Raw genomic sequence first — 72,089 nt, 5'->3', positions numbered from 1 at the left:
AATAATTGAAAATAGGAGCAGAGAGAAATATTGAGTTGTGTTAGTGGGTACACGTGAAGTGGCACATCCAATGTCGAAAAATAAATGAAGGTTGGATCCATCCATGGGAATAGAGCGGAAAGCATGGCGGAACACATGCCGGTGAAATCATAGATGGCAAAGTCACATTCAACGACGAACTGGCGCAGCAGAGAATACAACAACACACCCTCCTTAACAGAATCAATCATCCATAATTCACACTACCGAGTTATAGTAGTTTACAAAAACCTAGATTAATTTATAACATGCCACACAGCTTTGGAATTTTTAAACAAAATCCCAATATTTAATTTAATGTTCCTACAATTTCTATGCATCAAATCTATGTATGAGTGTGCCTTCTTTAGCGGGTGCTGGTGAAGTTAATGTGACATTGTCTGCACCAATTGTCCAATAACCTTCATCATGCCCGTTGTTAATGAACTGTCAAAGATCAATCATCGTCGTCTTAATCACCATCACCCTTCATATCATCAAACACATTTTTCCCATAAACAACACTAACAAATTTACTTTCAAATAATCGCTCCAGAGATTTCCATTCAAAATTTTAGTTCGAATAAATCATAATATATAATTAGTATAAAGAAATCTCAAGATAGTTAAAGATATATTATAATAAATTTATCATTTTTATATAATTTGGGTTAGTCCAACGATATACTAAACATACTGATTAATAAGAATTTTTAAAATCAAACCAATAAAGAATCGACAACCGATTGACCTAAAAAACATTGGTAAAGTAGTTAAGTAAACCTTGTGTAAGTTTGACTACAACTTAAAATGCCTAGTGTACAGTATGGCCTACCATCAGACCATCGGTCAGACGAACCAAGGAACATCGATCAGACGAATCAAGAACCATCGGTCAGGCGGACTCTCATTTATGAAGACAACCGACGGGACGCACGACCCATCGGTCGGGCGGTCACACCAAAACCTGGATCAACGGGTAAAAGGTTGATTAAAGTAAATACAAGTCAGTAATCTGGTTTAAAACATGATTAAGAAACTTTAATCACAAACCCATACCAAAAACTATAAATAGAGGCTTAAGGTATGTTGGTAAGGACCTTCAACTCGCATTTTATTACAGCATTTACTGCTACCTATCGATCGGTCTTAAACTGACTTAAGTATCGAAGTCTTTTAGACAGGTACCTCGATCGCCCGACCAGTCGAGGAGAGAAGACGCTAAGCAAGAGAAAAAACTATATAAACTCACTAAGAAGGACGTCGGACAAAAGACTCAAAAATAATTTGAATGTTGGAAGTAGGTGTTTGATCCCTACATCCGAAACATCTAATAAAATTTCCTTTCATAGTTTTTCATTATTTGAATAAGGAAAAAAGAGAAAGAAAAATTGACTATATTTCATGCATTACAAATATGGTTAAATTGTTTTAATTTAAATTTTATATTAAATCAAATCCACCTATAGATAAATTTAATTTCCAGTTTAAATAATTATCTACTCCTACACTTGTAGCTTTACTGTTTAAAAACACAAACACAATTAATGTATCTGAAAAAGTCTGCCACTAGATATGGCACGAAAAATTCTGCTGTCGAAAAGAAAGCAAGAAAAATTCTTGGTATGGTAAGCGATCTCGTGGTGGTTAGTTATCCATAACTTTTGTTCGAAAAAGCAAATCAAACACAAATTCCATTCTATATATTAACACGAAAGTTATAACCCCTTTGCGTCACAAAACACTATAGTTAAGAAGATTAATACGTGTTTTAATTTATAATTGTTCTCTTATAAGTATTTTAGACAATTTTATCTAAACACGTCTTGATATAAGAATTGTTTAGGTAATAAAAAGAAATGGGGGGTGGGGATTGAATATGAAGGCAATATGAAGATAAAGACATTTTTGAATAGTTGCGTTAAATATTTAAGAAGTATTGGACGACCATAATTTGGTGCTCAAATGAAAGTGAAGGCAATCATGGAGATTAGGTGCACGTGATTGAAAGCTATGTTATTTAATTATGTATATGTCAATTAGCTTTTTTATTAGTGGAAGGGTCTCTATCTGATCATTAGTTAATGTCTTTTCTCTTTATCCCCATTTCAATCTAATACATCCTTACCCAGTTTAATATATAGCTTAAATTTATTTATATTTTATTTCTGTATACTTATAAGTTTGGTTAGTAAAAAGGAATAAAATAACCTCGCGAATAATTGGTATGTGCAGTGAATCGAAACCGACGGTGGTAACCATAGTGGAACAATGTGCATGTACATACACAACTTCAATCACAAGTTCAAATTGTGATTCCTTTTGGTTCAACTAAGTGGCTCAGGATCGATTACGTGATTTCCTCTGACAAGAACCGAATTTGTTTTGCATCCAAATCAGGTTTAGCTCAGTTGTTGGAAAATCAAACCTATGATTTCGGAATTTGAGATATCACACCAACCCACCGCAACAAGATTTTTCAAAAAAAAACTAGCACCATGCCTCCACCCTTTCCAAAAGGCGAAAAACTTATTCCTAGTTAGTCCACTACGTGACAAACTTAAATCTGGCACGTTTAATACATCTCTTAGTCAATATTTCTGCACATTCTTTTGACAATTTGGATCATCTAGTACACCAAACTCTTCACTTTTAACCTATTTTCTTGCCTTACTTCACACCACCACACCATTTGGTTCTATACCATGCTTTCTTTGTTCTTCTTCACATGGATCAAATTTTGAACCCTCTTTTCTTCTCCTCTGGATCGGTGAAAGATGAAATGTGTTGGTAGCAATTGTACATGTGTAATTTTGCAGAACTGAGAGATATGTACTGAGAAATGGTATTGAATATTCCTGGTTTGACCACATCACATGTGTATGTGGTACATAAAGTAGTTAATGCGTGACATCATTGATTAAAATTGTTATGTGTTGGGACCACACAAAATTTAAGCAACTCTCAAATCTCCCATATTCAAAAGAATGGAAATAAAGAAAACAAAACATGAAAAGGAAGGATGTTACAGATTTAAATTTTTATCTTTGAGTTATCAGCTTCGTTTGTGGATTTTCTGCGCCATTCACCGGAGTCTTCTGAAGCTCTCTGTTCACCGAAGGCCCACAGTGGTCCATAAGGTCCAACACCCAGTGGATTCAATGTGCATGTGCCATGCCATGCCATGCCACTTTATTATTTTAGTTATTTTCAAAACCTAACTCTTACATTGTTTCCCATAAAGCTTATAACATCTTTCTTTCTTTCCTTTTCCTGATTCTGCTACCTTGTCTCTAATGTGTATGATGTATGTGTACAAATATCTGAGATGAATTAATGCAAATGTTGATAAATTGGTATAAGTTTGTATTAGTTAATTTATTATATGGTTTTGATATGGGTTGGTATAGCACATTTACACATGATTCATGAACGAAGCTACTTTAGGACATTTTATGGACCACTGGTGAAGAAGAGGACCACTAATCCAAGGACTACACTGTCAACCTCTATCTGTTGGGGACCAATTTGAGCGACATTGACTTCTTTTGTAAACACAACCTTTTTCAGAATCGGTTTGCCAAATCTGTTTCTATCAGACTCGGATTCAATGACCTAGCTAGGTCATCATTTTGTTCTTAATATAGCTTGCTTTAACTAGAACAACCAAAATAATCATCCTTCATAGATTTGCTTCAACTTCAGTTTTTGTTTTGTTTTATTTTTGGGGTCACACTGCAACAACTACTTTGTTGGTATGATGGATGGGATATTTTTTCTTTGGACATCAACAACTTTCACTTTCCTTTCCTCAACTCTCATGGATCTTCTCTTTTAATTGAAGTGGGACATTATTCATTGCCAAGTCTGACAACTCCTAATTGCCATTTTTATTTTTATTTATTTATTTGCTCCTTACACATCCTTTTCACCACCCAATCCATCAATCTCTCTCTATTCAATCAATTGGTGTTCTATAGTTCGGCAAAAATATACCTATTTGTTGCTAATGCCATTAGACATATATAATCGGACAATGATATTTTAACTACTAAATTTTAACAATTTTTTCTTACAACATAAGTTATCATCTTTTAAGTTATCATCTTTTAAGTGATTTTTAATATTGAAAATAAAAAAATAAAAAAATAAAAAATCACTAAAATAATGACATCTAAAATTGTAAAAGAAAGTTATCAAAATTGAGTAGTCAAAAAATCATTTTCCTACATAATCAGCAACCATAAAATGAGATTGTAAAAAAAGTACAACGAATCTACTCAAGTAAATTTGAAATGACAAAAACTAAATGTAATTATCAATTCTCCAAATTTATGTATATTTATACCTACATACTATAAAGAGATTTATCTTTATCCTTCAAATTATATTTTATTTAAATTTAATTCATTTTTTATATATATCGTTTGCTTAAGAGACGTAGGTGTAAAATTTAGGATTAGTTTTTGATAAAAAAAAATATATTACTAAATGAATATATATAAAAATTTGAGAACAACAAAAATTATTAGTGATCTAAAGCTACTGGGCCTTCGTGAGTTCAATAAGAGGGCCCATAACTAGTGGTACAAAAGATGGGTCATAGAGTGGGAAGAAGCCCGATGTATTTAAGAGGGAGTCTGTGACGCAAGATGTTTCAGTTCCCCCAAACCCTAATTGGCATCACTGTTACTTGCATTTTGGGATTGTTGGAGATTTTGATTTGAAAACTTTCTTTTCTGCTTTGCTCTTGTTCTTCGTTTCAAGCGTTGTATTACTATTTTGTTTTGATCGAATTGGTATGTGGATTTGGAAATGGAAGAAACGTTTTTTTGTTTGTTTGTTTGGACAAAAAAAATGAGTGAATTAAATTTTGGGAAGTAGTGATGATGAAAGTATTATTGGCATGAGCAGCGACAACACTTCTGCGCACCGTGTTAGTTTATTTTCACGGGTTGTCGTTTCGATGAAGAATGTGTCAAAATGCTAATCTGAGACTCTTTTCCCGTTTAGGTTTTTGTTAGTTCTGTGATATTGTTTTATCGTTATCAATAATTTTCTTTCTTTTTTTTTTTCACTTTTTCGACTTGAATAGCTGACTCGTGGTTGTGAATCTCCTACAATTTGTTTCTTTTTTTCAATTGATTGGGAGGAACTTTGAAACACGTTTGTATAATCTTAAATTAGAAGTATCATTTATCTGGAAAAAAAAAAAAAGTCTTTTGTTTTTGCCTTCTCAATTAAGCTTGAGAACCAGGATAAAAGGGATATAAGTTTGAGACTAATTTCTACACACAATCTCATGAACACTTATTAATTATATTCCGATGTAGCAAACACAACATTAAAGATGATTCAACCGTATATAATGGATATAATGATCTTCTCATGAAATTTACCAAAAAAATCATATTTAAATTGAATTGAATGTGAAGAATAAATATAATGTTATAATGAAAGTAAATCACTCATGAGAGTAGGGTTAGTAGCATCACTGTCAACAAAAGATTTCGTTTTATACATTTGTTTCTTGTTATGTGAAATTAAAATCTTATGTCATGCATGTCTTTTCTGTCATCAAACAGAACAGTTCAGGCCATCGATTTGTGTTGCTTCGAGTTCCAAAAAAAACAAGAATTTGATGTATTATTCTGAAGAAGATATATGAGATAGATATAAGCATCAGCCAAAAAGGACAGAATCTAATCATATTTAAAGCATTGAACCTAACACTGGGTGAACTTTGGAATAGTTTCATTAATAGAGAAAGTGTAGGAGTGAACATGAGAACTTCAAAAACTTCTTAGTAACATGTTTGTTTGATTTGTAGAGTAAAGAGGTAGGTAAGAATGGCATTGACTGATAGTTAGGAAGTATAGTTAGATATTTGGTGATTGGTAAAGCATGCACTTCTTTTCCTTACACAAGAAGGAAAGTTGGTGAATGTTACTTCCTCTAAATAGAAGCATAGGGCAGGAACTATATATTTCGTCTCAAATTTTAGTTTTCTTGTCTTCATTGCGGTGCTAAAGTTGTTTCTCTGTGCCTCTCTGCAAATTGTTCTATTGTAAAAAGCTACCCAGTTAACATGGGACCTGGAGGACCAGGGGGTCCTGGGCCTGGTGGAGGGCCAGGTTGGGGTCCTGGGCCTGGTGGGCCAGGTTGGGGTCCTGGGCCTGGAGGACCTGGTTGGGGACCTGGGGGACCTGGTTGGGGACCTGGAGGACCTGGTTTCTTTGGGCCTGGTGGGTTTTTTGGTGGGTGTGCAGATGGTATATGCGGCCTTTTATCTTCATGGTGAGTTTCATTATGTAGAAGAAAAAAAAGTGCATAAAATGATGATAGTGTTTGTGAATTAATCAATAATGATTTTATATGTTGTAGTTTTTGTTTCTAATTCTAAATTTTAATTAATTCATGGTGACCGGGGAATGCAGCTTCTACTGCTTGTGCTGTTGTTGCTTGTTCCGAGATTGTTTCGGCCCAGCCATGCCACCTCCTCCATTTTGAAAAGAAACCCACGAATCTGTTGGGCCGTGTCCATTGTTTGTTTGCAACAACGTTGTGTTAGTCGTTCAAATAAGGTTTTATGTCTTAGCTCCATTGCGAAGTAACTTTTTTACCCAGTGTAATGTAACGTGAAGTACTGAAGCTATTGTTATTTTACTTCTTTTATTTATAATATATATGTAATTTCATTGTTGTTTAAGAATTTTTGGTGATTATGATTTTGAAGGCATTATTATTGCTTTGATTGTTTAGAATAAGATTTTGAAGCCACATTCATATTCACGTTAATGTATAGATCTAATTACAAAATAAAAATATTTCTATGATATTTAATCCCTTCACCGTATTTTAATAGTACATATTCTTTTGGCCACTAATTTTACTAGTTAATGTAAATTTCCATAGCGGTTATCCCTTAATGAAAAACCAAAATAATAGCAAAAGGATAATAATATTATTACACCTATTTTCTTTTTCCGAAAAGTAACGAATCTAAAATGAAATCACCTCGTATTGAAGTAAGAAGTGTCTATAATAAGTCTATCCATTTCCAAAAATAAGGTTGGAAAATCTGTAAACTCAACATGTATTTTGCTTCTTATTGTGTATTTTGAGACAGCATGTTTAAAATCACTCTTTTGTGATTGATGTTACGAGAATAATTAAAAAATATTCCCAAATTTATAATAGAAGAACTCAATTAATCATAAAAAATTGTAAACAACATGTGCAATATACAGATAACATTAGTGTGAATCCAATTGTATATTTATCGGTTTATTCATGGACTTGGATATTTAGAAATGTATTAATCCTTAATTATTAATTTGCACTTCCACCGTTAACCCACTAGTAAAAGGCTAATTTCTTGGTTAAACCGAGTTTAGAAATAAACAATAAGGAGTGTGAAATTAGATTTGTTATATATAATTTTTTTAGTTAGAAAAAAAATTATTTATTTTTTTTTCATTTCATTTGCTTAAAACAAACACACATAATAGTGTAATTTAAAAAAAAAAATTATTATCATTCACTATTATCATGTTATTATATCATGATATCAAACCATGACCATGAATACAATTTTAGATAAACATTTTGTACCTCATCAATTTGATTTGGTGGATATTGTCAAATTTGAGGATACTTTTCCCAAATCGCGTTCTAATAAATTTTTAAATTCATTATATATAATTTTAAGAACTTTAGGAGTTTGTTTTTCATTGTCTCGAATTCTTGGTTCTCATAAAAAGTTTAATTAACGAAGATATACTTTTTTCATCTTTATCATATAAACCTTTTTCTTTACAAAAAGAATAGATTTTTTTATTCTTTATCATAATCTTTCTAATAAAAATTTATCACCTCTCACCTATTTAGAAAAAGATAAAATTTATATTCACAAATCACAATTATCACAATACAAAACATAACAAAACTCATACCACTTTAATTAAGCAAGCAGCACTGTATAAATTCAACACTTTAAGAAAAATCATAGGTAGCAAAAAACACAAAATCCCTAAATTTCATAATTAAGGGTTATAATAATTTGAAAAAAGTTTTAATTAGAGTTCATACCAATCTCAAAAAAGAGTTCTAAAATCAAAATTAGGGTTTATACTAATATGGCATAAACTTAATTAGGGAGAAACATCCTTAAAATAATCATAAATCTAATATACATAAATCATAATAAGATTCTAACATCTGTTCCCCAACTTTTGTTTCTCAATCTATCTCTTTATATTTATTTCTCCTTACACACTTTCATAATAATTTACATGGTGAAAAGATATTATAGTCAAAAAATACTTTAATCTCTATTATAAATTAATGTCTTCATTAACTTTTTTATTTTATCTTTTATTATAATTATTCATAATATAAATAATATATAAATTTATATAAAAACAAATTCTTTAAAAAATTGGAATTTATTTCCACTATCACTACTAGGGATGACAACGGGTTGGGTCGGGTAAAGATAGTGCCTACCCGCAACCCGACCCGCCGAAAAAAAATATGCCCACTACCCACCTGTTTACCTGCCGGGTATCCGCTTAAAAAATATTCGCGGGTACCCGTGGATACCTGATACCCGCAAATATTTAAAAATTTTATATTATATAAATTGTTCAATATAAAATTATAAAAATAAAATAAAATATAAAATTAAATTAAATTACATTAAATTTTAATTATAATTAAATTTGACATAATAAAATATACTGATAATTTTAATTTTAATTAAATTTAACTTAATAAAATATAAATTAAATTTTAATTTTAATTTTTTTGTGGGTAACGGATACCCGCGGGTACGGATAGTATGATACCTGTACCCGACCCGTTTATAAACGAGTATTAAAATATCCGCTACCCGCAGATAATAAATATCCGCAGGTATTAACTATCCGTCACGGATTTTATCCGCGGATATCTGTGAACACAAGTATTTTTGTCACCCCTAATCACTTCGTAGTTTCGCCCTGCTTCTTAGTGAAACAAAAATTATTTGGAATCTTACATTAAAGGAAATATATGGTATATATTTACAAATTTTAAAAAATTCTTACATTTTGTTTGAATAGAGAATTTTATAAATTTTAAAACATTTAAATACATTAAATTTGAATTAGTTTTACCTTAATCTTTAAGGTAGGTTTTTCCTGTTAATTCCATTTTTTTTCTCTGTTGGTTTATTGGGCATAATCAGAAATCTCGAATCTCGAATGATAAATTTGTCCTTTTTTTTGTTATTCTTCCATTTTTTGTGCGAAGATTTCACTGTAATTTCCTTCATTGCAATATAAGATTTTTCTACACTAACCTTCTGCATTAAAAGCATATTTAATTACTATCATATATTAAATATTTATTGAATTATGCTTAATTTCAATAACTAACAAATATTTAGAAATTACATATGCAAAAATTTTGTAAAAACAATTAGTATAATAATAGTTTAATTTAAGAAATTAAATAACTATAATTTCTATTATCATTATTATTATATATCGTTATTAATAGTAATATTAATATTATTACTGATAACACTAAAATTACTAGTATTACTGTTATTTATTATCAGTGTTATTCATATTGGTATAGTTAATATTATTATTTAAATTAACATTAATATTAGTAATAGTATTACTAATTATTATTATAATTATTAATATTATTATTGTTGTTGTATTGTCGTATGGTGGAATCGTTCTATCGTTATGTCGTTGTGTCAACGTGTTGTCGTGTTGTTACGTCGCTGTGTCATTGTATCGTCGTATCGTTGTGGCGTCATGTCGTCATATCGTCGTGTCACCGTATCGTCATGTTGTGTTGTCGTATCGTCGTATCATTGTATCGTCTTAAAATAAGAAAATTATATGTGACTACAATTAAGAAATGTCACATAGAAAAATAATAATCATGTCAGAATGAATCAGCTCAAAAAACTCAAACAATTCCTAAGAATACCATTACACTTCTAATTTTATAGGATGTTCTATCTATACAAAGAAACATAAAAAAAAATATCAAGACATGTTGTTATGATTACATATTTGCGATTCTATATTCGTAGAAACTTATGTAAAAAATGAAAATCTCACATACAAATAGTAAAAGCATTGCATGCAACAAAAACAAAAGAAGACAAAAAAAAAAACTAAAACTATACTTTACCAATAATCAAAGAAATAATATTATCACGTTTGAACCACTAAAAAAATCATGGAAGAGATTTTTTATCTTGATAACAAAGAAAAAATGATTTTTTTATATATTTACGAATATATAATAATAATAGTAATAATAATAAATGAATTAAAGATAATAATATTTTGATTTATTTTTTTATCAATTTTTAACCAACCACTTAAATTACTTTTAAATTATCTATTTTAATTTTTATTAGTAGTATAATGTAATGATCTAAGGATGATTTAAGTGGTGAGTTAAAAATGAGTCAAAAAAGTGAATCAAAATATTATTATTCATGAATTCTATAATGAAGATATTAGTGATATAATTTAGTCGGAGACTTTCGATATAAGAAGTATTTTGTTTTATGTTTGTTAAATTTGAGTGCAAAAACATGCACTTTGTACGTATTTTTTTAAGTAGTAATTAAAATATATGTAAATTATTTAAATTGTAAAAGTAGTATCTAAAAATATAAAAATGAAAAAAATAGTTATAGACATAATTATATGTATAGTTATAAAATAAAATAAATTATAATTATTTAAAAAAAAATTATTATAAAAAATATTGTGTAAAAAGTATCATGAGTAATTATTTAAATTTGAAAAGTTAGTTACAAAAATACAAAAGAGTTAATAATTTTTTTTAATAAGTATTTATTTAAATTTAAAAAAAGTAGTTGATAAAATGATAAAAGTAAAATAATTTTTTATTGTAAATATATATTTAAATTTTAAAAGTAATAATGGAAAGAATAAAATTATAAAACGAATGAAAAAATATTTTTATATATAATTATTTTAAAATTTAAAATGTAGTTAATAAAATGATAAAATTAAAAAATAGTTTTTATTATGAATAATTATTTAAATTTGAAAATAATAATTAAAAAAGTGAAATTAAGAGAAAAAGTGTACACGAAAGAAGTTATAGATGTATTTAAAATATTCAGTGCATATCTACAGTAACTATAAATCAATACCTGAAGAATTTGTAATTAAAAGTACGGAGAATGATAACCGGATGACACTTTTTAAGATATTAAAATATAGTTAATGAACATTGAATTTACTAAAAGTTATAGGTAACTGTAATATTAAATAAATTATAACTTTAATAATTATTAATTCACTTTTATTGTATTTGAAGAACAAAATTACCCTGAGTGTTATATATTTTATAATTGATAATTTATTTGATAAAAATTAAAATAAAAAAATATAATAAATATATTTTAATATTGTTAAAATTAAAATATAAATAAATACAAAAAAAGAAAATTAACAGAAAATAAAATAGTTTTTTTTTAAACATACAATATTATGTTAATTATTTCTTTGTTGAAAAACAAATGATATTTTATTTTTCTGTTAATTTAATTTTTTGTATGCTTATTTATATTTTAATTTTTAATAATATTAAAATACAGTTATTTTATTATTATTTTTTTATTAAATAAATTATTAATTACAAAAATGAAAAATATTTATGAATACTTTTGTCATCTAAATAAAATAAAAGTATACTCATAATTATTAAAGTTGTGATTTATTTAATATTACAGTTATTTATGAACTTTTAAATAATTCAATATTTATTAACTAGTATCCTTAAAACGAGTCCAGATTTTATTGGACATTCAAAATACATTATACTAAAATTAATAATAATTAATATATTAGAAAAATAGAGTAAAAAGTAGTAAAAAAAAATAACAGAATCCAAATTTCCTCAAAACTCTTTAGCATTACCCCTTCTACTCTACAGACACGTTGACATTAATTGACAAGCTAATTTCTTTCAACAGTTTAATTATGGTGTCTTGAAGTTTGTTCAAAACCTGGAATTAAATTCGCATCATAAAGAGGAAATAAAACACTTGCAGTGTATGACAGTTTCTGACCGTTGCACCATAAACTTTTCTTTTCTTTTCTTTAAAATTGTTAACTGTACACGCTCCTTCACGTTTTCTAACCCAAACCAGATCAACAAAAACTTCCACGCTTTTTAAACATTATTTAATATTCATAACATTACAAAAATAAATAGTTATTACTCATTCATTATAAACAAATGATAGTCTAATCATTTCAGATTGATCAATAAAATCATAAGTTTAAGCTTGATTATGATAAAACCATCTTTAATATCAGGCTTTGAATGGGTCAGCGTTATGGGCCTAAGGCGATGGCTGGGCCCAGACATTTGATACACGTGGGAGACTGTGATAGGTGGAGAGTTATGAATGAGACAAAAAATTCAAAATGAGAAAGAACGTGGTATTTATGTTACAACACTCCCTCTCTGTTACACTTGAGTGGAGACTACTCCACCACAGTTGCTGAACAGCGCAGAGCCAAAGAACAAGACTCAGATTTCCGACCGTGAGGAATTGAAGCTTATGCACCTTAAAACAACTACCTAAACCTGGTATCTTTCTCTGTCTCTGTTATCATGTCTCTGTTGATTTTGTTTTTGTTTTTTTTTTTCTGTCTTCTTTCTGGTTTCATTTTAGTTTTGGGGTTTTGAAAGTTGAATGCTTACTTCTGAGCATCTAAATAATAATACCATAAAATAAGTTATACAAGAGAGTAACAGTTTTTATGAGTTGCTTTTAAGGTTATGTACAATATAAGTTTAAACTGTGAGATGGTATTAATTGTGATTCAAATCCTACAACAGAGATATCTAATCCTTGAGGGAGATTAGGTTAAAGATCTTTTTGATGTGAATTAAATAGTTTATGCTAAGCTTAGTAATGGTAGTAGTTTTGAAGTTACGGGGAATGATAATTTGAATTTCCATTATCTTCTACATGTAATATTTGAATGGTTTTTTTTTTTTTAGGATAAAAACTTCTCTTTAGGATAAAAATAATTAATTCTTGAAAACAAAAAGAAAAAGATATAAGAGATTTTTTCTAAAGATTATTAGTTTATAAGTTTATAGATAAAAATAGATATACTATAATTTTAATTTTCATAATATCTTCTACATTTACCTTATCTTCTGTAACCGCAGTACATTATTTAACATTATTTAACGAACACCAACAATCTATTCCAACACTCTATACCAGTATTTTTCTTTTTTGAGCAAGTGATTGTTGTTTTTTTTTTTCATAGCTTCAGCAATTTTTGTTAGGGAGAAGTTTCTTAAGAGAAGTTGAATATGGGTGAAACGATGGAGAAGCAACCATCACAGTGGTGGTGGCTTGATAATCACAACACTACTAATCGATCCCCATGGCTTCAATCCACAATCTCTGGTATGCATTGCATTATCAATTTGTTACATTTTTATTTTCTTTTGACAAGTGATAAGTTACCCTCTTAATAGAAAAAGATGAACACTAGCAGAAAAGCATAAAAAGGTTATGGGGGCACCCTTATGACTTATCTGAGTGTTACTTTTCAAGTTCTTTATCTTCTTCATCTTTTGTCCTCTGGATTTAGCCGTTGGAGCAACCCATGGAACCTTTTTGTGCACATTCGTCTTTTGGATTTCCTAATGTTGTAGATACAAGTTAAAGAAATAGAATATATGTTGGAAATTACAGTGAGTCCAATAAGAGGGCCCATAATCAGTGCTACAAAAGATGGGCCTAAGAGGCCCAATGATTGTGCTGTATTTAAAAGGAAGTCTCTGTTACATAACAAGCTTTGTTTCACCAAACCCTAATTGCTTCGCTGTTACTTGCAATTAGAGTGTTGCGAGATTTTGATTTGAAAATTGTGTTCTGTTCTGTTTCGCAATTGTTCTTCTGTTAAAGCGTTGTATTAATACTTTGTTTTAATTGAATTGATTTATGAAATTGGAAAGGAACCAAGGTCTTTTTGTTTTCTTTAGAAAAAGAATGAGTGAATTGAATTGAATTTTGTGAAATAGCTGATGATGAAAGTATTATTGGTACGAGTATCGGCAACACTTCTGCGCACCGTGATTGTTTATTTTCACGGGTTGTCGTTTCGATGAAGAATGTGCCAAAATGCTAATCTGAGGCTCTCTAGGTTTTAGTTTTCTCTGTGGTATTGTTTTATCGTTTCACGATTTTTGCCTGTGATTTTCCTTTTTTAACTCCCAAGTTTTTCAATTCGAATTTCTGACTCATGGTTGTCTAGGATTTATTTTTCATTCTCAGTAGTTAATTGTGAGGAACTATGAAATACGTTTATATAATCTTAAATTAAAACTATTATTTCTTCGAAAAATATAGTCTTTTGTTTTTGCTCTTTCAAAGTCTTTTCGCTTTTAATTTCATACCTATAACAACGTTGGAAGATGTAAAACTGAGTGATTAGTTCACCAAAATAAGTTTATCCTAATATGCAATAAAGTTATGTGATTATCTGTTGCAGAGCTAAATGAGAAGACAAGGGCAATGCTAAAGTTAATTGAAGAAGATGCAGATTCCTTTGCCAAACGTGCAGAGATGTATTACAAGAAGCGACCAGAACTTGTGAGCATGGTCGAGGATTTCTACAGAACACACCGCTCCCTAGCTGAGCGCTATGATCAAGTCAAACCTGATACCACTGGAATTGGACACCTCGTTACTGGGGGATCACCGTTTGCTTCAGCCAAGTATCAGATACAGAAGTTGATGTGTTTTTCAGATAGTGGATACGACACATATTCTGAGCGTTGTGATGTGTACGAGGAGTACGAGGAGTCCGAGGAATCTGAAGTAGATGATCCCGAAGAGGAGGAGGAGGGGACCGAGTTTGTTCACAGCTGCACAAAAAAGGAGAAAGCTTCACCAGTGGCTGTGAGTGATGAATTGATGAAGATGAGGGATGAAGTCATGAGACTCAATGAAGAGAACAATGCTAATAGGGATCAAATCAATGATAAGAATACCATTTGTGAGGAAGTCAAGATGTTGAGGGATGAAGTCATGAGACTCAATGAAGAGAACAATGCTCATAGGGATCAAATCAATGATAAGAATACCATTTGTGATGAAGTCAAGATGTTGAGGGAAGAAATAGGAAGGCTTAGAGATGAGAATGAGGAACAGAAGAAACAACTCAAACAGAAGGATGAAGAGAAGATAGAGGTGATAAGACAGTTGAGTTTAGCAGTAGATGTGCTGAAGCAGGAGAATGTGAAGATGAGAAACTTCATTGCTAATGAGTCTGCCAAGAAATGGAAGAAACCGTTTGATGAGATCAACAAACTTGTGGGAGCATTTTCGCTGAAGTTGTTCAATGGTGGTCCGAGGAATCAGCCCAGCGTTGAGCTCTCCACATGTGGTTTTCATTGTTTCGCAAATAACTAACTAATAATGTTCAAACAATCTTATGGAGGTGTTCATGTTAGGAACTTATTAACCAAAAATTTACATCTTGGGCCCGTAGTGTGAGTGCTTAGTCATATTCATTATATTCTTTTACATATGCAGTTTTTCTATAGCAGTTGTATTCATTTCAGTCGTTTCAAATGTGTATTTGTATTCCTTTATATATGAAATCCATTCGAATTCTTGTCTGTTGCATTCTTCTCCCTCTCTTTTATGTGGTCCTAAGTACTATCAGAGTAAATAGTGGTCCTAGGGGAAAATGACCAACTCCTTTAGTTCGATCAATTTGCTGAAGTTAATGTCGGTTGGTGAAGGCAACGGAAGGAATTTTCAATGTTTCTCTCAACCTTTGATGGCAAAATTTCCCAGCTTTTGTTCTTTAGTTCCAGAGTTAATATCTTTGTTTTGTTTGTACCGAGTGTATGAAAGATAAAGTTGTCTTTCAGTATTTAAAACAATCATTTATAGAATTTGAACTGAATTGAACTCAACTAAGTTGGATGGACTTTAAAAGTCTTGAGATCTTTTGCCAACTGTGATCAACCATAACCTAATCATAAATGTTGAAATAACTACACAGATAGAAACACCAACATCAATGTATTAAAACCAAGGCATAAAGCCACATTGTGTAAATTACAGGTAAAATAAAGCATGACATTGAGCATAACTGGAAAGCAGAAGCCTGAGATGGCAAAAGATTGAATACAGTGGCATCTGGGTTGGGAGGGCTTGGGCTTGAAGGAATTGTGGGCAGTGAGGAATATGATGGAGAATGAGAAACTCCACCTGCAACTGGGGTGGGAAAAAGTGGTTCAGTATCTGGTGATTGAGTAGGAGAAACTACAGGATCACTTTCTGGTGCTGCTGCTGAGATGGTGGAAACTTGCATACTTTGTTGAGAACTGGAAGAAGAAGCCAAGGCTAATGAACAATTACACGCCAACATGGCCATCATCAGCATTGCCCAGATTGACCAAAAGGGAGTCATAAGTGGTGGGGGAAAACTATATATTACCTTGTGATGAACTTCAATAAATATATCTTGATGAGAAAGAGAAAACTGTTCCAGGAGAAGCTATGAAAGTGCATGATTGATGCTTAGAACAGCGTAAAATGAATAATGTTTCAGGATGAGAAGATAAATTCAATACAACTAATTTTTTGTTTTGTTTTTCATATTAAGTATTTTAGAAAGTAAAGCATCATCCATATGAAAAGGGTCTAACAGAAATGATTGTGGGCTTCCAACTGTCAGTGGTAATTGATGTCTAGGACCTACTTGTTGCATTCTGGAGTGAGTGAATCCTAGATGTCCATGCCATATAAATGAAAACCAAAATTCAGGAGAAAACAATGGAAAACTAAAGCGATTTGTTGTTTTAGATTCTTTAATCTTAGTGTTTTTTATATTTAAGACAACCTTTTTGTTTTAGAAATATATATAAAGCCAATCATATAACTTTTTATTTAGGGTGATTAAAATTATAACAAATATGTCAGATCGTTTCACATAATATTAACTATAGAAAAGAAATTAAGAAGAAACAAATTTCGGACAAACACAAAATTCGTGTAGCTTTTTTACATTTATGATTTTATGCCCTATCCTAGAATATTATATCTCAAAGCATAATTAAGAGAGAAGCAAGAATTCCAACCTTTTTCTCTCATCATTCACAAACAATATACGATTTGGAATTGGATCTCTTTGCCCAAGGTAGTTTCTTCCCGCACCTTCATAAATTTCTTCTTGTACTCCTATGATTTTTTGTATTTTAAATCGTACTATTCAGTGTATAAAATTTATATTCCAAAATATATAATTCGAGATATATTTTTTATTTCAGAATATACGATTCAAAATATAAATATATTTTGAATTATACACATGCACTCCAAAATATAAAAATGTATAAAGATACATGTACAAATTATGGAGGGACAAGAAGAAATGTCCTTTTCTCAATCCTAGAATATTTATTCATAACGAAAAGTTAAAAAAAAAATCCAGGCCCAAACAACAAAAAACACGAAAATAATGAATTGGTCTGAGCCACAACCATGACATGTCTGCATAATTGGAAATGGAGGCTTCTCCCTACACCTTCAAAGAGTTCTACTGCACTTCCAAAAGAATTTAAATTTTCTATAGTACCCTATGAACCCTTTGACTGTTAAGCGTTAAAAGTTAAAAAAAGATTCTCTCTGCTCTGCTGTGAAATCATGGGTTCTTTCATATTTTGAAACCCGGTAAAATCCTTAACCGACTTTCGAAACACGGTGAATAGTGTCAAACAGATTTGAAATTGTGAACAGGCATTTGAAGTTCGGGTTAAGTGATTTAACGGAATTCGAAATTCGTTTTCTTTGTATACCGGCATTCGAAGTCCGGTTAAGCATTTAATGAAATTCTAAATCAGTTTTTTTTTTTTAAATAGCATTCGTGGTATAGTTGGTGATTTTAATTTTCTTTTTTTTATTTGATTTTTTATAAGATTTAACTTCAATTATTTTATAATTTATGTATTAATTATTTAATTTTAGATTATTTATATTTTAGATAAGTATATTAAATAAAATTTTATTAATTTAATTTTTGTAGTTATTTTTACTTTATTAATTTTTAATTAATAGTGATAAATTTTTATTTAAAATATTTGCCTTTATAATATCTAGATTAATTTTATTTAATTATTTTCAAATTATTTTTATTTATTTATAATTTGTTAGCTTTTAATGTTTTTATTTATTTATTTTATTTATTTATAAGATTTAATTTTAATTTGTTTATATTCATATATTAGTTATTTAATTTTAGATTATTTACATTATATATAACACGCTAAATAAAATTATATACCGACAAGTACGGTTTAGTCAATTGTTTTTTTATTTAAAGTTTATATTTATGTAGCATTCGAATTTCGTTAGATTAATTTTTTTAATTTATTTTACATATAAAATTAAAAAATAAATAAAATAAATACAAAAAATTGTAGAAAACAAATAAGATTAAAATTTTATTTTTTAATTTATTAAACAAATAAAAAACTTATTCATCAAATAAATAAAACTTTAAAAAAGTATAGAAAATAACTAATACAAAATATCGCAAATAACAAAATTTATAAAACAATAAAGTAATAAAATGAATAAAAAAATAACAAATTAAAACAAAAATAATATAAATAAATAAATAAAAACTCAAGAACTGAAAAAATAATAAATATTAATAAAATATATTACAACAAAACAACAACTTAATACCATTAATGGAATTGAAAATAAATATTATATGCAAAATAAATTAAAAAAATTAAACTAGCGGAATTCAAATGTCGGTATATAAATATAAACTTTAAATAAAAAAATAATTTACTAAAACGGACTTCTATGTTACCGATAAAAATAACTACAAAAATTAAATTAATAAAATTTTATTTAATGTACTTATAAATAATTTAAAATTAAATAATTAATACATAAATTATAAAACAATTGAAATTAAATCTTATAAACAAATCAAATAAAAAAATAAGAAAATTAAAATCACTAACTATACTACGAATATCGATTAAAAAAAAAACTGATTTAGAATTTCGTTAAAGGCTTAATTGGACTTTAAATGCTGGTATACAAAGAAAATGGATTTCGAATTCCATTGAATCACTTAACCGGACTTCAAATGCCAGTTCATAATTTTAAATCCATTTGGCACTACTCATCGGGTTTCGAAAGTCGGTTAAGGATTTTACCGGATTTCGAAAGCCGATTAAGGATTTTACCGGGTTTCAAAATATGAAAGAACCCATGATTTCACAGCAGAGCAGAGAGAATCTCTTTTTAACTTTTACCACTTAACAGTCAAAGGGTTCAGAGGGATACTATAGAAAATTTAAATTCTTTTAGAGATGCATTAAAACTCTTTGGAGATGTAGGGAAAAGCCCCCATTGGAAATTTAAGATTTTAGTGGCCCATAATGGTTGTTACATGGTCCCTTCTAGTTGCAGATTCTTATTAATTTCTTTGTTTTCTTTCACATTTCCAAGTTTCTAGTCCCCTCTCATGCTTTCACTAATGTACAACACCCTCTCCATTAGTACTTAATTATTTATAATTGTATGTTTCTATTTAGAAGTTTGGATTTCATTTTAATATTTTTTTTACAGTATGTTTATCTATTTATTATTTATTTTTTCATTTTATAAAAGTCTCATATCAACTAGAAATAATATAATTTCGTAATATATAGATGAGTGCAAACTTCAACTTATGAGTCGATTTTTTATGTAATAAATTACAAAATTTTTTTTACATGTTATTGATCACTAGGTAAGGAAAATAGTTTATTTTTATAATAACTAATTTAAAATGATATTAATTTTTCATTATTTGATATCACACTATTATACTACTAATACATAACAAGAAAAAAACTCTAGAGGTATTTTAAGAGTGAGACATTTCAATAGGGCACTTGTGCTTTTTACATTGGCAAGCGACCCTTCAACAACAAATAGAAGATTTGTGACTTATTCATCGAGATTTGGAAAAAAAAATAAAAATAAAAAAGATACAACACAGCGCTAAAAGCATCAAAACAAAACTAGAAATGAAAAAATAATAATTACCTAAATAAAATAAAATTGTATTTTTCCATTTTCCTTGTTATTCATTCCCCACCAAAGAATTTAGGAGCAATCCTAAAAGTAAGTTAATGAACTTGACATGTACATGTGAATTTATTATGTGTAAAAGCAAACCGTTTTATCATATTTTGTTAAAAATATTAAGAAAAAGTAAACATACTTAGAATTTAGTATTTTGTTCATGTAGCATGTATAAGGAAAAGAGGAAAAAGAGTTGATAATATAAACTAGTTAGGTTTAAAAAATTAATTAACTACAATGTAAAATCACAAAAATAACATTTCAACACAATTAAAACATATTAGAAACTTATTGAAAATACCTCATGCATGGATGCCCACACATGTATCGCTTACTACGTATATGATTATGATATGTTTATTTTGAAAATAAATAATTCAAATTATATATTTTTAATTTTATAAATTACATATTTCATTAATAAGATATAAGAAAATTTTATAGATTACATAATAAAATATACAAAAATAATATATATATATATATATATATATATAAGTGATTCAAATTAAAATATCATAATAAAAACATATTATCATGAATAATAGTTCAATTAAAAGAAAATTAATAAAGCATAAATTATAAGGTTGAAGAGAACTTTCCATGCCAGGACAATATATGAAGCATCCAAAGAAGAAGATAAGGTCTAAAATTGTTATTTATTATATCTTTACACGGTATAAACCCTTTATATCATATAATTCAACTTAATTTAAAATTTGTATTTTCTACTAGTAATAAATGAGTTAGTATAATAATATCCTATGTTTCTCTTTTTTTTTTCTTTTTATTATCATAATAATATCTGGTCATTTTTTAGTCTCTCACCTCGTTAATACAATTTATATACTAAAGTTTCATATGAATTGAAATAGTTTTATATTGACTTAACATCATAGCGTCCTTGAAGAGCGATCGTTAACAAACATAAACAAAATAGAAATATTTTGTGAGTAAAATAATTAAATTACTTATGGACAACCGATTATATAAATTTTATAGATAACTAGGATGCAGATAAATTTGAATATTATTGAAGCTCGTTTTATTATTATTTGAATGATTGTTATTGTTGAAGGTGTTGTTTTGAGGATGCCATTGTTCATCTTGTTATTCTTCACTAATTCTTACTTCCTCAGATATTCCTTTCCTTCCTACAGATTTTATTCAGATAAGTAGCAATTTTTTCTGCCCAACCTATTCCTTTAAAGGCATTAATTCATCTTTCACAACCTTTTCTTTTTCAACTATGATCTAAGAAAAACAAAGTAAAAAATTAAGAGTTATAGTAAGCACGATTTTTAATAGCTTTTTGTGAAAAATAGTAAAGTGGTGAGATGAGTATAAGCATAAAATTGTTAACAATAATAATAGTGAGAAAGCAATTGAGACGTTGTTGAAGGGGTAAATGCGGCATCATGAAAAACATTGAATTTGGCGACATTCATGAATTGACTTCCTAGGTTAGGTTGCGTCAAACAGAAACCCAACTACCAATCAAGGCAAAGAATTAAAAAGTAGGAAAATATAGGTCACCCTTTTTGTCAAATCTCATTACTACATTTCATTTTCTTCGTAAAATACACATTATTTCTCAAATAATAAGATTTTGAAAAACAAAATTTTCCAAATAGGTTTCGGGTGGCTGTTGTGCAATATGAATAATATGAATATGTAGTGGGACGTCGGATATCAAACGTTGACTAATGTTAAATAAGTGAAAAAATTGACGTCTAGTGATGTCAGATGCGTGGAAAATAGACGTCAAGTTTGAGTGAAGTCTGGCGCGTGATGAACAGATATTAAGAAACATCAGAACATATCTGGACAGACGTTAAAATTGACATTTTATTTACAAAAATGTCACTGGTCATGTTTAACGTCTGTATTCTCTTTAACAACGTTAACTAAATGATGTTCTAGACACTTTTTACTTTTATGTTAGCGACTTCTTTTTACTGTACACATGAGAAGTTCGGTCTCTAGAAAATTGAATTTCCACTTTCAATTTGCAGTTCCTACACAATAAAAAAGTTCATCGGTCCATTTGAGAAATTTTATTTTTAAAAGGTATTATTTAAAAAAAAACTGGACAAAATGTGGTGTACATACACTTCCATAGTGAATTTCATGTTCGGTGTGGAACAAATGTATTAAGCACCAGCCACTATGAGTAATAAAGTTTTGTCATGTAAAAAGTAACTAATGAGTAATCATTAAATTGTGATTCTTCAAAATCAAAAAATGTATGTTTTGCGTTTGAGTTTTGACCTTCTTTTACATAAAAAAATTGCATTAAAGAAGAAAAAACACATTTAAGCTGCCAACGATTATTTTAATGTACTTTGTATTCATTTTACTCTTGTTTTCTTTCGACCTTTCTTTTTGTTAAAAGTAATTTAAGTATAAAAAATTATACTATAATAATTAAATTTTGACAATTTTTTTTATATCTTTAATTATCAGTTTTTAAATGGTTTTTTTATTTTTTTATTTTTTTATATTCTAAACTCACTCAAAATATGTCAACTTAAGTGATAAGAGAAGTTATTAAAAGTGAATTATTACATTATCATTATCCTTTAAGTTAGTCTCACATAAAATTAAATAAAAAAAATACTAAGAAAAAATACTCATAAAACTAATATATAGCAAGGACCATAAAGAAGCAACCATTGTTTATCACTCTTTATTTTTCTCATAACAATAACAGCTTTCAAAGTTCACATCTTCTTGCATTGTGAATATCTAATAAGACTAATGTGTTAATTGTACGATAAATTGTGGTAGAATGAAAAAATAAAATAAAATATTATATATGAAATAATTGTTGATTATATCACTATCCATTATGACAATATATAAACAATTTCGATTTTTCTAGTGCTGAAATTGGGTTCACACTAATTGTTTACTTTTATGTGATTTTCGTGAGAAAACCCTAAAATATCTTGTCCTAAAAATTCAAAGACACAACTTACTTTTCCCAAAAGCAAATGTGTTTATCATTTATTTCTTTCATTGGAAGAAAAGTTGATTATGGATTGACATGCTCAATAATGCACTGCCACTCTTCTGAATTCTGATACCAGATGTTGAAAAACTTACAACTAATTTCTCTTTCTCAAATATTATGCTAATTACATCATAACCAATTACAAGGTACTTTTTTAATACGTTAAAAGAACAAATTTCGTAGACTTGATTTTTCTGTTTATTAGAAATGATTTTAAAAACTGATAAAAGTTAAATTCTAGATTATATTAAGTGTATAAATTGAAATCTTAATTTTGTATTATTTAGGGACAACCACCGCATTCCCAAAGTATTGTCCGCTTTGGAGCATTTTAGCTCCGTCACAGTTTTGTCCTTAAAAAATACCTTAGAGAGTGGAGGGAGGTAGGAGTATTTAAATTTCGCTTGACCTCGACTCCTAAGCGATGTGGGACTTATTGGGTATACCGAAACAAGACCCCAGTCGAGGACAAGGAAAGTTGAAGGGGAGTTGTCGGGCCCCACGGTGGACGCCAATGTTCCAATTCCGATCCAAATTCGTCCGGCAGCCATCTTTTAGGAACACATTCATAACTTTTCACTAAAGTATTTGTATGTTTCACTTTTTTTTTATCAGAAGTAATTTCCATATTAATTTTATGATATTTTTTATTAATTAGGTTATCATATCTTGTTTAAAGATGATTCTATAAGAAATAATGACGTTAAAGAAATACATAATCCGTTATATCTTATTAAGAATTGAAATGCTTAATTATGCACTTTCTTTTGCTTAATATTTATAGATAGAATTAATTGTCAAATAATTATGAAATGTAATCATTTTCTAATAACAATAATTAGATCAAATCTTTCGAATTCTATCTTTAATTTAAAGATATCGACGTTAACATGACAATACTAAATAGTTTACTACACCAATTTAAAAAATTGTTGCTGAACATTTTTTATTTGAAAACTTATTTGGTTCAATTGATAGGTTAGAAATTGCGGATTAAGTTTCTTAACTTTCTACGTAAGTTCATAAATTGTATAAGAAAAGAAGTAAATTGTTAATTAATTTATTTATATATGTTTTTTTATTATGTAAAAATTATTATAGTTTATGTGAAATAATTAATAATTATTTATTAAATAAAAATAACTTATCTGTCTAATTTATAAAGGTTACATGAAGAAATTACTGTAATGTCCCATTTTAAATAGATAAATCCAATTTAATAAAACGTCACATACATAAATATCTAGAGAGTACGAAAATTGGTATATGAAGGTACAGGGTACTCCAAACCTATTCATAACAAAAGAAAATAGGCACCACACTGCCTAATATAAGTACAATAGTTCAAAAGCAGCACAAGTTCTTGTCTAGAACAAGAGAAAATCTAACTAATAAAACTCCTTCAGCCGCGGGCCCATAGTGAGTCCAATACCCGTCCATAACCATCAAGTTGCAGCATCTCTACTATCCTTACCGCTGCCAAGGATTCTCACATCTGCTCACATCAATAAAATTGATGATCATCGCAATGGAGAAAGCCACACACAACATTCAAGCAAGCAAAAGGGTAAACTAGAGTAACAGATCCTTATATTATAACACTCAACAGGTAAGTTCAAAACCAAACATAATTAACAGATATCCACACATGATATGCCCAAACCACTTAAGACTTGTAGACTTGACTATCCGGATACGTATAATGAGGCACCACCACAAGACTGTGGAATTACGTCCTAGTAGTGAGGCACCACCACGAGGCCTTCGTGGAATTACGTCCTTATATTGAGGCACCACCAAGATACCCTCATGGAATTACGTCCTTATATTGAGGCACCACCCCACCATGAACTCTCACCCCGAGGTTCATGGAATTAAATCCAATAGATGAGGCACCACCATTGACTCCCCCTAAGAGGGTCCATGGGATTACGTCCATATGATAAGGCACCACCATGAGCTCCCACCATGAAAGTCATGGGATTACATCCTACACATAACTTGTCCATATTTCACCAAATCAATCATTGAGTTTTCATGCATACCAATCTCATGCTAATATATATATAAATAACCAACTATCCAAACATATATCATGACAAACTCATACCAAACACATCAACTTCCAATCCCAATTATATCATATAGAGTGTATATGGCCTCATAACTTCAACGGTTTAAAGCACACCTCATCCAATCACATGAAACATACACATATGCACTTAACCCTGTCAATCTCGCTCAGCTGCAACATGAGTCAGAGAGAAGGGTGGTTTCATTTTGAGCGACCAACAGCTCGTCTGGACGAGTTCAGCAGAACCTTCCCGCTCTCACGCGTGCCAAGCCAGAAAAAAAAATCATCCAAACAACACCAGTAATGCATTTCATACCATAGACACCGTGAATCAAGTATTCATAACATAAAATAGACCAAACATGCAAAAATGACTTAAAATAATGAAACTCTGACTTCCCTTACCTGGAAAATGGCTAATATTGGACTTTGACTCTTAAGCCAGCGAAACCAGTAGCTATAAGGACAGATCTATGAACTGGAACAGTGACACGACAAAGGAGATTGAATTCATACAGTGAGTCCTGATATAAACCACGGAAACAACTTAGAAAGGTTAGGTTCGAGAATTAACTTACGTGGACGGAAGACGGAGGTTGAGCTCACTTGAACTTGAGTAGATCTCCAAACCCTAGCAGAGGTTCTGTGGAGAGAAAATGAGTAAGTTAGGGCACTGATTTTTTAGAATCACTTGCAATTGAGGAACCTTAGCTACTTTAGGGGTCTTGGCACCCGATGGGCCAACCCTTTAGACCCAACAGTGTGGCAGTCCTTAATATTAAGGTATTCAATAAAAGTGAACCTTACAATTATTACAACACAAAAAAAAACCTAATCATGACAATAAAAAATTAAGTCAAGGAGCGGTTTCATAAATTATTAAGTTTTTAGATAATTTCAAATTACTATAGTTAAATGGGTGTAATGAATAATTTAATATTGTAATTTAAATTATAATAAATTTGTATGATTGAAAATTAATTATATTAAATAATAAAACTGTATTCCTAATGTAATATGAAGAAGTGATGTTTACTTGGCTAAATAGATTATGCCCAAATTATGCAGCTTTATTTTTTAATATAATATGCTTTCATATGCAGTAAATGATAAATCCGTATACGGATGGATAATGCTTCTCTTAGATGATATTAAGAGAAAATGTAGGTTTTCAAAAATAGTTTCTTTCCCTTTTCTATTCATGGTTGACGGGGCAAACCGCATTCTGTGCTTCACATTTGTTCAATGAACGGTCATATTTTAATTACTAAATTTTAATATTTTTTTTTATAATATGAGATGTTATTTTTTAAATAATTTTAAAATATTAAAAATAAAAAATTAATGAATCACTTAAAAGATATTATTTTAAATTATAAAAAAAATTATCAAAATTTAATAGTTAAAATATTTTTCTTTTGGTGAATAAACATACCGTTAAAAGGAACAGAGACAGTAAAACCTAAAATCCTTGTCATGTTTTTTCTCACACACTTTAGATGTAAAACATTTTCAAACCATCCATGTTTATCATGTTGCATAAGATAGAAATAAAATAATTTATTTTTGTATATTATATATTTAAAAGATATTTCACACAAAAAAATTTAAAAAATAAATTTATAAATATAAAGTAAAATTTAAATAAAAATAAAAAATTATAGAATTTAATAAATAAAAAGTTTCATTTTATTTTAGTTCAACAGTAAAAAAAAAAGTTGACCGAATAGAGAATCAACATATTATTTATATAATTGAAAATAATAATTTAGAGATTAATTTATCAATTTAGAAATTAATTTTTTAAATAAAAATTAATTTAAAAACAATTTTTAATAACCAAAATCTAAATAGTTAATATTAATGATTAATTTAAATATTATAATTCATAATATAAACTATTTTATTCCGTGATGATTATATTTTTAAAAATTATTTTAATTATTAATATTTTTTAATTTATAAGTTTCGATTACTATAATTGTTATTAGTTAAATTTTTTAATTTATTAATCAAATATTGTCTTGTAATTAAGTAAAATCGTCAAACTTAATAACATATTTAATTATCTTTATGGTTATCAAAAATTTAGATTTAGACTTGGTGAGTTCCTTGCTCAAATATACTATTCTCTTACGAAGCATTTCAATGAGAAGTATCTTTCACAAGTAACCCTGCGCTCTGATATTAAAATATCGATCTTGTTGCGTGTGATGTCTGTGCAGAAGTAAGGGGCCCTATATAATACGTTGCAGCAGACGAAAGCAGAAAGCAATATTGTAACTAAGATCACAAACAAAGAGTGAGAATGCAGGAAGAGAAAGCCGAGCGAGTGATAGTGGTCGGAGCAGGCCCCTCAGGGCTTTCCGCCGCCGCATGTTTGAGGAAGCACTCCATTCCGTTCATAATCCTCGAGAGAGAAGACTGTTTCGCTTCTCTGTGGAAGAAATACTCCTACGACCGTCTCCACCTCCACCTCAGGAAGCACTTCTGCCAGCTTCCACACAAACCATTTCCACCCTCTTTCCCTCCCTACGTTCCCAAGAACCACTTCCTAGACTACCTCGACGACTACGTCTCCCACTTCGCCATCGCGCCGCTCTATCGGAGGACGGTGGAGCTCGCCCAGTACGACGGCGCCCGCCGCTGCTGGACGGTGGAGGCCCGGAATGGGGAGTCCGGCGAGGTGGAGAAGTACTGCGGGAGATTCCTGGTGGTGGCTACCGGGGAAACTAGCGATCCCTTTGTGCCGGCGGTGGAAGGGTTGAGTAGTTTCCCTGGGAAGGTGATTCATTCTACTCGGTTCAAGTCAGGGAAGGAGTTCAAAGACGAGAATGTTCTTGTTGTTGGGTCTGGGAATTCCGGCATGGAAATCGCTTTGGACCTTGTCAACCATGGTGCCAAAACCTCCATTCTTGTTCGAAGCCCGGTAATTCTATTATAGTTAATTAGTCTATTCATCGTCTAATGTTTTTGTAGAATGTTTTTGTAGGATTAAGGTTAAAACATGTTTTAATATAGCATTTTATTTTTGTTTAAAGATCATATTTTTTTTACTTTTTTTTTACTTTTTCTTATAACAAGAGTGCCATATTTTAAATAGTTTTAAAAAATTGAAAATGAAAAAATAAAAAATTACTTAGAAAATAGCACCTCATGTTATAAAAATAATTATCAAAATTTAGTAGTTAAAAATTAATTTTCTTTCGTTAATCTCTTTTTATAAAAAAAGAGATAAATTAAAAAAAAATAGAGAAATAGGAGAGAATTACGATTTTTTACCCAAAAAAAAATCTAATAAAAAAATTCTCCAATCCAACCTGGTATAGTATAAAAGAATGATAGTGTCAAACTATCGTGGTCCTTTATTAAAAGTGACCTATTTTTATATTAAGTTCACACTTGGTTATGCTCGAGCTGAATTGCATGGTCTGGTTTTTTTCTCTTTTTAATAAAAATGTATTTTAGAAAGAATTAAAATCTTTTTAAAAACATTATGGCATGTTTTAGATTTACAAATTAAATTTGTTGTTATAGCATGTTTTAAATTATTGATAATAATTTTATTATATTATTATAATTTCAATATTAAATTAAAATCGATCTAAATGGTATTTATATTTGATTTGTTTCCAATTCATCGTCACAAAAATTGTGCTAAAAATTCGATTTTTCAGAAACTGAATTATGATCATAAAAAAAATGCATGTTCCTTTTTTTAAATACTTTAGCACCACGTTGGTTTGGAGAAAAAAAAAAGTTCATAAAGAGCGAAGATTAAATTGGCTTGACTGAGAATACATATACGTTAAAATAAGTGTGTTGTTTAGTTGAAAAAAAAAGTCATTTTGATGCTATTTCATAAAAAATATTAATATTTTTTTATCATTATAATGTATTTTTATTATCATATTTTTAGAAGAGGAACAACAATTGTGCTAATAAAACAAGAGAAGAATGTGAGAATAAAAGAAGCAAGTAACACTAAAAAATAAGATAATGAACGTTTATCAAAGCTATTTCTAGACAAATAATTACTTCATCGGGTACAAAGTTTATAACTCTGATCTCACTCTTTTGATTTCAGATTTCGTTTGATTATTATATTTCTATATTTCCAAACAGCTTATGTTGGTGTTTTTCTATCATACTAAGGTTATTACTTGTTTGGAAGTTAAAGATCAATACTTCAATAATATGAATATTCTCTTACAAGAATCAGATAGCTAAACTGCATGCTTTAAAAGATGATATTTCTTTTTATGATACATCTTACCATGTTAGATTTTTTTTTTTTTTGCTTTAAAATACTTGGCACATTATTTATTTACTTAAAAATTCAGTGGACCCAAAGCTTTAATGTAGTAGACTTGTTGTTAGACTAACTCTACTTTAATTTTAAATGTCGATGACAGATTATTAAGTAATCCGAAACATCAAACAATTCACACTCCAACCAATCTTTATCTGACATATCAATGCACTAATATATTTATTAGTAATTAATGATAATGTTAGAATAAGGCTTAGAAAACGATCTAAAAAGTCAAGAGTAGTCATTTTCACTGGATTGGTATAAAGTGTTTACGAAAGCTTGTTACTTTGACTTTTTTGTGGTGTTGTATTGGTCACGAATTGATGTGAAAAGAACAGAAAAAGTAGGCATATTTATAATGTTGGTGGTGTTGTGTTGACCTGAATAAAGGGTGAGTTATGGTTTGCTTGTTACGCACTCTAATAGATGGAAATTATTGAATAATAATGGAAGGAACAGGTTCATTTTTTATCGAGGGAAATGGTGAGTTTAGGGTTGTTTCTGCTGAAGTATTTGTCGTTGAGCATGGTGGACTCGTTGATGGTGATTCTGAGCACCATGGTTTACGGTGATGTGACTAAATATGGGGTCAGAAGACCCACCGAGGGACCCTTTTACATGAAGGTCAAGCATGGAAAATATCCAGTTATTGACGTTGGAACCTATAAGAAGATAAAATCTCAAGAACTAAAGGTACGTGTTATAGATAGATATAGTCTTTGGCAACTTTTTTTCTTCTTTAAATCACTCCTTTTTGTGGCTTTCGTATTTATTAAAATTTTCAATATAATCCAATAATCAGCACAAAAGGAAGGTTTTTAGTGTTGTTTTTCTACTATCATTTAATTTTTTATGCATATAAAATACATTCTTATACACTTTATAGGTAGTTGAACTGTTTCATTTCCTTGGTAGAATAAAATACTGAGTCGCTTAAAGATTTTACACCATAATGTTTGTTTTGTGTGACGTGACGAAGCAGCATTCTGTATATTGTGTGATATGTAGGTTTTTGCAGCAGAAATAGAAAGCGTAAGAGGCAAGGATGTCCTATTCAAGAATGGGGAGTTACACCCATTTGACTCCATTGTTTTTTGCACAGGCTTCAAGAGATCAACCAACAAGTGGCTCAAGGTAAGAAATAATTACTTGTAGAAAAAAAAAATAATTATGTTGGAAATTACTAGTCGACCAAAGTTTCATGTCGCCAAGAGATAAGTTCAATTTAGATTATATAAGTAGGTTCAAACCTTACAAAGCTGGATTGTATGACTGAGTTAGGTTTAAAATTCAGAGTCATGGATTAAACATATCCTAACAAGATTTGTTGTTTGTTGAACATATTATTTCACTCGTTCAGACCATGAATTAATGTTTAGTTTAAAGTACGAGGTGTATATATCTCTCGGCGTGAACATATCAACTAGAGATAAAGTCAATTTATATATATGTAGATGCCAATTTCATCTTACAAACTGATTATGTAAAGTTGAGTTAAACTTAAAATCAATTTAAAACTAGTCGACCAAATATCAAATGAAATTGTAATATATAAATAAATACAAAACTCATATTATAAATTGGTTTTTAAACTTGAAATATACTTTTCAATAAGTGCATCATATCAGAATCATGTGTTAAAAGTTTCATGTTGACAAGAGATAAGTCCAATTTAGATTATATAAGTGTGTTCAAACATTAAACATATCTTAACAATATTTGTTGTCTCTTGGACATATTGATTCATCCGTTCAGACCATGAATTAACGTTTAGTCTAACATAAGGCTTGAAATTCACTTCTAATATGGTATCAGAGCTAGGTTAGAGTTTATCCTAATGAAATTTCTTGGACATTTTGTTCCTCCCGCTATCGGACCGCTAACAGACCACCTACAAATTTTTAGTCCCACGTACGAGATGAATATACCTCGGCGTGAGAGGTTGTATTGGAAGTCCTATATCGACTAGAGATAAGGTCAATTCACAATATATAAATGAGGTGCAATCCTCATCTTACAAGCCGATTTTGTGGAATTGAGTTAAGCTTAAAATTCACTTCGAATTATATATATAGATGTCAACCTGACCTTACATACTGATTCCGTAAAGTTGAATTAAATTTAAAGTAAAATTCTTAACATCATTCAAAGTTTATTTTAACTAAATTTACTTTATACAGTGTGTAAGAAATTGAATTATGTTTGTGCAGGGTGATGATTACCTTCTGAACGATGATGGTCTTCCGAAGCCAAGTTACCCCAGGCATTGGAAGGGAAATAATGGTTTGTACTGTGTTGGGCTATCAAGAAGAGGCTTCTATGGAGCTGCTGCAGATGCTGAAAATATAGCAAATGATATAAGCTTCTTCATGCAACAACCCTGAGAACAACACTTTCCCTGTATCATGTTTTTCGAACATAATTATTACAACACATCATGATTTGGAACATTGTCGTTCTTATTGTTTCTTTAGCTCCCATTGGTCTTCGACAGGGACATCAGTATAATCTGCAAATAATAATAACATGCTTCCCTCTGCATTTTCTTATAATATCATTCATAGCAATGTGTTCAACAATTAATTATGGAGTTCAATCATTGTTGCAATTTTTTTTTTTATCATTGAAGAGTTGTATAATTGTTTTTAAAAATGAAAAAAAAATACATCAATTGTACGGGACTATTGAAGAATGTTCTATAATTATTTTTAATGTAGAAATTTAACTAATACAGATTGTAAAAGAAAGGCTCTACTAATAGAAAAAACTATTTACAACCAAGTTACTCTTGTTAATTATTTTTTCTATGGGGTAAATAGTGGAGCATGTATTTATACTACAAATTAGTGAGGGCTTTATATAATAGTACCATTAAAAATTTCTTTACTTTTTAATTAATTATATAAAAAGATTGCTATTATTGATTTTTTTTTCTTCTCCTTATTCGATTAGCCCTTCATGATTTTATAATTTTGAATAACTTTAATCAACGATAAAGTTTATATATCAAAAAATTACAAGAGAAAAATAATAGAAATAAATTATAAGTGTTAATAGGATATCTAGCCATTATTTGGGAGTTAAAAAAAATCTCAAGACGAAATATAACACAAAAAACAGTCTCATTAAGGTTCAATTCACATCAATTATCGATGAGCAATAAATAGTAACTTAATTATATTTTTAATCTCTCAATTACCCCTAATATCACTTTGGTTTTCCTTCATTTTTTTTTCTCTGTTTATAGCAAATTTAATTCTTAATAACAATTTTCAGTTTGGGTATCAATTGACTACACGAAATAAATTTTAGTCCTTTCGTTTTTTTTTTCTTTGCTGTATTATTACACAGTTTTTGGGCTCCACCCATTGTGTCTTTGGACTTTTTAATGTACATTCATACTTTAATACTTTCTTCAACTACCTTATAAAAAAAAAAATATGAAGATTTATAATCAATTTAAAACTATATTTTGAATTACGAAATTTTTAGTATTTTGAAATTATGAAGTTTGAAACTATATTTATTTTATCCTTAATGTCATATTAATATATTTTGGGCTGCGTGATTTAAAATCTAAAATATGATTTTATATTACAGAAAATAAAAATATTTTAAATTTTGTAAATTGAAAATGTTTTAGATTATTTAATTCGTAATACAGTTTTTGAAAAAATATCTTCAATTACCTAAATTCGTAAATAACCAGCAAGACAATGAATCTCAAATTATCAGAAACACATGGGCCAAGCCCTAAGCCCTGCTCCAGATTGGGCTCGCTCAATGTCCCTTCCAATTCGGGACCATCTTTATGTCACTGTCATATTGGGCTCCAACACTCTCATATATGAAACATTCCAACATTAACATAACACAACAAATAACTAGTTTAATCTAATTAAACAATTTGGTAGGGATAATTAATAAAAACCGAGTTTTATTTCCATAATTAATTTTTGACCAACCTCATTTTATTCGTCACTCTTTCCCTTTTGTTTTATATGTTTTTAACATGGATCAATTTAGTCCTTATATGATTTTATTTTAGGTCATTTGTTTTTTACTAGCATTATATATGTGTGAAATGTATATTTAAATGAATATTAATTAAAAATATTTTATTGAAACATGTGTATATATAGAATTGATTATAGTACCTGATAAATAAATCTCTCTTTGGTTTTTATGTGATTAGTTGCAATGTAATAGTAAAAAAAATATTGAGGTTGATGAGATCTCGTGTAGGATTTAGAAGTAGTGATCTTATCAACCCTAAAACATTAATTTCTTACATAAAAAAAATTAATTTCTTACCTAAAAACTTCATCATGTTTGATCCCTCAGTTTTCAGATTGGATAGTACAAGAAACATTCATGACCATTCTTTCATTTTGTTGAGCCTATTATATACCATATCGACATTTATTTAACGTTAGATGGAGCCATTCAAGGGTACCTACTCTCACTTCAGAAAAAAAAAATTACCTAAAATTTGAAACAATAAAAAAAAAATACTAAATAACGTTCATGAAAGAATCACATAATGAGATTTTTTTTTTATTATTATTAAAGGTTAGTGTTAATCACTATTTTATGTGAGAGTTTAAATTTGAATGCACCATAAACCACATGTTATGTTTATGTATGGGTTAGGTTAATATCTCCCATATATTTTGAAATAGCAATAATAATATTTGTTAATAATGTAATAATATTAAACATTTAATATTATGGTTAACAAAATAAATATAATAATCATAATAGTATTATTAAAAACATATGTGTATGTATTTTTTTTCTTATGGTAATTATTATAATAAGAATAGAATGAATTATTATAGTAATTAATAAATAAAAAAATTATTACAATTATAAAGAACTGTATTCATAAAAATAGTTAAAAATAAATTAATTTTTATAATTTTACTATGCGTAATTTTCTCTCACAAAATAAAACTAATAAAACAAAGTTAATTAAGTTTGTAAAAGAAAAAACAATAAAAATTTACACAAAAAACTACAAAACATAAGGAGTAAATTGTAAATAATTATATAAACAAACACATACAAAAGTGATTATCTTTATTAATGACGTAAATATAAAATGTATTTTATATTTGTTATTATATTTATAGAAAATTCATCTTTTATATACACATTTTATTTTTTAATATTTAACATTTTTTGAAATTAAAATAATTAACTTATCATTTAAGAAACCGTTTTTTTAAATATAATATTTTTTAAAATAAAAATAACTATTCAAAGCTATTTATAAAATAAATAAAAGTTATCTTTAATTATAAAAATTATTTATTTTTATAATTATTATTATATTTTTTTGTGTTAAAAATCAACGCATATGTGTCTACTGGTAATAAATGACATATATTAATACTTAATAATATCGTATTTTACTTATTTTAATTTTTATTTTTATAACAGAATTATTTAATTAACATGTAATAAAAGAGTATGAACATGATACAGATATAACCATTCTTCGAAAAAATAGAAATAAGAAAAAAAAATCCATATTAATTTTATAGGAAGTCAAATCCGCCTTCTGTCTATCCATCGTCATCCTATTAGTAAAAAGTGTAGGTTTGAAATTTTATAAGAGAAACAAAGCATTCCTTTTATACTTATTTTCTCATTTTATTAAATCTATATATTAAAAAAAAATATTAAATTTTACTTTATTAAAAATAGCACCTCATGAATGTCATTTAATTTAATTTTTTTTATTTTGTAATTTTTTTATCACTTACATTTTTTTAATTAATTACTATCAAGTAAAAAATTAAGTTTTCTAATATACGATGCACTAATACTTCAATTTATATCACGTATATGTATTTATATTTAACACAAATACGTATTTGATACTTTAATATATTTTACCAATATATCAATGAAGTATTTAATGTATAAAGTAGTATTATTTTTATGATAACAATAATTTATAATTTTTTATGTTAACAATTTTAATATATATGATTTTAATTTGGCTTGATACAATAACAATCATATATTTATCATATTTTTAAAAATTATTATACATTTTTCGATATGCATGTATCATGTATGCGTCATATCTGATACACATATGTATTTATGCGTCATAGCGTTTAATAATTCTAATCAGTACTTTAATTTCACTGGCCAATATTAAATATATTACATTTTTTATCTATGTATTTTAATTAAAAACTTACAAATTTTAATGAATTAATTCATATTTTTATCAATAACACAATTTTATTTTTAAATGTCTATTTTGTTTATGTACACATATATTTATAAACCCATGTAACAAAAGGAATTTTAATAATTATGTACTTTACAAAATCACCGAAGATTTACACACTTATGATTATTTCTTAATAAATTCACATGCATTTAGTTGTTTCTGGCCAACATTTATACATTTATGAAGTTATTATTATTATTATTATTATTATTATTATTATAAATTGTATCTACATGCCTTTTGTTGTGATTTAAATACACGAAAATATCTCTGTGTATTACAATACTTAAGTAAAAATATAAGAATAAAAAATACTGAAAATATTAATGTTGAGAGTTTTTTAAAGGTAAATGCAGATGAATCCAAAGACTTATATACTTCTAAAATTCATTGTAACTTCTAATTTAAAAGGTTTTTTTTTTTTTCTCATTTAGTTTCAATTTTATAGTCACTAGTCTATCGGAATCTTTTTGGTATATGCTCTTATTCTCTGTGTATTTAATTAATTTTTTTCCACAATAAACTCATTTAAATTTTGTTCTTATCCAACAAATCTTATTTTGGTTTTAATTTTATTGTTATGAGACTTCAGTTTAGTTTGAATAGAACTCCGAACATTTAACTTTCTTTTCTTTCCAATTTTTAAAAGTAAATTTGGAAATATATGTCAAAATTAGGTTTTCCAATAATCAAATTCTAATCGATTTTTTAGGCCAAGTGGGGTACGTTGAGATTTTGATTCGATCCTCCGAGATCAAACTCTGACATGCTATTCTATTTTTTCTTGTAGTATTGAGATGTAACTGTCTACATCAAATTTATCAAATCTAAAATCTTAATAATATTTTTCTTATTATTATTCTCTTATCAATGAAGTCGAGATTTTCTAAGTTGTTGAGATGTATGGAAGACACTTCAATAACACCAAAATTAAAAATATATATGGTTAAAAGTTAGATGAGATCAATTCACAAAATATATAAATAGAGTGTAATTTTCATTTTATAAATTAATTCTGTAAAATCAAATTAGATTTAAATTTTACTTTTCTAACATATATCGTGAATAAATTTATTATTATTATTATTATTATTATTATTATTATTATTATTATTATTATTATTATTATTATTATTATTATTATTATTATTATTATTACGATCTCTTACTTGTGATCTAAATTAAGTAAAAATAATACAAATGAATTTAGAATACTCTAGTCTATCATACATCTCCTAATTATTAGTATGTTGATTTAACTTACATGTGTGGATATAATACCGCAAATTGATGACATTATTTAAGTTTTGTATTATAAATATATATTTAAAAAATTAGGCTTAATTATCACTTATAAAATAATATATATATATATATATATATATATATATATATATATATTTAACTTTTAAACTTAAATGTAAAATTAAAACTAGTTTATATTTTAAAATTTGATAAATAACGTTAATATTTTTGTATGTATTTAACATGTTTTATGTTGATATCTGAGATAGATTATGTAAATAAAATAAAATGTTATTTTAGAATAACATTTAAATTAAAAAATTATATTCACTCATTTATAAAATTTAAAAATTAAAAATAATCAAAATTTTAAAAAATAATCTAATTTAAAATGTATATTTAAAAATTAAAACATATTTAACCATCGAAAAAATTATATTACAATCATTTAAAATCTTATTTCTTTAATTGATTTAAAGTGTGAAGATTGAATCATGTTATAAATGAGTTATTTTGTTTTTATACTTAGTTATATTTTGTCTCTCCATTTTAATATTATAGTTTGTGATGAATAATAGTAATACATTAGTATTTAATTTCCCTATGTGTTTTTAACAGTCAACTAAAACCATAGGACATAAAAGTTTGTACCTTGAAATTTCATGCTACAGAAATTGCAAACATCCTATACATCATTACAACAACATTTCCAAACAAACCTTTTGCCTCTCTCTTTGTTGACAGCTAAGACTTTGTACAAGTTTCATCACAATTACATCACTAGGAATGGATTATCAAACGTATTTTTGTTTTTTTTAAGATTTACGGTTTTCTTTTCTTTTTCAATGTTGATTGTTTGATGGCAACTTTTTTAATATATCTGTCAATCTCTCTGTGTGTGACACTGTCAGTTAAAACAATGCAAATGAGCGTTACGTGTGAACTACTAAGACTATATACTCACTGCACCATTCATAACAATCTCTTAATTTTATGATTTCAAAAGTGTGAACACTCAATAAATTATCACAAATTAATTCTTATAATATTTCTTTTTCTATCATATTCATTTCTTTTTTCTATCTCCTTTTCTATATGATTTTTTTTTCTGATGTATTATTATTTTCATGTGCTTGTTGGGTCGTAGTTAAAACTTCGTAAACAAAATTTTTTGTAATGTCTCATTAATGATAGGAGCTTCAACAAAAATATTTTAGGGTGTGAAATTCTTTTATAAATATATACAAGATTTTGAGATATCAGATATATATAAAATACATTAAATAAAAAAATAATTTAAATTATATATTAATGTATATAAAAAAAAGTTTGGAAGTTTAAACTCCTCCATTATGATGTTCCGCGTCTCACTTGCATGTACATTATTATTAATAAAAAAATTGAACAAATATATACGTAATCTTTAATTTTTTTAAGAAAATATTGAAAAAAAATTCCTTACACAACTATCAAAAAGAAAAAAATAAGAACATTTATATTATTTTTTTAATGAAACAAATTATATTCATTCATTTTATAAGCACCATAACTATGTCTTTAATTCTTAGTGCCGGTTATTTTTTATGTCATAAATTAATCATAAATACATACGAAACATAATGGCTCAAATTTAAAGAAACACTTGCTTGAATTAGACTCAATCATATAATTATGATGGTCAACATCTCACTTACATATACATTACTATTAATACAAAAAATTAAACAAATATATACGTAATATTTAAATCTTTTTAAAAAATATCGAGAAAAATTTCCTTACACAACTATCAAAAAGAAAAAAAATATGAACATTTACATTATTTTTTAATTAAAAAAATTATATTCATTCATTTAATAAGCATCATAACTAAGTTTTTAACTCTTAGTGCCAGTTATTTTTTAGGTGTCATAAATTAGTCATAAATAAATACAAAACATAACGGTTCGAGTTTCAAGAGACATTTACATTGAATTAGACTCAATCATATAATTATGATGATCAACGTCTCACTTACATATACATTACTATTAATAAAAAAATTTAAACAAATATATATGTAATATTTAAATCCTTTTAAAAATTATCAAAAAAAATTTCTTTACATAACTATCAAAAAGAAAAAAATATGAACATTTATATTATTGTTTTAATAAAAAATTATATTCATTCATTTAATAAACATCATAACTAAGTCTTTAATCTTCGGTGCCGGTTATTTCCTGTGTCATAAATTAATCATAAATACATACAAAACATAACAGTTCGAGTTTCAAGAGACACTTACATTGAATTAGACTCAATCATATAATTATGATGGTCAGCGTCTCACTTATGTATACATTACTATTAATAAAAAAATTAAACAAATATATACGTAATATTTAAATTTTTTTAAAAATTATTGAAAAAAATTTCCTTACATAACTATCAAAAAGAAAAAAATATGAACATTTATATTATTTTTTTAATAAAAAATTATATTCATTCATTTAATAAACATCATAACTAAGTCTTTAACTCTCGGTGCCGGTTATTTCTTGTGTCATAAATTAATCATGAATACATACAAAACATAACGGCTCGAGTTTCAAGAGACACTTACATTGAATTAGACTCAATCATATAATTATGATGGTCAGCGTCTCACTTACGTATACATTACTATTAATAAAAAAATTAAACAAATATATACTTAATATTTAAATCTTTTTAAAAATTATCAAAAAAAAAAATCCTTACATAACTATCAAAAAGAAAAAAAATATGAACATTTATATTATTTTTTAATAAAAAATTATATTCATTCATTTAATAAACATCATAACTAAGTCTTTAACTCTCGGTGCCGGTTATTTCTTGTGTCATAAATTAATCATAAATATATACAAAACATAACAGTTCGAGTTTCAAGAGACACTTACATTGAATTAGACTCAATCATATAATTATGATGGTCAGCGTCTCACTTACATATACATTACTATTAATTAAAAAAATTATACGTAATATTTAAATCTTTTTAAAAATTATATATCGAAAAAAAATTCCTTACATAATAATCAAAAAGAAAAAAATATGAACATTTATATTATTTTTTAATAAAAAATTATATTCATTCATTTAATAAACATCATAACTAAGTCTTTAACTCTCGGTGCCGGTTATTTCTTGTGTCATAAATTAATCATAAATACATACAAAACATAATGGCTCGAGTTTCAAGAGACACTTACATTGAATTAGACTCAATCATATAATTATAATGGTCAGCATCTCACTTACATATACATTACTATTAATTAAAAAAATTAAACAAATATATACGTAATATTTAAATCTTTTTAAAAATTATATATCGAAAAAAATTTCCTTACATAACTATCAAAAAGAAAAAAAATATATGAACATTTATATTATTTTTTAATAAAAAATTATATTCATTCATTTAATAAACATCATAACTAAGTCTTTAACTCTCGGTGCCGGTTATTTCTTATGTCATAAATTAGTCATAAATACATACAAAACATAACGGCTCCAGATTCAAGAGACACTTACATTGAATTAGACTCAATCATATTCATGTTTTGAGAAAAAAATTATCTCCATTTTGAGACCTATTCTCATATTTAAATCCAACGGATATCAAATTTTTGTCTCCTCCTAGTAAATGAGTATATATCCGTACCCGATTTCTTACTGTTTTAGTATCAATTAATTTTCATAACATAATAAAAAAATAAGGTAAATAAAACATAATATTATAAAACATTTAATATTAAAAGGTTCAATATCAAATATTTACAAAAATATTATAATTATATACACTTCAAATTAAAATATTAAACAAAATTTCATTAAAACCAAAACATTTATTAAATTTGTAAACTTTAATCAAACCTAGTTGATAATATATAAAAATATTCTTAAAAAGATATAAAATAATAAAACATATTCAAATAAAAAATATTTTAAATGTCTATTTACTTCAATTTTCTAAGTTTGTTTGATTTGGTCCCAAGGTTTGTGAATGTTCAATTTGATACCTTTATTTTGTTTAAGTTGATCAATTTAGTATCTCCTGTTATATTCCAATTCACGCCCGTTTGTATAGTGGTGAACTATCATTGTGTAACAAATTAAACAATTAATCTCATTATCATACTGAATACACTTGATCAAAGAAACATCAAAAGAGAGACTAAAAATGATGTTAACTACACCCAACAAACAAACCAACCAAATTATAATAACTTTACTTTACTCCTCACGTCTCTATTGCATCGATAATTATACATTTTTTTTATACACCAATAAAAGTTATAATACATTAATTTATCAATATCACACAAGGAAAAGTGACTAAACTAATAATAATATAATTTTAACAAGATTCATAATAATTGTATTAAATTATTATATTATAGTAAATAAAATTTATTTATAATATTATAGTGATAAAATTACATGTATGATAATAAGTTAGAAAATAAAAATAATTACATAAAAAATATCAAAGTAGTATTTCATATGATAAAAATAAACAACAAATAAAAATATTAAAGAAAATGATCTAATGTGTGGCTTAAAAATAATTTGATAGACCATTTAATGAAATCGTATAAAGAAAAATAAATGTATAATTAAGGGTATAATAAAATAAAAAATATCTTAGAGATCTAAAAAATATTTTCAAATATAATTCCATTCGATAATTGAGATATACAAAATTTGTTTTAATAAAACAATTTTTTGTTCAAATGAAACAAAAGAATAATAATAATAGAATAAAAAAAATAAATCTTTCATATAATCTAGTAGTGAAAGGTTTATGTTGTTGAACAATTAAATTGAAAGTGTTAAACATTATCGTGTGAATATATATATATATATATATATATATATATATATATATATATATATATATATATATATATATATATAATATTAGAAAAGAGTTAAAATATTCAAATGTGTTTGATAGATAAGAAATTTTGTAATCTGACTTGACCCACAAATTGGTAAGTTAGTGAATTAACTCACTTATGAATATTTGATTTTTGCAAGTTATTTTATATATTAATTACATTACAAATGAGAATTAATTGATTTAATTGTTTTTTATAATAATAAAATAAAAAAGTGTTCACCTAATTTTAAAAATATAAAATATTATTATAAAGATAATAATTAAAAATTAAAATATCAATATATATAACTTAATTAAAAATAATAAATTATTAAAAAAAAATCGTTACACGAGAAACAACAGGATGAGAAGTACCGTGACCAACAAAACATCAACACTCTTTATCAACATTTATGGAAATGCATGTTTAGTAGCATAAATCGTAAAATTATCAAAAGAAATTACAATAAAACATGTAATTTTAAAATATAATATATTATACATTTGGTAATAGATCAAAAGTGAATTAATTACAATAAATTATCTCCTATTAGCTACCACACGATCATATTATTAATAATTCAATAGTGAATTAATGAAAAAAAATACAATTTTAAATAGTAAAATTTGGTAAAACTCAAAATTAGAGTGAGAAAAAATAGGTGATTAATATGATGTATATTCTAAAACCAAAATGAATAACACTTAAAAGAAATGTTGTTGAAAAGAAAGGAAAGAGAAATAGTGATGCAGCAGCCAGCCATAATAGCCTGAACGGTGTGAATGGTGTATCCGTACAACCCTTTCTGCAATCACTGACGCTGCCTCTGCATGCAAAGTACCCGCATGCCCTCACTCTCTCTCTCTCATATCTTAATTAATTAATTAATTAATCAAAGCCAAAACCATTAATCACTCTCATCCAAACTCAATTAACTCAATTAATCAACGGTTAGGGTTCAGGTGTGGCCATCATCACAAAGACAACCCCAAGGACGGTGCAAGCAACTAACAAACGCCTCTTGTCCTCAATTGTATCGGCGCACGTTAGCAGTAAGGTTGGTGTGATGAAACGAGTGAGTGAGTGAGTGAACCAGCGAGTGCAAGTGAGTCGTGGAACAATTAAAGCAAAGGGTCTTGCTCGCTTTGCAGGTGCACCGTACTGCACAAAAACATTAACACAAATACAAACATAATCTTAAACACAAACACAAACGTAAAACTCTTAATTTGTCTTTGTCTGAGTTCCAGTGGGATGGCCATGGAGGAGGGTGTTTAGAGAGAGAAAGTAAGGGTCCGCATAGTGTTGTAACATAACTCTCATGAATCAATGAAATCAATGAACCACATTGTGTGAAACGTTTCTTCTCTCTTTTTTTATTCTTTTCTTTTTTTCTGTTTCGAACAACAGGACACGCCTCCCTCGCTCCTTCTTAAATCTCACGTGTCCTCATTTTCTCTTTCTCTGCTTCTTCTTCTTCTTTTCCTTCTCGCTTTCTCCGTTTTCTCATTCGTTTTCTCCGCCTTCCTTTGCCGTTCATGAGGAGGAGGAGAGAGATGGAAGCCGCACCCAGAGACGGACTTCCCCATAACCGAGGTACTGTTGCTGTTACTGCTACAGCTACTATCGCAGACTCAATCATTTTCCTCTTTTTCTCAGCACCTTCAATACAATAGTGCTACTTTACTTTATTTTTTTCTTTTTTTATAATCTGTGTTATTTTATGCAATTGCTCCACCAAATCAGAGTCAACAACTACTGACTATTATGTTTTGCTTTTTCTAATTGCTGTCGGGTTAAGGTTGTTTTGAAGAATGTTGAACTGAATCGGTATCGGTGCTTGATTTTCATATCTCTTCTGAATCCGGAGGCCGGTTTGTTTATGGATCGGTTTTCTGGTTTAATTCTTATTATTTGTTATGGTTTGGTAGGTGGCACTGATGATTTGTACACTGAACTGTGGCGTGCATGTGCGGGGTCTTCCGTTTATGTTCCTCGTGTTGGAGAGAGGGTTTTCTACTTTCCTCAAGGTCACTTGGAGCAGGTTCTTCAATTTTCTTCTCTCTCTCTTTTACCTCGCCACTCATTCTTCCAATCTTGTCTTTGTCGTTCTCAATTCTACTCATGTTTTGTGTTGACTGTACAACAAAGATGGTAACTTTCCAAGGTTGTCTTGTCATCTTTTTTTTTTTTTGTTTTTATTATTATTTCAGTAAATTTTATTGGGTCAATTATTGCACAAAATGTTTCCGATTGCCATGTCTTCCTTGTTGGTCGTAAATCAAATGCTTTTATTTTCTTTTCTTTTCTTTTTCCGTTTTCCAAAGATGAACTATCTTCTGCTTTATTTAATGTAAGCAAGTTTATTGATGATGAATGTTGGAAACATCGTTTTGAAATATGCAATTTTCCTGAGTCAACTAACTTTGCTTTGTGATTATTGATGTTAACAATGCTATGTTTAATTGTGTATATCGTACTTTTGCAGATTTTAATTTAATAGGTTTTTCACTTAATATTTTTTGGTGTAAACATTGAACGTAGACTTTTTATGAATTCGAGAGGATGCGTTTCTGCTTTCTCATTTTTTTTTTCATGGGATTAAATCATTAGGAACTGGATGGAATTAATTATTACTTTTTTGTATATTTGATACGTTTTTTTAAATATTTTTTCATTTACTTAATTTGTGACATTTAAAGTTTTGTTTTTCTCACTCTCCCAGTTTCGGTTTCATCGTTTCTGTTCAATGTAGTGTCGTCTCTCAAATGCCCTTTATACTTAGATTGTTGTGGTCTGGCTGAAGCTCATTTTGTAATATATATAGTTTTATTGAAGTTTATTCTTTTTGGAATTTAGAAAATACTCAACATTTCAGTTGAAACGATTATGTTTACTTTTTTATATTCAATGCGTTTTTCATTTAATATTTTTATTAATTACGTATTATTTTATTAACTTTTTTTTCTAAATAGGTGTAACTCTTAATGGATACTTGTTTTTTTCCGTCAGAAATTCCGTTTAACGTCAATCCTTGGGTCACGTTTAGGAGCATTGAACGATGTGCAAATGATAATTCAAACACAGATTAAACTATCATTTCCCTAAACTTATAGGATTTACGTTTTTTTTTTCTCCCTCTCCTAATTCTAATTTTCTAGTCTTATATATATATATATATATATATATATATATATATATATATATATTATTTGATTACCAATTTAAACTATTTGAAGAAAGCGTTATTTGTGAACAATGTAAAACTTTATTTCTTAATTTTATGCTTTCAAATTTGTGAACAGGGAAGACATATATCGTTACTATTCTCAAACATACTTTTTCATTCAATTTATATAAGATTTATGTTTTCTTTCAACTGTTGACTTTTATAATCTCTGATAGATAAGAATCTCTTATGGCGTATATTCTTGTTGTCTTTGTGTTTTCGATGACCAATTATAATGAAGCAAAGGAGACATAGATGTGAATGATGTATACAAATTTTGTTTCTTCGTTTCATGCTTTGGAAAATGCGAAAACCTAAGCATCATTACGAATGAGTTTGCAAAAAACTTTTTGTCCCTTTGTGTAGTACACAACTAAATTGTGTTTGGTAACATTTTTTTTATTAAAAAAAATAATAGCTTGTTTTGAAAAAAATTATAAAATCAAATAATTCTTTTCTTAAAGTAATCTGATTCAAAGAATTTACTTAAATTACTCTAGAGGGCTAAAATTTCCTTTTCTTAATCTATGATTTAGTTCTTTTGGAATTTTAAAAGTACTCAAGAATTTTAATTGAAACAATTAAAAAATAGACGACATTAATATATTTTGTTTCAAATGTTTCTTGCATTTTAAATATTTTCTATTCAATATTTTTATCAATTATTGAAATAGTATTATAACCTTACTTGACTTCTTTCATGAGACAAGTACATTTTTTAATTTGTAAAATATATGGATTTCTCCCATTTTCCTTTTCTTCATTTTTGTTTATTTGGTGGCCATCATCTACTATCCTTGATTACTGTTTTTCTTATGTCTGACTAGCACTTTTATATTTAGATAAAAGTTGATTGTTTTTTAACTTCTAAGGAACCTTCTTTAATTTGAAGGATCTTTTTTTTTAGAAAATAAAAATACTGTTAACCTCTTCATTTGACATCTAATGAATTTACTTTTCTTTGTTTGAGTTTGGCTTCTAGATTATAAAGTATACTCAAGTGTTTTAATTGAAACAATTAAAAATAATAATGAAACTAATAATAATGATTTTTTGAAATATGTAATGTACTTTTATTTTTCTTCATTGTTTTATCAACTACTAAAATAGTTGCATGATAAACTTATTTTAAGAGACAAGTGTGTTATATGGTCTTTAAAAATCTATCCTATTTTCCCTTGATCTGTCTTTTTTTTTGTCGACTGCTATGTGTCTGATACATGATTACACAGAGCTACTAAAGCTCATTTTCTTTTAATCTTTCTTTGGGCTTTTTAAGTAATAAAACTCAATCATTTCAATTGACACCATTAACTTAGACAACATCAATAGTTACACATTTTTATGATATTTTTTTATTTAAATAACCATTAAAACCCTTATTAAAATAATACATGCAGTAATGTAAGTTTCTTCATCTTTGTTTGACCGTGAAGTTTTTTCAAATGTTCTTGATTTTTATTTAGGTGACATTAGATCATATTACCCGTGGCTAAAATTCCATCTCTTATAATTGTTTTACCATGATATTCGTATCTCTCTTACATTTTGAAATCTACTAGTTCATCTTTAAAAAAACGCAAAAATTTCAATTGATAACATTAACATTCAAATAGTATTATTTAGTGATTCTTTAAAATATTTATTTAATCTAAGTACGAAAGTGTTAATAAAATAATATCAAAACGTTGTTTTTGTTGACTTATTTAGTAATATATATATATATATATATATATATATATATATATATATATATATATATATATATATATATATATATATATATATATATATATATATATATATATATATATATATATATATATGGGACATCAAATTTATTATGAGAAGCAAGTTGTTAAACATTTTTGTTTTTTAATGTTCTAGACAATCATGACTTTACATTAGTAACAATTTCTGACTAGTAGTAATGTATTGTAATGCTTTTAGTATTTGTCTTATATCATATTTTTCATTTATTTGACGATAATTATTTTTCAAATGATTTTGGTATATCTTTTTTCTTCCTTGACCCTTTGTGACTTCATACTAAAGTTAGATCACACCAGGGTAGCTAAAACTCTGTCTTTTACATTTACATTTTTTAAACTTCTGAATCATGGTAGAAATAGTTGTTAGGTTGAGCTTTACCATGTTTGAACTGCTTTCGATTAAAAATATATAATATGAACCTCACTTATTGACTTATTATACAAAGTTTGTAATATTGAACATTTACTTGTGTGTCATACATAGAATAATAGAAAAAGAAGGGTTATTTTCTTGCTTGATATGTTTCTGTATGCAAAACCTATACGCTGTCTTATGATACCTTTTCATGATCGAATGATTGTCATGTGGATTAGGTTGCTGCATTTACTCAGCATCAGCAAGATGGACACATGGAAATTCCTGTGTATGATTTGCCTCCTAAGATCTTATGCAGAGTTGTGTGTGTTGTATTAAAGGTACTGTCATCTTTCTACTTGGGTTAGTATCATTGTTTACATCAAATGTTTAGTGCATATTGGAAATAATGTATTGATTTTGCAGGCCGAAACTTACACCGATGAGGTTTTTGCTCAAGTTACATTAGTTCCGGAGCCCAGGGTTGGCTACTTTCTCTTCTAACATCTACCTTTATCTTCTTCCATTTTTGCTTCTTTAATGTGCAACCGTAATTTTTATGATATTTTTTTAGTATCCATTCAGTATATGACATTAGTTTTCTATAGAATTTAATGTTAAAGAATGAATGACAATTTACCTTGTACGACAAGCAAACAAGGATAATGTTTTAATAGAATTGGTTATTGCTTGGATCTTTGCAGCAAAACCACTTTGGTTTAGAGAACGAAGATAATCTTGTTCCATCCAGAACTACAACCTACTCCTTCAGTAAGGTACTCACTCCGTCAGACACAAGTACACATGGTGGATTCTCTATTCCGAAGAGACACGCTGATGAATGCTTCCGTCCCCTGGTTGGAATCTTTATCATCTGTCATTTATTTAGTTTTTTCCTTTTTAAGGAATTTGACTTATTTAAGGTCTCTGTCTCTTTGATGTTACAGGACATGACTCATCAAACGCCTGCACAGGAAATTGTTGCCAAGGACTTGCACGGGTTCGAGTGGCATTTTCGACACATATACCGTGGTATGTTTAGATTACTTTTACTTTGTCAAATATTCTGATTCAGTTGCAACAATGTAGTACAATAAATCACATATATTTTGAAAGAAATGCTGGTTTAGTTTCTGGGTTCGATATTTTTTCAAATGAAATGCAGGTCAGCCGAAACGACACCTGCTAACTAGCGGTTGGAGCACGTTCGTGAGTGCAAAGAAACTCGTTGCTGGAGATTCATGCATTTTTGTTAGGTACTTTTTGTCTCCATGAATTATGTTTGTGCTGTTCCAGAGGAACTCTGGTTAGAATCACAACTTTTTTTTTTCTCACTGCATTAAGCGAAGTTAATCATTGGCAGTATAATTTTCAACTTTCATAAGAGTAAGATTTTCAAGTAACAGTAGAGAATATTAATGCCTCACAAGAAGAGGAGCTTTGTAATACTATTCTAAATGATTAGGTTTATTTAATGATTCCAACGTTAATAGAAGTGTTAGTAAGGACAGTGGTTGTGTTGTTGCAGTGGGGAGTATGGAGAAGTTCGTGTTGGGATTCGTCGGGCAAGTAGACATCACAGCAATGCATCTCCGTCGTCATCTCTGATATCGGGTCATAGCATGCAACTTGGAATTTTGGCTAGTGCTTCCCATGCTGTTGCCACAGGAGCCATGTTCACTGTCTATTACCACCCTTGGTGAGTTGTTCAGGATTTATCAGATTGAAAATTCAAAAAGAACATGTCTACTTTTCTTGCATTGTATGTGTATACGTGTGTGTGATACGCACACACACACACAAAAACACAAACACCCTTTGGGCATAAGTTTCAATTGGAATGAGCTGTCTTATTCGCATCTTTTGCAGGACGAATCCCTTTGAGTTTATCATTCCTCTGCAAAACTATTTGAAGTCAACTGTACCCGTCTATTCAATTGGAACGAGAGTTCAAATGCAGTGTGATGTTGAAGAGTCTCTAAGAAGGTAACGATGTCAAAGTTTGGCCGACTCATCGATGTTTTATTTTGAAATGAATGTTAAGTGGTAATTATAGTTTCTACAATGAAACAATTCATAATCAGGTCTTTTGCCTTTTTGTTTGAGTAACCAGATATGCAGGTACGATAATTGGTAATGAAGTTATTGACAGCATTAGGTGGCCTGGTTCTGAATGGAGATGTCTCAAGGTAACCAGGCTCTTTTCAAGTCTTCTAGGTTTAGTTCTTTGAAGCTAAAATACCTTTATGTTTTATTTTACTCGATTCAATGAAACTTATGTTTCTTCTCAGGTGCAATGGGATGCCATAGTAGATGCCTTCATGCACCCTGAAAGGGTCTGTCCTTGGTGGATTGAGCCCTTGGAGTCTGGGATGGAAAAGCACATTCCTATTCTCCCCAACCCAAAAAAGGCACATGTCCTTAACCAGCGCCCATTGCCTGGACTAAATGTCTTTGCCATGGATGGTCAGTACTTATAAATTCATCTATAGTTTGACTTACCTGTAAAATTCGATTTGAGGAAGCTAAAAGATGTTAATGTTATAATTTTCCATGTTTAGAAATTAGAATGACATGTTATCTTTTCTTTAAGCACTGTGGACTAGTTGAATTCTCTTGTTATCAGATGCTGGTGCTCAGAGTTCAGCCAGGGCGGTAGCGGATAGGGACTTGCAAGGACAAGATTACAGTGGCCTGAGTACTTCAAGGGCATTGCAAAGACCACCACCGAAGTTCTCAATCGGTGGCTCACAATTTGGGAAGGAGAATCTGAACCAGCATCCCTTTCTGATGCAAGACATTCTTCATAAATCTCTTGGAAGATCAATGTCATTGCCACATGAAGATTTATCAATTTCAAGTTCAAATTTAAGCTCCATTTGTTCTGAATCCTTGGGATGGCCACCTTCTGAATCTAGAAATGAAAATGATGCTCCACTTGGTCATCTTGGCAGTTATAACAAATACAAGCTCTTTGGTGTTAACTTAATTGAACGCCAACCGGAGCTCCCTTCACCACAATTTGCTGGTTTCAGCAAAACTCCAAGTCTGCTTTCTAGTCCTCCAATGTGTGTTACCTCCGGGAAAACATGTAAGAAGTGTCGCTCTGTCAATAACCGTAGCTGCACAAAGGTACTTAGCATTTGAATGTGAATAAATAATATAATATAATGTGAATAATTCTAAATTCTCCTATGTCATACTTTATTGAATGGTTTATATTTCCAAAACATACAATGCGTTTACTTATTCATTCAATAATTTCTTTGTTAAGTACTAGGAATGTGTTTATAAAAGGATAGCATTACTCAAATACTATAGCAAGTAGCTGAAAGATTCTTAGCTCTTCACATTCTGAGACATCTGAACAAAGGCAACTAACTATTTCAGGTGCTTAAGCTGGGAACTGCTCTTGGAAGAGCAGTTGATCTAACCCGTTTTCGTGGATATGATGAACTCATTGCTGAGCTCGACTCCATGTTTGATTTTGGAGGCAGCTTAGTCAATGGAACTAGTGGATGGCATGTGACCTGCATAGATGATGATGGAGACATGATGTTCTTGCGAGATTACCCGTGGCAGTTAAGTACCGAAACTAACAAGATTATATGGAGTTAACTTTGTTATTATTTTTCTGCCTGAGTTTCTAACAGCTCTGGTTAGATTTTTTCATTTACACATTGAAACATTTACTTAAGCAAATTCTGGTAAAAAAAATTGAGTGGCTTTGTTTCGGCTAGTTATTCTCTTTTCTTTCCTTTTCTGTTGCTAACTTTAGTATTTGTACCAACAAACAATGCAGGGATTTCCAGTGTATGGTGCAAAAGATGATCATATGTCAGAAGGATGGTATCAACAATCTCAATCCAAGCTCCTCAGCAGATCCTCCAAGCCTTTAGTGATCCGCCATGTGTCTCTTTCTCCACCAGCTTGAAGGACTAGTCCATCTATCTATATCTGTTCTCTCTATGCAACCAATGCCATTCCGTGTCTTTTTTAGTTCCAATACTTTTCTTCCTTTTCCTGGCAATTTCGGAGATCCGCAATGTCATAAGTTTATGTGCATGCTGGCTTTGTTATTAGTAGCATAGGAATATAGCAATCACAGTGAAAATTTACAGGGTCAAAAATCGAAATCTGGTTTTGTTGTTTTAAGAACCTGTCTTCTTGATACTTGTGCAAAGTATCCATGATTGTGATAGAATACCTGACAATAATACATGGCCATTTCGTGGACACGAGTGTGCGTGTGGCTCTCAAGTTTGCTTGCTTTTATCGTCAGCCATAATTTTCAGAATTATGCCTTGGCACTGGAACATTTAAGCAAATTTAGTTTGATCAAATGAATTTTTTAGTGCCATAATATACTCGTTTTTCATTTTTCGTAATTTCTCATGATGCTCCACAAATGCTTTACGAATAATTTTTCTGGTTCCTACAAACTTGCGACTATAAAAAAAATAAAAATCCTAGAAGGTTAAAAGAACATTCTTTTAGAAATCTGAATAATTGCACAGCTCCCGCGAGTGGTGGGACATGACCTCATCCAAAATAGTTACGTGTTTACGAATGAATGGTCCGTATTAGTAGTTGTGTTTTTTATGTAGAGAAAGCGAGAGGAGACAACAGTGTCCATAATGACAACCTCGAAACTAAATCTGGGTCAGCACATGATCGTGTCGCCGGTCATCCCTCGCACAATCGCATTCACCCCATCTTCCATTGCAGTAACTCTGACTAACCAACATGCTTCTTCTTCACTAACTCTATGCTATACTCCGACGCATTCGCCCACACGGGTCAGATCCCGTTCTCACCCATTCACAGAATCCGATGACCAAGTTGAGGACCTCAGAGTCCCTAACCATTGGTTACAACCAACAATTTCCTTGCAGGTACTTCTTTTTTTGTTGCTGTCAAATCCAAATTGATATTGGTTTTCAATTATCGACAAGTTTAGAGAACAAGTGGTCGGAGATAAATTATAGCATGTTTTTATTTTTTTCACTTATCAGGAATCAGAATGGCTTAGGGTTACTTTGCATAAATGGTTGGATGATGAGTACTGTCCAGAAGAAACCAATGTGGAAATAAGCCGAGTGGCTGCCAACTCATACTACAATTCTTTGCTACAGAAGCAAACAGACCTGGGTGAGATTCTGTTGAAGATGGCCCGTGAACTGGAGTCTATTAACTACAAAGAGAGTTTCCATGGGGCATTCTCATCAGCAAATGCTGCTATTGACCTCATTGCTCAACGGATAGAACAGTTCTCTCAATCGATTTGAATTTCATTGCCTCTAATTTGCTCGTTTTGGTTTGATTTGGTTATAATACAATCGTGTATCTTTATTGGCATTATAACTTTAATACCTGGAAAATGTTCTGGTATAGGCCATTTCACGGAATCTTGTGATCTTATTACTATGGTGTTATTTCTGAGTTTGCTGAAAAGGAAATGAATCTCAAATGGTTTCTTTTCAGTGAGATTGGGAAATTCATTATCATGTCAGTATTTCACTAATGATCAACTATTAATCTCTCGAATCTTATCAAGAACCAGTCTTCATCGTATGAACCAAAATTTTTCTCCAACAATTTTGAAGGAGAAAAGGGAAGTAAACCTTGTATTCTCCCTAAAACACGAGAACTAAAGCTTTTGCATAGGTTTTTTATTCATACTCGACTGAATGTAATTGTGGTGTTAGTAGAAATCATGAACATTTGCAAAATGGTTGTTCCTAAGTTTCAATCATCTGACAGATTCCAGGCTGATTTAAGCTATGTTAGTTTTAGCATCTTATAAAGTGCGATTCCCTTTGTCAAGTAGTCCATTGGTGCTGTAAAGTTTATTATAAAGAAGGCTATTGATGGAAGCTTGATTGGTTAAATTACAAGATTCAATAAAGTTAACAGAGGGCGCACCAAAAAGTGCTCTGAGAATCAAAAGCTTTATCATCCTTTCAAAGTTGACTACGGCTATAGCATCTCTTATAATGTTAAAAACTGAAGGTAAACATGAAAGGTTTTATTCTTGTATCACTAGGTAATGAAGGGCCTGAAATGACTGGTTCAGCCATACACAGGACTGATTCAACAGAAACTCCCACTACAACGCTTTTCTATCTCTAATTCCTTTTGAATGAAAATACAGAACTACAAAAAAGTATCACTTATGATAGCATGTTTATTTAGGGTGCCTCAAAGCATTTGAACTGGCTCATGATGCTTGCATGGGTTTCCCATCCTTTTTGGGTGTGAAACTGATATCATTTGGGGTCGCCACTCAAACGCTAAACTTGGATGTATTTAGAAGAGTACTGAAATAAATGAAATTGACTCACTCTCACTGAATTTTTTATTAAAAATTTGAAATTGCAAGATGGTTTTCCATCATTGTTACCTTTATCTAAATATAATTTGAACAAAGTTCTACTTCACTTGATCTGGTGCAGGAAAGTCCAAATTCTTAAAAGATGTGAAACCCCCATCGACAACCAAGTTGTGTCCACTGACATACTTGGCATCATTGGACGCAAGAAAAAGTGCAGCATTAGCAACATCATCGGGTTCACAATAGACACCCTTTAGGACACTAGAATTGTGAATAATATCCACATGTCTCTGACTATCAACATGAGAATATATCTGACTCATTTCTTCCAGAGCAAAAGGTGTTGGGATGGCAAAAGGTGATATGCAATTGACTCGGATTCCATGCCTGCATAACTCAGAAGCCAGAGATTTAACAATGCCTACGACTGCAGACTTAGATATTGAGTAAGTGTGCTGAGCCAGACCTCCCATCACACCTGTGACACTTGCTGTGCACAGAATAGACCCACTTCCACGTGGGATCATCACACGTGCTGCATGTTTGATACCTGCCACAGCACCACGAACATTTATGTCCATGATTTTGTCAAACAAGGCCATGTCCAGGTCAACGATGCTCAGAGGACTTTTGCAGGCTACCCCTGCATTGTTGTACATGATATCAAGTTGTTTGTGTTTAGAAATGGCAAATTCAACAGCATTGGATATGTCTGACTCTTGAGTGACATCACATGTTATGAAAGTGGCATTAGATCCTAGTTCTTTTGCCGTCTCCTCACCAAGCTGTTGATTAATATCAGCAATAATAACCTTAGCTCCATTATTGATAAATTTGGTGGCTGTGGCCTTTCCTATTCCACTAGCTGCTCCAGTGATAAGTGCAACCTTGTCTTGTAGCTTCCTGAACCACCAGATCACAGAGCAAAGCTATATCATCCCACAACACAAATCTTTCTAATACTTCATGAAAAAACGTATTAAGAAAAAAAGTAAATACATTCATCAATATTTCGGAAACTTAAAAAGATCCAATGCTCTATCTCGTAAGAGGATTAGTAGGATGACTTTGTAGAAGGATTTTGAATTATTTCAACATCAAATGTGAATTAAAGCCGCAAGTTAACATTTGTAGCATGCTGAGTATGATATGATATGTATCTAATAATTGGTGGAAGCAGAAATTCAGGACTAAAAGGTTGTGGAGTCTTTGATGCCCCGTCAAAGATTAGTATGTCACCAAAAGATGTATTGGTGTCTCAACAATTGAGTCCCTAAACCAAAATCAAGGGTTCAATCTTTGGTTTGGATATAGGAGTCAGAATAATCTAACTATGAATCTAAATCTCACATTAGTCGAAATGATTATATAAGAAAAGATACTTATAAACACAATGCTTCGAGGTTACCTATTAGTGTATCAGAGTTAGAGTTAAATTCGTCTTGGTGACAGTTTAGACCATTGTGACAACATATAGATAATACACCACAACAGTGAAAAAAACCCATCAATAGGCTGGTAATTGAAAGTACCACTTTATCCTAAAATGGTAAACCCAATACTCGGGTGACTTATTAGGTGCCAAACAGAAGCCCCAAATCCATCCTTTGGTTACACTAAAATAGAAGTCTGGTGTCTTAATGGGGAAAAATATTCATTGTTCATCTTTATAGTCCTCTCCAAAAACATACACAGCATGACAGAAATATAAATTATAATGCACTTAAGGAACATATTCAGTAACTCGCCCCTTTGCTTGTTTTCACAGAAAATTCCATAATCAACCTTAATGGTTGCAATTACTCAGATCAGAATCACTGATGGTTTGCCATCATATGTTAAGTTGAAAAACGGAAATGTAAATCAAAGACAAGAGAAACAATTGGTTAAATTTCCATACCCTGAAGTCTGAGTAGACAACAGCCTGTGGAAGCTCTCAGCAAACAAAGCCCTTGAATAGGAAATGTTGGCACTATTTCTAGCAATTACCAGAAACAAAAACTAAGTTGTAGCAGTATTCATAACATGAAAAAAAAAAAAAAAATCAAAGAACCAAAAGAAAATATCCTCATGCAGGATCAAAGGTTAGTATAAAAAAAAAAATAAGTCATTTATTTCATCAACCTAGATGTTAACTCTGCACACAATTCATCCACCTCGCAAAGTGGACAAGTAAAGAAAATATTTCGATTAACAGATAGGTGAGTCAAAGAATTCAACAGTGGACAGAGTGGAAAGTGCGAGCACAATAACTAATAACTTTTTTTAATATCTAATACATAATTTTTTTTAAACATCAAACTTAAGAGATGGTGAAAGGGAATAATTAAAACAGAGAAACAAGTGAAAGACAGAAAGTATGAAACCAACCTCAAACCCATTCTTATCATGATTTCTGGGGAAATTTTGCTGAAATGCAGAGCCATACACCAGAAGCTCTGAACATGAGCTTTGGGTCCCTGTCAGGCCAGAGAAGAGTGTAGTCAATGCTATCTTATAAAATGATGAAGGGCAATTTGGTCAATATAGCTAAAATTATATATGTAATGTAATTATTATAAAAATTCTATTCAGAAATGATGTATAAATACGATACGTGTATCAGATATCACGTATCTGATATGTCAATATATTTATTTTTAAAATAATATGATACGATACGTGATATATGAATATTGAAAATTTTACAATAATTCTTACAAACATAGTAAATATGTGATTGTTAATGTGTGAATCCAAATTTTCTAATTAGAGACCAATTATTTTGGCTACCAATTATTTTGGTAGCCAAAACCTGTTAGTTAATGTTAGACCAATCTAAAAACCAATTTATAATTGAGACTATTTTAATTATCAATTTAGAGATCAATTATAATTTTTTTGAACTATTTTAATTGTCAAATTGGTTCCTATATAGTAACTAATTATTTGTTGTCACTCAAATTAGTTATTATTCGAATATTTTATTATAATGTACTATAACTATATAAATTATATAAATTAGATACTTGATTGATAATTAAAATATTATAAAGTATATGTGTCACCTAAGTATCGATACATCATAAACATACACCAGAATGATTAGTCTTTATTTTACCTTTTATTTTATTCAAATTGACTGATTTAATGTTTTCTTTTTTCACTTTTTTTTCTTTTTCATCTCCATTAATATATATTTAATAATTCTTTTAAGGTTTAAATATGATTTTCTTCTATCTCAATTTAAAGTAATATTAAACATTTTCGTATATATAGAATGTTTCTCACATAATAAATGAAGTTTCAAAAAATATTATAAATATAAACATTATATATTATTTATTAAAAATAATATCTTACATAATTTTATAAAATACATAAATCAAATAATACATAATTTAATTTAAAAATAAAACACCATTTTTTAAATTTGTTTGAAAATAAGAAACATATTGAACTCTTATTTTAAAATAATATATATATATATATATATTAATTGTAGTTACATAATAATAAATTTAAAATTTAACAAAACTAACGTTATAATAATAATACTAATAAAATACATCTGGAAGCATGCATTTATAACATTAACATTATAATAGATGTTGGTCAAGTAAATAAAGGTAAAAATTAATACAATGCTACAAGTTTATTGAAATTATTAGTTTTTATAATATTTATTTAAATTTTATTTAATTTATAATAATTAAAAACTTATTTTTTACTAAAAATATTTTTAAAAATATTAATTAAATTTTACAGATAATTATACAATAAGAATTAAAAAATATACTTATACTATTAATTTTAAATGCTTAATTTTAATTTATATTCTACACATATTCCAAATAATATAACTATATTTAAATATTTATTTAAAACGTAATTTTAATCAAAATATAAATTAGTTTACTATATTTTTATACCATTAAAATTTTAGTAGGAATATATTTAATTTTCATTTATATGGATATCGTTAATTTTTCATTTATAAGTATACTAATACATATTAAAAAGAAAAATAATTAAAAATACTATTAATAATTTGTTAATTTTAATTAACATTTAATTTGAAATAACATAAAAAGGAGATCAAGTATTTTGGATTTAATAAAATTTATAATATATATATATATATATATAATTAGGATATATAATAAAATAAGACTATTTTTGTAATTTAAAGGAAAATAGAAATCAAAATACTAGGGATGGCAATTAGGGTCTGGTCCGCGGGCCCGGCCCGCAGAAAAAACGCGGGACGGGCCAGGATAGTGAGCCCGTAGGCTTGTGCGAGCTCGCCCCGCATAGGCCCGCTCAGCTCGCATAAGCCCGCTCGGCCCGCATAGGTCTGCGGCCCGCGCGGGCCGGCCTACAAGCCCGCATAAAAAAAAAAAAAAACTTGCTCTTGTGTATATTAATTACTTCTTTTATGGACTCTTGCATTAACGTTTTAAATTCTTGTATAACTGGAAAAGACAAGTATTATGTAATTTATGTAATTTTTAATGTTCTAAAATTTAAAGAATACATTGTGTATGTCATAGTATGAATATGATGAAAATGTTAAATTATCAATTTATCATCTAATTTCCCAAAGTCTTTACGTAATTTTGTGAACTTTTTAAAGTTTTCCAATTTTTAAACACTACAAGTTTTATCATAAAAAAAAGAAAAACAAGAAGTGGATCGGCCTGCGGACCCGCGGGCCAAGGAGTATGCGAGACAGGGCGAGCCAGTCCGTGTTTTGCGGGCCTTATGCAGACCGGATCTAAACGGGCCGAACCGGGCCGTCCCGCATTGCCATCCCTACAAAATACTAATGGCATTGAATATAGTATGAAAATGAGGAAGAGATGGATATGTAGATATCATTCATAATACTCATGCCTAATAAGAATTTTGTGTTAAAATGAAACTTAGACAATATCTATGAAGATGAATTTATTTCTCATCATATATGTATATATTAAAAAAGTGTGAAATTGTATTTAAAGAACACTCTTGATCAACGTCTTTGCGACTCATTTGCGACATTTCTAATTATTTGTGCAAATTCAAAATAAAAAAAATGATTGGCTTAGATATTAAAGAAAACCCGTAAAACAAATACTTAAATTGACAAATCTATAGGAACCGACACAGAGCAACAGTATCTCGTTGATGTAAGAAAAAAAATGGACCATAAAAAAAGAAAAGTAGGGTTAAATATGTTTTTGTTCCCTAAAATTTCGGTGAAATTTAGAATTAGTCCATTTTTGAAACTTTATACCAATTTAGTCCTTTATCTTTTAAAATGCGTAAATTTAATCATTTTAACTAAATTTTGTTAAGTTTATCTGACGTTTCAAGCGCATTTCATGATAATATTTGAATTGTTTATACCGTTTGACACATTTTCGCTTTAATGTTAAGTCAAATATTATCATAAAATATGTTTAAAATGTCAAATAAACTTCACAAAAATTGGTAAGAAGGACTAAATTCATGTATTTCTAAAAATGAATGACTAAATTGGTATAAAGTTTCGAAGAGGGACTAATTCCAAAATTCACTGGAACTTGAGAGACCAAATACATATTTAACCCAAACAAGTAATGTATAAAGACACCTTTTTAACTTAAATATTAAAAATAAATAGACATTTAAAGTCATATTTAACATTTAAAAAAAAGTAATATATTATAAACAGTTGAATGTAAACATAAAAAAAGTGTTAAGCTTCAAATTTGTTAAATTTTTTTAACTTGTAACTTTTTAAAATTAATATGCTTTTGATAAATTTGAAAAAAATTATATCAGACTGGCGAACCAAATGCTATTGCATTTAAGTTTTACCCTTCAAAAAAACCTACACCAATTAATAGAAAATATAAAATTTAAGGAAGGAAAAGTGTATTTAAATTTATTTTATAAAGTAATAATAAGAACAGGAAATGGTTTCCCTCCAAAACAAAAGTTTACCCTTATTTTATTTGCATTTGATTTTGATTTCATCCCAAATGAAGGGCATTTCAATTTCACAAGTTAGCGTTCTTCGTTGTTTAGCGCTCTGATCGCAGCATTAGGGTTTTATTTCAACTCCATTGCCACCCAATTCATCATTCATCTATGCCGTGTTTTTCAAGAATATTCAAATTTTATTAAGTAAAGATAAACATAGTTACCTTTCTAATGGTCGGGGTTTCTTCGCCTCACTCTCAAACTTCGTCACCCCCTACCGGTAATCTTCCATTTTTCTTGTTTCGTTATTGACGTTACTGCAATCATCATCTACATTATTTTTTTTTTTTGTTGTAAACTTTTTTACTGTTATTTCGATGATTTTGATCATTAAAATGTGGAAGACAGCAAGTTGTTTGTTCTTTGATCATATTGAATTTAATGTGTAGGGCGCTTCATCTGGTAACAGATTATATTCAATGATAATTTATAATGTGGCTGATTGTAATTTGTAACAACGCTTCAGGTTGAGTTGAAACGTTTTTACTGGGATAGGATAGGATAGGCATGCAAGTAATTAACGAGTAACTGCGAAAGTTGTGCTTATGATTCCGCATGTGAAAGATTATGGATTGAGTCGTAGAACTTGCTTATATTGATAAGAATGCTGTTTCGCTACAAATAGGATATAAAGTTCAATTTGCAAGTGACGATGATCCATTTAGGGAAACTGCTCTCTTTCAGGACACCTTGGTGTTCAATAGCCCTTTCACTGAAACGGAGTTTGAAAATCTCAATCTGGACACTGAGATTGTAGAGGATCCCGAGCTTACAGAGGACATGGCAACAGGCAAAAGTTGCGAGTATGAACAATATGTTCTTGATAGCGAGGATGAAGAAATGAGTGACAGACATGTTGGCAAAGAATTTCTTGAGGATGAAACTAGTCCAACAATGAAAATTCCTTCGACACTCTTCCAGAAAAGACTGCCCAAGCCACCTTGTGAGCAAGTAGAAGCAAACACCACCACTTTTGGGAACTCTACTGCTGGTATGTGTTTGTTATCTAGATTTTAATATTGTCTACTTTGTTTCTGTCTTTGTAATAAATTTTAGTTATTTTTTCTACGGTATCTTTATAAATTATGGAGCACTTCATGATTCATGAATGAATTAATTTTTCAAGAACATAATATGCTTGAAGGCGACAAAAGAGCTTTAGTTGATTCGGACAGCTTTGATGACAAAAACCGTTTATATCCACCTGCAACGCTAAGTCACATTCAGTCACCAGAGCCTGGGAATTCAACCCAGGCTGCTCTTGGCTTTGTGGATCAGTACTTGTCGTCAAATGATATGGACTTGTTTCAAGAAATTCATTGTGGAAAGACCGCTAGGGAGAAATCACCCCATGTCCTCAATGCAAGAGGACCACTAAATCTTGCCAAGAAAATTAAAGCCCGAACTAAAATTGAAGAGAAAAAACCTTTCAAATGGGTGGACAGTTGCCAACATGTCAACAGAGGTCGTATGTTTGGTCAAAAAATTGAAGCATCATCAAGTTTTGGAAGATACAAACAAACATATGCGAGAAGAAGGAAAAAAGGTGGCCATCTTCAGAGCCAAGGAAACTGTAGTACAAGTAATACATTTGATGAGAAGTTAGGCCGGGGACCGAGAATGGCAATTGGAAATAATAACTCTCTAAAGGAAATGAGTGTTCAACCAAGTTCTGTAAGAGAGAATGCTAATGTTTATTCCAGTCTAACACATGTAGAGGACATGTCTGATATTGGTTTAGGCACTCAAATAGCTGCTGAAGCAATGAATGCCTTAGCTTTAATGCCCCCTTATGGCTGCCAGTTCAATGATACCCATCAACCAGAGAATGCAATAGACGGCTCTTTGGCTGATTTCACAGAAAATGAAAATCATCTGAAAAATTCTTCAAATATTCAGAATCCTAGTTTACATTCTATCAAGATAAAATCAAATAAGAAAAAGGCATCCTCCTCTAGATTTAGTAAATTAACTTCTATCTCATCTTGCAAGCACACTGACAAACAGGAGTCAAATGTTGTCTCGGGCAAAATGAAACAAATTATGAAAAGCAAGTCAGCAGCTGAGGGGCGGTTTGAAAATAATAATAGTATGCCAGAATGCAGTAAACATGTATTGCTTGAAGAGGTTTGCCCACTGGGAGAATATACAAGTTTAAGACCTGCTGCCGAAGAAGAATCCGAACATAGGAACAATGAGAGTAGACATCCAAGAATCAAAGATCAACCAAGCCATTGTACAGAGGAGAACAGTAATGTCAAGGAGAAGGGTATTAAACACAAGAGAAAGGGGACTGATTTAGTGGCTGATCCAGTGAAGTTGGGTGCTAGGACTAAGCGTCTTACATTCTTTTCCAATTCATGTATGCTTGCTAAGAAAGTCAAGTTGAATCATCTGACCGAAGTTAGCCCACAGTTATCAGCAACCCGCAGTTTTTCATGGACTGATTATTGGGTTTATCCAAAAAGATCAAGAGGGAAAAGAAGGGGGGCTAATGCGGGAACGAATCTCAATGCATCATCTGTAATGTGTATTGATGGAAAAGAAAACAATATCTTCTCCACTAGAAGTCTAGAGGACCTGACCGATGCTTCATGTGTTGATGATGCCAGATGCTTGTTACAGGGGAACTTTGTGCCACCAGGCTCATCTAGTGATGCAATGAAGGAACAAAACTTGCCTGATACGCACCCTTTATTGTTGGCACATGTTGAAAGATCATCAAACGAAAGTGTTGCACAATCAAGATCAGGAGTTCGAGCTACAGTTGTGCCAAGTGAAGGTGTAAAAGTTTCAAATGTGAAGCATTCATACATTGAGCATCACAAAAAACTGTGTGTAAAAACCCAGCCTAAGTCTTCACTTTTGAAAGAGCTTACAAGATTAGGAGTTCCTGAGTCCATGTCAGATATGATGTGGAAAGATCTGAGACATCATAGAGGTATGGCAGACGTTCGAGTTCTGTTTAGTCAGCATTTGGATGACAGTATCATTAAGCGGCAAACAAAGGTTAGCCATGGATTTTATATTTGTGATAGAAGATGCTAAATGTTCATGACTGGCTAGTGAATTACTATTTTCCCTCCTTGCAGATACTGAAACGTCTCAATATATCTGTTGCAACAAGTTCAATGGAGGCCACACATTTCGTAGCTGACAAATTTACACGCACAAAGAATATGTTGGAAGTCATCGCTCTTGGGAAATTAGTTGTGAATCACTTATGGCTCGAGAGCTGTGGACAAGCCAACTGTTTTATTGACGAGAAAAATTACATTCTGAGGGATATGAAAAAGGAAAAGGAAATGGGCTTCAACATGCCAGTTTCTCTTGCTCTCGCAAGAGAAAAGCCACTCCTAAAGGTATTCATATGATCTTCTACTACGCCCAAATTCTTGCATTTATGATATTTGCTCAAAATCTGGTTTCTTGCCTTTACAGGGTAAAAGAGTTTACATCACGCCACATATTAAACCTGATAAGGAAGTGATTGCAAGTTTGGTCACAGCTGTTCATGGCCAGGTATGCATATTCACCAATGCATGCCACTCCACAACACAACTGCACCTTATTTGTGGCTGCAATATTAGGCGTGTTTGGGCTATTATTATTTTGTGATTCCCACCTTTCCCCCATTTTCAAAAATTAGTTCATGTATTTATTGTCTTGCAACTTCAGGTAGTAGATCAAAGTGAGGTGTGTGCTGACATGAATGATAATATCTTGGATGATCTGTTGATTCTTTCTTGTGAAGACGACTATGCAATATGCCACCGTTTATTTAAGAAAGGTTTTGAACTTTAGTATCACCTTCTTGATAATTGATGTTTCATTGTGTATCAGTGTATCATAACATAACTCTTATGGACTACACAAATTACAGGAACTGCAGTTTACAGTTCAGAGCTTGTTCTGAATGGAATTGTAATCCAAAAATTGGAACTGGAGAGGTATGATGACACATTTAGGAGTCATTTTTCCTTCGTATTTATGTTATATATTTGTTCACAACTCTGCAAACACAAGGAATTCTTCTCTACATTCTTTTTTCCATTTTTAACCTTGTTTGATATATTAGCCTAGCTATATAAATGCCACCTTTGATCTCAACTCAACCCTGTATAGCTGTTTCCCACAACAATGATTTTCTGGCTTAGAATAAAAACACCGAAGGATAACTTAAATTGAGTTCAAAATGATTTCCGGATACCAAGGGTCTAAACCCCAAAAAAATTGTGGAAAACCGACATTGCGTTGTTGAAATTACTGTATGAACCCACGGTTTTAATTACATTCCCTCTTTCACATTATGCCTCAATTCTAAGTTAATCACAGGAGAAAGCTCTTATAAAGTGAGACTATCTCAATGATGAACAAGAAAGGATGTATCTACTACTGACTTTTCAGATCACAATTAATTATTGTGACCTGATTTGTCCAATTTGGAGTTATTTCAAGAGCCTTGTCCATTGGCTCAAGCACAACTTACTATATGCCTTGTATTATGTTTCAGACAACTTAGGTGTAATCTTTTGGCATATTTGCATGTAACGAGCCTATTTTTCATCCCTGAGGAACAAGTAAAAGCATTGTCTTCCCAGTGAAGTGATTAGTATCGTATCATCTCAACAATTTTATCAAAATTTAACCTTATTATGAACTTTGGCAGACATCAACTCTTCATGAATCAAGTTACAAGGAGTACCAATTGCCCAAGTGCGTCTAATAGGTTTGGTAAGGTTTACAGAAGGCGTCAGAGGCTGATTTAAGAGCGCTCCTTGTGCAAGTTAACATTCTAATTAAGAAGAATCAAATGAGGTCAAAGTTTAGCTACAGAGCATGGAATTATTCTTTTTAGGGTGCAGAGGATTAGTTTTAATGTAATGAAGAAATTTCTTGTATCAAAGAGTTTGGAGATGAAAAGTTAGCAAGGGATGCAATGTGTGTGCTTGATGAGAAAATCTCCTTTATTCTATTCCATATTATCTTAACTCATGTATAATTTCTGAGAAAATAATGAGAATGAAAGAAGAAAAAAAGTTTTAGAAAGTGTTTGATTGAAGAAAAATAGAGTAAAATAAAATAAAATATATTAATATTATGAATTTGGTTAAAGATTAAAGTATATTTTTTAACAGATTATATGTTTACTTTTTTCTAATTTTTCATATATTTTTTAGTCAATTTAAACAATAGACTAATGAAAGTTTTAATTGAGTAGATGTTAAAATAAACTTCGCCACCATTCTATACAACAAAACTCCATAGTCTTTTCAATCATTTTCTATCAACTAAACAATGTGATAGGGTAGCATAATTTTAGTTTTTTTTAATAATATAAATTAACTATCGACGAATAATCTTTTAAAAAGATAAACAAAAATACAATCTTAAGAAATACTCGTTTTACTTATTAAATCTCACATAAAGATAATGATAATTAGAACTTCTGATAATTATCTTTTTAACCAAACTTACACTTGACCACTTCAACTTATCTTTAATTAGAATGCCAAATCTATATATCAATTTATCTATTAGTCTATTCATAAAAAAAAATCACATTCCATGTATCTGTTAAAAAAAGTAAATTCAATTCATCCATGCATTTAATTTTATAAATTACTATTAATTAATACTTAATAAATAAAAACTATTTTAATCTATCTTTTACTATTTAATTCTTTTAAAAAAATGTTCAGAAAAAACATTTTAATTAAATATTTTAGAAATATATGACAAATTTCAAATATATCACACGCACACTGGAAATTTTGTTTCAATAACTACATTGAAGTTATGTATTTCGTGTGATAACTTGTGTTCAATAATATATTTGCTCCTGAGTTACTTTTGCAAAATCAATTTAAAGAATAACTTGCATTGAGATTTTGTAATTATTGATGTTAAAAAAAATGTTTTGAAAATAACATTTAAAAAGTAACGTCTGTTAGATCACAGAATATCTTTTTAAAAGTCTAAACACACGACAACCTGACACTCAAATATTTTCATGTCCCATAATAACATATTTTAATAAAATATTTTTAAACCTGTAATGTTTTCATGCATCTCAAGATTAATTACTTACACATTTAGCATTTTGGTAGTCCAACCATGAACATATACTTTATTTGTAATTATTAAAATTGCTTATATCACACTAGAAAATTTCGATAAAAAAAACATAATCAAATTCATTAGAAATAATACAATAGACAATGTTATTTAGGATTAAGAGAAACATAGCAAAGTCTATAAAATTAATCTCACCATAAGTAATACACTTAACTCCAAATATTGGAAATATAAAACCTAAATACAAAATGAAAGTTTTTTTTATCACAATACATACCAAATTAGAGAGCCCAAAAGGGACAATCTGACACTGAATATACTTGGAGCAGACCTTTACTGTTTCTGCTTCTTTTGAAAGTGGCCCAGGAATGTACCCTTTCGCACACCATTTTTTGCAAATCATCACAACCATCATTCTCTTTCTCAGCCTAGGAATCTCGTACACAATAATGATTGGAAATAATTCAAGTACGAGTTAAATTCCTGATATTTGATAGAATAGATAAAATTAAACATTATATAAAAATAAAAAATTTATAACACTATTATCTTAAGATTTTGGGGTAAAAGTAATGTTAAATATGACTAATGTCATGTAACCATAGAACTACAATCTCTCAATATATAACCATAATCTATATATAACCAAAACATATAAAAAAAATTTATATATATATAACCCAATAATAATAAATGAAAAAAAGTTGTTTCAAACATTTGATTTCTATTTGACAAGTTTTGAAAACATAAAATTATCGTAATAAAAATTATTTTTTATAAAAAAAATAGTATTAAATGGGTGTAGTCGGTGGGTTGAGAATGAAAATAAATGAACTAATTCTTGGAATTTTAATAGTAGTTATGAGTTAGTGGTTGTGTATAGTTAATAAATTAGCTATTATAAATAATTAATATATTTATCGTTATAGATAATTAATATATTAGCAATTTAGTATGCGCTGTAGTTATAAGGAATATGTTAGGCGTGTTTATAACTATTTTGAATAGAAAAGAAGATATAAGATTATGAATTCATTACATGATAACAACAACAAAAAAGTTGAGTAAAAGTTTTTTCGCAATAAAAAATTTGTTGTATTCGGCTTTCTTCACCCTCTACCAAAAAGGTAAACTCCCTTTGCATTACAGTTTGGCACACTTTTTATTGACCTCAAAGTGAAATTAGATAAAGTGAAAAGGAAGTACCACACTATCTTTAGTTTGGTGACAATGTTTCTGGTTTTTCACATACCGTGTTGTAGCACATTATCTAAGGAAGAAAATAAATGGGAAAACAATTTTCTTGGTTTGTTCAATTCCTCACGCATTCAAGTTTTCTAATCTCAACCCACTCCACTCACTTTTTTATCTTTGGACCATACCATAAATTTACATCTCCACCCAATGCACTCTGCGTATTCTAAAATTTGGAAAATAGACTTCAGCAAAAAACCAAAGTGATTTGTTTGCATGAAAATTCTCATTTTTATCTTATAATAATGGTAATTTTCTAAGAGAAATAGGATCAATACAGTTACACAAACGAATAGAAAAATAATTCAGAATTACTTTTTTGTAATGATGGATAATCCTTGTGTTTGCATATTCTCAACCATTATCCTTGTGTTGGTATAATAAAGAATGGGTCAAGTATGATTTTAATTTTTGAAGTATGATCTAAAATTGGAATTCGTTTTTGTATGAAATTTTAATGTATTTTGGTTCCTAAACTTTAAAAATAATGAATATAGTCTTTTTAATTCAATTACGTTAATTTTTTTTAGGTGTCGAACATATTTCTCAGTAGATATTGAATCAAGAACGTGTCAAAGAGTGTAAAAAACTCCAATGTTAATAGGAAAAGCATTCAACACATAAAAAAAGTTAACATAATTAAATTAAAATGACTATATTAATTCATTTCTAAAGTTTAAGGACCAAAATGTATCAAAATTTCAGACAGGGACGAATTCTAATTTTAGGTTAAAGTTCGGAGACTATAAATATACTTAACCTATAAAAGAATAATAAAATAAAATAAAATAATTTTGTTTAAATTTGAGATTCAAATATGAAAAAAAAAAAAATCAGATTAATCAAGTGATTTCGTCCATTACTGTCTCGTATTTGTCACACAAACTGCACATTATATAAAACAAATCTAAACAAATAAACGGTCTAAAATATTCCATCGATCCTGTACAATTTTTTTCATAATAACCTGTCTCGCATTGTATTATTACATAACAGTTGTTTTAGTATTTTTATTTTATTTTTGAACAATAGCTTTATGAGTTTCAGTAGTTATTTTTTATAAAAAAATAAATAAGAAAAAGAAGAAGTGTGAGGAGAGAAATTATAAAAAGGAGAAAGATAAAGATGAAAATTGAGAAAGAAAAAGGAGTGAGATTTTTTGTTGTATTGGGCAATCAGAGATATCCATTCATTCATCAAACATTTGCGCTGTCTTGGCGGGACAGTCTGGCTTCTTTCTCTTTCTACCCCCATTTTCTACTTTATTACCATACTACCCTTTCTTCCTTTTTACCTTTCTACCCTCCTTTCACATCACCATTTCTACAAAAGTTATTAATTCTTCTGCACCAAATTTGTTAGGTATTAAGACACATTCAAAAAAATCACTTCTTTTTTCCTTTTTTAAATATTGTCTTTATTTATTAATAAATATGATTTTAAATATAATATATTTCATTTTTTTAGAAATCCGTTAATTATTAGATTTAGATCGTCCAGTTTAATAGAAAGTAGTTTAGTTCATAAAAAAGTTATTTTTTTTCTTACGCTTTTATGTCAATAAATACATTTAGATTAAAATGTACCTATACATCGTATCTGTAAAGAATCATCGTGAAGTTCTTTTTAAAGTTGAAAGTGATAAAAAAATATAAATGTCAAAGTTCTCTATCCATTAAATTGCTTTTAAAGTTTAATACTTTATATGTAATTTTAATTTAAACTTCTTATAAATTTGTAGTTATACATATCCATATTAATATTAAGTTATGTGTCTTTTTTTTTTCATGTTATATATTTTTCACAAAGTCATTAATTAAATTGTTAAATTCTTGAATCAAATAATTGAAAACAAAAAATATTAAATAACTATAAATAAATGTTAAACAATTTTTAAAATAATTATAATTAATTATAAAATAAAGTTAAAGAACTTTATAAAATATGTTTATTTTAAAAACTAGAAATAATATTTGAAACATATTTTCAAGTAAATTTGAAATGAAAATGTCACTCGCGTACATTAAATATTAGTTATTAAATAGTTTTTATTAAAATCATTTAACGTAAATATTAAATATTAATTTTTTAAAATAAACGCATTTCAAAATTATTTAATGTAAAAGTCCAAGATTTAATAAATATGAAACATTGCACCGTATTGAAAATCTAAAGTTATCATCGTTCAAGATAAATATGAAAGATTAAAGATTGCATGGCATTAGAAATCTAAAGTTATCATTGCTCAATAAACCTTGCACGACTTCCAATGAAGAGATTTTAAATGTATTTGTGTAACGTCTATATGATGGATACGAAATTTGAATAAACGTTTGTATAAATTCCTGTAATTATTATTTGTACTACTCCAGATAATCATCATTGCACCACTGTATAGATAATTGAACCGCTCCATTAATTTGAACGGCTCGAAATCATCGTGTTCTGGTGATTCAACTGATTGGGATTTAAATATTAAAGTAATCAATTAATCTCTCTTGATATCCGAATATGGTGCTCCTTTGTATAAATACTTTTTCATTAGTATTTGCATTGCTCAAGATAATCATCATTGCACTGGTCCAGATAATCATCATTGCACTGGTCCAAATATTTCAACTGCTTTATTTATTGTTTCATCTCTAACACGCTTTCATGATTCAACCTATTCAGATTAAAATATTCAAAATATACATTCACTTCTCTTCACATTTCACACTTCATTTGCATTTCTTTTCTCTCTTTGATCATCATTGCACTACTTTAGATATTGTTCAATCTCTCTCACACGCTTTCATCATCTAACATTTTTGGATTCCAACACTTAAAAAAAAAACTAAAAATGATATTCACAAAATACATTTTCAGAAAGACTTGAAAACTTCATTTTTATATTTAATTTACCAAACTGAGTTTTTGTCATCATCTATTTCGAAATTTGGTTGATTAATAATTATTTTTGTTATTTATTTCTAAATATTATTTAGTATTTATATTAAAATTTATATTCAATATAAACATATTCCAAATAAAATAATTTTATAAATCAAGTAATTAATATATTATTACAAATTCAGCAAATGGTTTCGTACTCCAAGATTAAAACTGTTTACATTTACCAATTCATTAATAAATATTTATTAAATGATTTACATAAATAACTCGTAAATGGTTTTATATTTCAAGATTATAATTGTTTCGATTGCATTGCAAATAAATGTAATCCAGGATAATGTGCAAGTTATGACTGCTCGTAAAACAATGTAATTTTTGTACTACTAAATCTGAGCGTATTCCAACTCATGAAAACACAACTTTCAATAAAGATATTTTTAAATTTATTGGACCACTAATATTTTATGCCTTTATTGCAGCATAAAGATATAATAATGTATGATAGGAGTAATTATTTCATTCTTTGCGTCTATATATATTGCATGCTTTGCAATTTTGCAGGACAGAGAACCAAGGGAACTTCTCTTTTAGTAATAGTACTATTTTTATTATGAAAATCTTATTCATCATAAATTGAAATGTAATAAAAATTAAAAGTTACCAAACTATAAATTTATTTATATATATATATATAGATATTAATGCATTAAAATTTTTACGACATATATGATATAATTATTCTATTTAAATATTTAAAAATAATATTCAAAATTCTTTAATCAAACTTAATTGTTTTTTTAATACAATACAAAAAATTTAAATTATATTTAAATTTTTAATCATAATAAATTTTTATTTTAATTAAATATTTGATTTTTTCACTCCCCACAATTTATTGTCATATTAAAAAAGTTTATTTACTCTGTTGAACAAAATTAGGAGCAATATTATTGAATTACCATTGAATGGTATCAACCTTTTCTTATATTCACCAAAAGACATGAGCAATATTACTGAATAAACATAGAAGACCTTCGTATTGATATATAATAATATCAATTCTATGCTAAAATAATGAATTAATAATTATATATAATTAATCCGATAAAAATAAACATTTAAATTAATTTTTTATTAATATATAATAATGATGAAATCTATTTTAAAAAAATAAAAAAAACAAAACAAAAAACATGACCCATATGCACCAATCTCCTCTTTATATATTGTTATATATAAAATATTATAATTTTAAAAATAATATTAAGAGTAAAACTGGAATAATAAAACATGGACATAAAAGAGTGTATCTCTTTATATATTTTTATAGATATACTTTTATTTATTTATTTTATATATTATTGTTTATTGAATATTAAAAAAAATTACTATAATACTTTCGTATTTATGTATTATGGTTAACTTTTATTATAAATTCAATGTCTACGTTGATAACAACATCTACGTGTATTTTTGTTTACAACTAATTTAAGAGTGAACTTTGGAAGAATTATTATATCATCTTATTTAGTTCGTTTGTATATATTCAGAGGTTAAATATTTGATTAATAATTTTAGATAAAACAATAGTTAGCAAACTATAAAGTTTATAAATATAAATAATAATATGTACATATGCATCTCATTTCAATATAATATATAGCTCAATGTATATTTTAAACAAAAATAAAATAAAATGTGTGTACCCATCAAGATTTAGTACTATAAATTTAATATCTACATTGATAACAATACCTGCATTTATTTTTGTTTAAATGTTAACATCAATTTTACATTATGTTTGCATTTTTGTTTAAATTGATTATTCATGTGTTGACATTACTTTTGCACGAGACCAAAATTCTCAATATTCCTGTATTTTATTTTAACAACAATATGTAGATATGCATTTCATTTCAATATAATATATAATTCAATGTACATTTTAAACAAAAATAAAATAAAATGCGTCTACCCAAGAATTAGTTATTATAAATTTAATGTCTACATTGATACCAATACCTGCATTTATTTTTGTTTAAAAATGTTAACATCAATCTTACATTATGTTTGCATTGTTGTTTAAGTTGATTATTCATGTGTGGGTATTACTTTTGCACGAGACCAAAGTTTTCAATATTCCTATATTTTATTTT

At 28.9% G+C, this 72,089-nt stretch overlaps 8 protein-coding genes across 14 annotated transcripts; 6 read left to right on the top strand and 2 right to left on the bottom strand.

Annotated features, from left to right (window-relative positions):
- Positions 1-6,020: 6,020 nt before the first annotated feature.
- LOC114196274 (uncharacterized) lies at positions 6,021-6,730 on the top strand. Its single transcript, XM_028086871.2, has 2 exons — positions 6,021-6,315; positions 6,456-6,730. The coding sequence occupies exons 1-2, from the start codon at positions 6,107-6,109 to the stop codon at positions 6,526-6,528; spliced, it is 282 nt and encodes a 93-aa protein (XP_027942672.1). The 5' UTR covers positions 6,021-6,106; the 3' UTR covers positions 6,529-6,730.
- Positions 6,731-12,525: 5,795 nt separating this feature from the next.
- NET3B (Kinase interacting (KIP1-like) family protein) lies at positions 12,526-15,726 on the top strand. Of its 3 annotated transcripts, none has more exons than XM_028049674.2 (3): positions 12,526-12,666; positions 13,362-13,504; positions 14,595-15,726. In XM_028049674.2, exons 2-3 carry the CDS (start codon positions 13,408-13,410, stop codon positions 15,515-15,517), a joined length of 1,020 nt encoding a protein of 339 aa, XP_027905475.1. In that variant the 5' UTR covers positions 12,526-12,666; positions 13,362-13,407; the 3' UTR covers positions 15,518-15,726. The 3 variants fall into 3 exon arrangements, with proteins under 3 accessions (XP_027905475.1, XP_027905485.1, XP_027905494.1); XM_028049684.2 differs by having other exon boundaries at positions 12,545-12,666; positions 13,381-13,504; XM_028049693.2 differs by lacking the exon at positions 13,362-13,504 and having other exon boundaries at positions 12,565-12,666.
- Positions 15,727-16,119: 393 nt separating this feature from the next.
- Positions 16,120-16,705, bottom strand: LOC146888997 (uncharacterized). The gene has a single exon (XM_085674051.1). It carries the CDS (start codon positions 16,527-16,529, stop codon positions 16,134-16,136), a length of 396 nt encoding a protein of 131 aa, XP_085530177.1. The 5' UTR covers positions 16,530-16,705; the 3' UTR covers positions 16,120-16,133.
- A 10,723-nt stretch (positions 16,706-27,428) lies between these two features.
- LOC114177098 (putative indole-3-pyruvate monooxygenase YUCCA10) lies at positions 27,429-32,169 on the top strand. 2 transcript variants are annotated; one of them, XM_085674044.1, is made up of 4 exons: positions 27,429-28,231; positions 30,071-30,310; positions 30,626-30,751; positions 31,828-32,169. In XM_085674044.1, the coding sequence occupies exons 1-4, from the start codon at positions 27,611-27,613 to the stop codon at positions 31,999-32,001; spliced, it is 1,161 nt and encodes a 386-aa protein (XP_085530170.1). In that variant the 5' UTR covers positions 27,429-27,610; the 3' UTR covers positions 32,002-32,169. The 2 variants fall into 2 exon arrangements, with proteins under 2 accessions (XP_085530170.1, XP_027918141.1); XM_028062340.2 differs by having other exon boundaries at positions 27,435-28,231; positions 30,077-30,310.
- An 11,042-nt stretch (positions 32,170-43,211) lies between these two features.
- LOC114163074 (auxin response factor 18-like) lies at positions 43,212-51,622 on the top strand. The gene is made up of 14 exons (XM_028047143.2): positions 43,212-43,624; positions 43,960-44,072; positions 47,624-47,725; positions 47,811-47,867; positions 48,089-48,241; positions 48,332-48,416; positions 48,550-48,640; positions 48,913-49,083; positions 49,254-49,370; positions 49,498-49,573; positions 49,676-49,850; positions 50,011-50,516; positions 50,775-50,965; positions 51,187-51,622. The coding sequence occupies exons 1-14, from the start codon at positions 43,567-43,569 to the stop codon at positions 51,281-51,283; spliced, it is 1,992 nt and encodes a 663-aa protein (XP_027902944.1). The 5' UTR covers positions 43,212-43,566; the 3' UTR covers positions 51,284-51,622.
- Positions 51,623-51,991: 369 nt separating this feature from the next.
- On the top strand, positions 51,992-52,867 carry LOC114194547 (plant/protein). Its single transcript, XM_028084861.2, has 2 exons — positions 51,992-52,279; positions 52,400-52,867. The coding sequence occupies exons 1-2, from the start codon at positions 52,022-52,024 to the stop codon at positions 52,670-52,672; spliced, it is 531 nt and encodes a 176-aa protein (XP_027940662.1). The 5' UTR covers positions 51,992-52,021; the 3' UTR covers positions 52,673-52,867.
- Positions 52,868-53,345: 478 nt separating this feature from the next.
- Positions 53,346-56,221, bottom strand: LOC114194532 (NAD(P)-binding Rossmann-fold superfamily protein). Of its 3 annotated transcripts, XM_028084843.2 has the most exons (4): positions 56,089-56,221; positions 55,619-55,696; positions 53,788-54,621; positions 53,346-53,704 (listed from the first exon to the last, which is right to left on the bottom strand). In XM_028084843.2, exons 1-3 carry the CDS (start codon positions 56,142-56,144, stop codon positions 53,817-53,819), a joined length of 939 nt encoding a protein of 312 aa, XP_027940644.1. In that variant the 5' UTR covers positions 56,145-56,221; the 3' UTR covers positions 53,346-53,704; positions 53,788-53,816. The 3 variants fall into 3 exon arrangements, with proteins under 3 accessions (XP_027940644.1, XP_027940634.1, XP_027940652.1); XM_028084833.2 differs by lacking the exon at positions 53,346-53,704 and having other exon boundaries at positions 53,711-54,621; XM_028084851.2 differs by lacking the exons at positions 53,346-53,704; positions 55,619-55,696 and having other exon boundaries at positions 53,711-54,621; positions 56,089-56,200.
- Positions 56,222-59,697: 3,476 nt separating this feature from the next.
- On the top strand, positions 59,698-64,641 carry LOC114162781 (BRCT domain-containing DNA repair protein). 2 transcript variants are annotated; one of them, XM_085676263.1, is made up of 8 exons: positions 59,698-59,926; positions 60,391-60,697; positions 60,833-62,715; positions 62,799-63,068; positions 63,148-63,228; positions 63,385-63,496; positions 63,590-63,656; positions 64,376-64,641. In XM_085676263.1, the coding sequence occupies exons 2-8, from the start codon at positions 60,487-60,489 to the stop codon at positions 64,473-64,475; spliced, it is 2,724 nt and encodes a 907-aa protein (XP_085532389.1). In that variant the 5' UTR covers positions 59,698-59,926; positions 60,391-60,486; the 3' UTR covers positions 64,476-64,641. The 2 variants fall into 2 exon arrangements, with proteins under 2 accessions (XP_085532389.1, XP_027902563.2); XM_028046762.2 differs by lacking the exon at positions 59,698-59,926 and having other exon boundaries at positions 59,955-60,697.
- Positions 64,642-72,089: the final 7,448 nt, after the last annotated feature.

The sequence above is a fragment of the Vigna unguiculata genome, chromosome 1, assembly GCF_037176805.1.
Source record: "Vigna unguiculata cultivar grain cowpea cultivar isolate G323 ecotype 2 chromosome 1, ASM3717680v1, whole genome shotgun sequence".
Taxonomy (NCBI): domain Eukaryota; kingdom Viridiplantae; phylum Streptophyta; class Magnoliopsida; order Fabales; family Fabaceae; genus Vigna; species Vigna unguiculata.
This window is presented reverse-complemented; position numbering and strand designations above follow the sequence as displayed.

Coding starts and splice junctions, on each gene's coding strand:
- LOC114196274 (XM_028086871.2), top strand. CDS start 6,107: ATGGGACCTGGAGGACCAGGGGGTCCTGGGCCTGGTGGAGGGCCAGGT. Junction 6,316..6,455: donor TGCGGCCTTTTATCTTCATG/GTGAGTTTCATT, acceptor CGGGGAATGCAG/CTTCTACTGCTTGTGCTGTT.
- NET3B (XM_028049674.2), top strand. CDS start 13,408: ATGGGTGAAACGATGGAGAAGCAACCATCACAGTGGTGGTGGCTTGAT. Junction 13,505..14,594: donor GCTTCAATCCACAATCTCTG/GTATGCATTGCA, acceptor TATCTGTTGCAG/AGCTAAATGAGAAGACAAGG.
- LOC146888997 (XM_085674051.1), bottom strand. CDS start 16,529: ATGACTCCCTTTTGGTCAATCTGGGCAATGCTGATGATGGCCATGTTG.
- LOC114177098 (XM_085674044.1), top strand. CDS start 27,611: ATGCAGGAAGAGAAAGCCGAGCGAGTGATAGTGGTCGGAGCAGGCCCC. Junction 28,232..30,070: donor CCATTCTTGTTCGAAGCCCG/GTAATTCTATTA, acceptor TAATAATGGAAG/GAACAGGTTCATTTTTTATC. Junction 30,752..31,827: donor CAACCAACAAGTGGCTCAAG/GTAAGAAATAAT, acceptor ATGTTTGTGCAG/GGTGATGATTACCTTCTGAA.
- LOC114163074 (XM_028047143.2), top strand. CDS start 43,567: ATGAGGAGGAGGAGAGAGATGGAAGCCGCACCCAGAGACGGACTTCCC. Junction 47,868..48,088: donor CATTAGTTCCGGAGCCCAGG/GTTGGCTACTTT, acceptor GGATCTTTGCAG/CAAAACCACTTTGGTTTAGA. Junction 49,851..50,010: donor AAATGTCTTTGCCATGGATG/GTCAGTACTTAT, acceptor TCTTGTTATCAG/ATGCTGGTGCTCAGAGTTCA.
- LOC114194547 (XM_028084861.2), top strand. CDS start 52,022: ATGACAACCTCGAAACTAAATCTGGGTCAGCACATGATCGTGTCGCCG. Junction 52,280..52,399: donor AACCAACAATTTCCTTGCAG/GTACTTCTTTTT, acceptor TTCACTTATCAG/GAATCAGAATGGCTTAGGGT.
- LOC114194532 (XM_028084843.2), bottom strand. CDS start 56,144: ATGGCTCTGCATTTCAGCAAAATTTCCCCAGAAATCATGATAAGAATG. Junction 55,697..56,088: donor ATGATAAGAATGGGTTTGAG/GTTGGTTTCATA, acceptor GGTAATTGCTAG/AAATAGTGCCAACATTTCCT. Junction 54,622..55,618: donor TTGTCTACTCAGACTTCAGG/GTATGGAAATTT, acceptor CTGGTGGTTCAG/GAAGCTACAAGACAAGGTTG.
- LOC114162781 (XM_085676263.1), top strand. CDS start 60,487: ATGGCAACAGGCAAAAGTTGCGAGTATGAACAATATGTTCTTGATAGC. Junction 63,069..63,147: donor GAGAAAAGCCACTCCTAAAG/GTATTCATATGA, acceptor TTGCCTTTACAG/GGTAAAAGAGTTTACATCAC. Junction 63,497..63,589: donor CCACCGTTTATTTAAGAAAG/GTTTTGAACTTT, acceptor CACAAATTACAG/GAACTGCAGTTTACAGTTCA.